Here is a 72,089-nt window from a genome sequence, read left to right on the forward strand (position 1 = left end):
GATCTTGCTCACCTAACTAATTTATCACCACAATTAAGATGCAACTTTTAATTAATGTAACTTTAATTAATTTAATTTGATGTGTTTTCGTATGCAACTTTAGTACAGAACAAGATCCAGAAAAAAAGCCATTTGCAGTCATATTTTGATAAGAAAAGTTTTAATTTTTCCTACAGTTTTCATGGTGTTGGTGTCTGGGCACTTCACTTTCACACAGGATTTTTAACCCTTCCTGCCCACCTTCATGATGGGGGAACTGAGGCTCATCTGATGCTGTACAAGGAACACCTATGGATACTGAACTCCTGAGTTTTAGTTTAGTGCCTTAATCACAACCACCCTTCAATAAGCTCAGTGCCATTTTACACCACAGACACAAGGAAATCTTAATTGTTATGTTTAAGGTGGGGGTTTGAATATAAAGAAGTAACTCGCCGTGAATAGATGCTTTGGATTGTCAGGGGTTTGTGAGCTTGAGGTGGCAGAGTAGCCATACCCACAGTGAACAGCCAGGACATGTCAACAGATCCACCCTGTAATCACACAGGCAGATGCACCATCCCCTATCAAGTTCAAAATCACCAGTGAGATACCACAAAGATCATCAGCAGAGCAAACTCTGCAGGCCAGTCTTCTCTTTCATCGGAAGTGTAGTTCCCTCCCAACTGCATAAAAATACAAATACATTTTTGCATGGATTTGGGGGTTGTCTGTTCTGCTGGCAGTAACCACCCAGAATAGAAACAAACCAGAAACATGGCAGCAGAAAACCAGTACTTTGCACACCTCAATGTCGCTTTGAAGGTGAAAACATAACAGAGTGGGAGGACAGCTACTACAATCATTTTATCTCTTTATGGTTTTATGCTGAAATTTCCCAGCATCCATGATGGGGGATAAAAGAAAGTATTTATTCATACCCCAAGCACCAAATTCTGTGGTGCAAGAGCTGCAGCAGCACATGGAACAACACTTCAGCAATCAAGCTGGAAACCTCCTCACACGTCTGCTAGCTGGACATGGAGTCAGCCAAAGCCTCTTTCCCCAAAAACCAGGCTCCCGTAAAGATGTGGTACATGCGTCGGCATCCTACCACAGCATCTCCCCCAGCTTTGACTAAGGCCGTGGTCGTCAGGAGGCTCATTGCAAACATGACCCCACCTAAGCACTGCTGAAGGACTCTGATGCTGCCCTAGGGATGCTGCAGCAAACTGAGCGTTGTATTCAACAGAGGTTCTCCAGGAGCAAGCTATAAGTTTGTAACATGAACTCATGACTACATATAGCTAACAGATTCTCTTCAGCACAGTTAATGTACAGGACTCTTGCAAATAAGGTGTTTACCCTCAATTGTATTGCAAGAATGAGATTAAGAGTAACTACAGTATGCAGGAAATGATAGTTTGGCTCACCACTTTTAAAAAAAAAAAAAAAATTTTTTTTTTACAGGTTTTTTGGACAACGCTTCCATTTTTCATGAATACAACATTTATGGAATACAATTGTTTTATAAGACCATACTCAACTTTAAAGTTTATTTTTTACGGATGTAAATAAATCAGAGTTTTTATATGCAAGGTATGAGTTTGATGTCTCTTACGTTCTGTATGCAACCAGCTTAAATCTTAGCCCAATGTTATACTATTGATTCCTTCCTTAGTGCACAAGCTAGTGCCCTGTGCTACAAAAGGTCCATTTGCTTCCTTTTTCCCCACCCCAGCACAAGCTTGCCTAGTTTTGTGTTTTACTGGTCCATCAATTAATTTAGGTTGCATTTCCATTAAGCAAATACATCTTTTTTAGGCTACAGGATCAAGCCTGGACACTGAGAGACCAGAGCATACGTCAGCTGTGTTTCCACCCCTCCCCTGCCCTGATATAAGCTTGAGCTACCTGGCAATTTTGTACTCGGTTCAGTAGAGCTTCTGTGTACAACCACAGCTAACTCAAGCACGGCGTGGTGGGTTTGTCCTAAGGGTTAAAATCAGAGCACACCCGCTGCAGTGGAGTCTCATCGCAGAGGGCTTGAGCACAGAGTGAAGTGGTATCAGTTTTCCAGCCAGGGCTTCATAGCTGCCAAAACGGCAGCTAACAGCTCCGTGCTGCACTTGATCTGCAGACCTTTAACAAGCTGGCAGCTGCCCTTGCTTCCAGTGACACTGCTCAAATCTCAAACCCTTAAGGGACTTGTCATTCCATACCCTCAGCATCTAAAGATGACTAGAACACCAAAGCACTACACACACTCCAGTTGATTTGACTTCAAGAACTACCTCAGATACTGGCATTATGGTTGAGAATGCTATGCAGGTTATCAACCAAACCAGTGTATTACAGTGTTTGCACTGCGACACCTCTTAACAGCCAAGGCATTTCATAATCATTTATGAAGTTTTATCATTAAGAGGAATATTCTGAGAAGTTATCCCCTTGGCTATCAGAAGGAAAGAAATCACAGCACAGAGATAAAGTAACCTCTTTCTTACTGTCAGGTCTCATCAGTAAGGAACTGCCAACATCTCCTGAAGAGAAATCCTTCTAGATTAGCAAATCATTAATCCTTCCACATGAAATATACTCACTGCCATCATGACTACAGCATGTAGAGATGCATGTTGCAGGTATGAACTTCAAACTGAGATTTTAATCTTCCTGGGCAAGATTCTGAAGGTTTCATAATGTTTGCAGTATGGATTAGGAGCTCACTTCCATGTTGTCCTCAGGTAAATGTGAAGGTTAATACAAACTCATAACTGTATATTGGATCATCTGAAAATTGGGGGCAAAGATCCCAAGTTTACATTTCTTGCCCACTGCCCTTTTTGGATGAATAATGAAGATATTAATATAAAAAAAAAAAAACCAAACCAAACAAAAAAAACCACACAAACCAATGTGCAGATACAAACAGTAAATAGCAGGACAAGGTGATCAAGACCCAGGACCACATTACCCCTCTGATCCTATTTCTGTTCATCTCACGTATGCCCGCCTTGCACCTGTCTCATTCCACCATCGCTAGCACAGAATTATCTACAGTGCTCCCCACCCCTAATTGCTCTCCACTTTACTGACACTCTGAATTTCAAAATCTGGCCTCTTACCTCTCTTTGTCATATTCTTTTCTAATATACAACTCTGTGACTGCATTAAGTAGCCCTGCGAGGATTTCTGAAGTTAGACTGTATAGAGTACACCCTTTATCAAGGTTATTTTAAAGGAGAAAGGGGTGATAAGCCTATCTTACTTCATATGAATCCCTCCTGCTTTAATAAAGTCTTCCTTGAGGCATAGATGAGTTGATTATATAGCAATTAAAGAGAATCTGAAAGCTTTCAATGTGATAGGCTGCCCTTCATTTATTATTACTACTGCTGAGCAACTGGGTCTTTAGTATACGAATGAACCAAAGCTGAAGCCTAAGGATGCTCACAAAGACCCATCCTTCCCCAGAGCAGTAACTGTAATGCTGCAAACAAAACTTTCCAGGCATTCCAGCAGATGCGCAAAGACACGTAGCAAGGCCAAGATGACTCTACAGGTAAAACCTAAACCAACAAATTCACTAGCTGCTTGACTTTTAAATGTGACTCTAAGAAGTCAATCTAATGGGGCAATTTCTATCTTGCAGCCTTACCCCCTCTTATAAGTAATATCAGTTTAATATCTCTTACATCCAAACTGGAAATTAAACCTGTCAGTGCAATACAATGGCTTTCTTTTTTTTTATTTTTAAAATGTTTTCCTCCACTTTGAAGCTTTGTGTCTCTTTGCTTGTAAATACAGTTAACGTGGACAATCAGGGCACAAGGCAATGCATCTTTCTGGACTTTTTTGAATATTGAGGTTTTTATCAATAACCCAATATCCATGCAGATCCTTTCATCTTTATATTTCAGAGAAAACACATGCATATACATACATGCAGTAATTATCATGAGAGACCTGGCATACAAGTAGGTTTCTATAGCACAGTTTTTCATGTGGATAAGCCAGGGAACAGGGAGCATCAGGAACGCCCTGCTGTCACACAGCGCTCTGCAGTTGAGCAGCTAGTAAGACACACGTCTCCTGGTATGCCGTTACCTAATTCTGAGTCTTAGACAAATTTCATATCAGTCCACACTGCATAACAACAACAAGTGGTAACAGGGTATCTCTAAGGTGCAAAATAAAGAAATAATCTAGAAAACACCATGGACAATTAAAAAAACCCCCACAATACTACATTCTTCCCATTGAAAAACTCAGTACTTCAGAACTATTTATCCTACCAACGGCCAAGAGAGGGAGAAAGCACGTACTGCATCTCTGAGCTCTGCTAGCGCAGGCAAGTCAACGATTTCCCGTTTCCAGCCCCACAGAGTTCCCCTGACAGCCAAATAGCTAGATTAAGCTTTTCCACAGAACAAAAGCCACTGGAAACACCACAGCACAAGTGCAGTAGGCATTTAGATGCTTGGTGTATTCCCAGCTTCCCTCGGCTGACCAATGTCTCTGCAGCCTGTCTACTCCCAACACACGATGAAGTTTGTTGTAACCTCTTCAGAGGTTGTTTACAAAGCAGCAAAAATAGAAAAGTACTTCTTTAAATAAACAGCATACTAATAACTTTAAGATTCCTTTGACAGGTTTAATTTAGACTCATTGCAGTGAAAAGGAGATTAGGACTTGTGTGAGCTTCTCTATTCTTCAGGTGATGCTTCCCTGGAGACTGATATACTCCACAAGTACAAAGCAACAGCGCTGGGGCTGACCACCTCCCACCCACCCATTTGGGGATGACAAGCCAGTCCTGCAAAAAGGTAAGCAGAAATGAGCACAGGGCCCAATGGATCCAATTATCTCAAGTTTCCTATCTCAAATTTTCTTTCCCTCCTAAATTTGCATAAAACTGAGCCAAGACCCAAGCTATATCTAAATTTAGTTTTGTAAGCCAAGCACTTACCAGTACTCCGAAGCACCACCATGAGGACCATGCATCATCCACGTTTGTTTATTACCACGTTTGAAGACTAAGAAATGTTTCTGGTATGAAAGAGCAATGACTTTAAGGAGAGAAAAAAATGCCACCCTTGAAACAGTGGGTGTGCAGGTAGGTGTAAAGTTTCACTCCCTTTACTGTGATGTATTAAAAAGATCTGAGAGAATATTGGGGTGGGAAGTGGGGTAAACAGGCAGTTTATTTCCTTAATTTTGTCTCCAAGGAAAAAGCAAAAGGACACATTCACTGTGCTGGTAATGACAACCCTACAAGCTCACAGAGTGTTCTTCCCTGCAACGTGCTACCCTGCCTGGGCTTTACTAGGCTAGGATTAGATCCATAGCTAAGCAAACACATGCAGCCACATAAAATAGATTTTTTCCTTCAGAAAGCCTAATTAACACGTTACATGTGCATTTTCTTCTGTAACATCAGAAACTGGCAACCATGCAGACTTTGCTGTCAAAACATTACAGTTTGCACTGGGCTGTGAAGTGTTTTTCCCTAAGGCAGAGGAATAATGGCAGCTACAAATTAAAATGTAAGTTTAAAAGATTCAAATTATTATGAAGTGAAACTGTTAAATAATTTCTTAAAAGGCAGCATTGTCAATGATCACACAGTCCACCAAGAGTCGGAGCTGAATCTAGAAGTGCTTGTTCCAGCTATGCAGGAATTCATTACACTGGCAAGCACTGGCCCACGGCAATAAATTATCACATACCTCTGGGCTGAATGGCACGCCGGCTGGAGTATAAATAGATTTGAGAAACCCTTCTCACCTGTTATTGGCTTCACGGTCAACTCGTCCTTCTGCAAACAAGTTACAAACAACACTACTTGTGTGCTGTCCTGGGTAAATACACATATATATGCTTTTTCAAAAGCAGTGCATGTTTTCCCAATGAAATATGTTTCCTCCTCTTACATAGACAATTGTGATTGAAGATAGCTACGAGCCAGAAATGACTCAGATTGCAAATGTGCAAAGCTTCGGGATTTGGACCAAGTTTTCTTTGTTCAGGTCTATTGTGAGCACAGAATACATCTAGTTAGAAAACTTCATTCTATACAGCACCTTTTGGGTATGTTGTCCCCCAAACATGTAAATAAATGGCACCACTGTAATGCCAAATGATCAACAGCAGCTGGAGATGACACAAAGAAGGCAAAAGAGGAAGAGGAGAGGCCCAGTGAGGAAAGGATATGGTGGGATAGATTTATTCCTTATTGCAATTGCACAGAGGAAGATTTTAGGCCCACACTTACTGGGACAAGACCAGTATGTAAGTTTGGAAAAAAAAAAAAAAGCTTCCTATAGGTGTGAAATGTGAACTACTATCAGCCCTGGGCAAGCCCAGAAGAGAGGTGTGGTGTTACCATTCCCTTCAAATGGAGTATTAATTGCAGAATCCCTGGGAATGGACGAGCAGTACCTGCCAGCAGCTGCCAGACTGCGCAGTGGCGTCCCACTGCAGAGGTCCAGCCTGCAAGGGCACCCACCAGAGCCATCGGGCTGATTTAGCTGGAGGGCGGCTGTTCCCTGGGGAAACAGGAGCATGTTTTGTTCGCACTGGGTGATACTGAAAATAAAAACCTGCCAGAATAATACAGCAGTCAAAGCAATAGGGATCCTAGTACTGGCACAATTATATCCATATGAAAGTCGTTTTATTAGTTTAGCCAATTTCCCTTTTTGAAATAACATGTACTACTATTCGAATATTTGCAGTGACAGAAACGTGTCAACACTGAGGAGTTTTACAGCCTAATATATTACATACACTGACAGTATACACAGAGGAGGACTATTGTGCAGAGGAAGTGTCTCCATGCATAGACGAGTGCGTATAGATGTGCATGTGTCCGTAGAGAAAGCTGGAGCAGCAGCAGTCGAATCACAAGGGACATGAAATTTCAGGCTCTGCCTGAGAGCCTGGGCTTAACTGCAGTGCTGGCCGCTGGGCACGTACGTCCTTTGCAGGACCCAGCAGCGGGTAGTGACAGACCTGCGCATCCTGCAGCCTTCACTGCAGTCTCCAAAGGGGACAGTTTTTCCTTTCTGCTCTCAAATGCAGCAGAACATGCTAAACGGCTGTGAAAGTAGCACAGCCTTCATTTATTTGGGGCACAGCTTTTAACATAGAGAGAGGCTTTACAAGCTCCTTTACCACTGCCAGCTGCATTAAGAAAGTACTGGGGGGGCTTTTAAGGATACACAGGGCAGTTTGTTGGCCAAACAAAGTTACTGGTTTTTTCAGCTAAAGATACCAAGGCACAGTAGAGGCTTAAAGGTTCAGGTCAACTCTAATTTTAACTAGAGTGGTTTTCTCACCTCTGCCTGTATCAAAGGCAGTATCACAGTATCAGGATTCAGTGTCAGCTGTCAGAGATTCGGGAGCAATGCAACCACTTTTATTCCCATCATCACTATTTAATAAGGATGAAAATAGCCACCTCAGTGCAGCCCCCCTCCGTCTGCTTGAGAGAGAGACTTCAGCAGCTGGTTCCCAATCCCACCTTTAATCTTGGCAAAAGCAAATTCTACCAGAATCACCTAATTACACTCCATGACCCAGCTGCACCTCTGCAAAAGCAAATTCTACCAGAATCACCTAATTACACTCCGTGACCCAGCTGCACCTCTGCAAAAGCAAATTCTACCAGAATCACCTAATTACACTCCATGACCCAGCTGCACCTCTGCAAAAGCAAATTCTACCAGAATCACCTAATTACACTCCATGACCCAGCTGCACCTCTGCAAAAGCAAATTCTACCAGAATCACCTAATTACACTCCATGACCCAGCTGCACCTCTGCAAAAGCAGCTCCCTTCAGGTGCATTCTTCAATTCTCTCCTCCACCTTTCACAGCAACACCATGAGACAGCATCAACATTACTTACAACAGCAGCCTTCAGCCTCCGCACCACACTTTGGGGCCATCCTTCCTTCCTTGCTCTCCCTCCCCGGCCACCCTCCCTATTTGCCATTCCTTTGTCCATACCATCCCCAAAGTCTTCTTGGCACTGCCAAGTTCATACATTCACGTTGCTGCAGGGCTTTGTGGCTGCATTTCCACAGGGAGATTAGGGTCCAGCTAACACATTTGCATGGCACAAGCACTCAGAAGAGCAGGCGAGCCATGCCACCAGGTACTTGCTTTGACTCTTGCTGAGAAGAAAGTGCCCATTTGAGGAAATGATGAATTTTGCAGACTGGATTCAGAGTGCATAGCACCAGTCTCTCTATTCACACAACTTCAGAGGTCTAATGCCCCCTTGCACAGGGAGACGGCACAAACTCACTACCTTCCTACTCTGTAGGGGAAAGTAAGCTTTATTCACTCCTTTATGGTAGAAGCCATCTTACCTTTTACCCTCCACCTTTGCTTGATGACAACAACTCTTACCTTCAGCAAGCAGGAGGAACCATCTGTGACAGCCAGGGTCTGTCTTGGGGCTCTGGCAGGATGTAGGGTAAGAGTAAGCCAATGTTCAAGATTGCCATAAATTTCTTTTGCTATACGAACTTCTGCGGGTTAGCAGCTGCACTGCACATTAAATGCAATAATTAAATTAATTAAACTGGCCCTGCAAGTGCGGTTTGCAGTCCCCTCTCTGGTGAGACTTCTGTAATCAAGTTACAATAAAAATAAGTTAGAAAAATTAAGTATTTAAATTCTTACCAGTGCCAGAAGACGATCCGACGCTGCTCTGCCTTCTGTTTGTATCATCCACAAACCTTAGTAGCTTCTTAATAACTTCTGAGATGTGCACCTGTGCAAACATGTGGCAGGAGAGCTCACCTGAGCTGAATCAACCCCTGCCCACTAACCCCTCTGCTTGTCACTGCAGAGAGTCACACTGGCAGCTAAATTTGATCTTGCTGTGGTAAGAGTGCCCCTCTCATGGGGAAACTGTCTCCGCTGGAGAGTTAAAAAAATAAAACACCTAGACAGAAAATAGGTACTGGCAGGCAATGCTTTATTCTCATTGACTGTGGGGAACAGTATGCATGAAAGCACCACTTGAGGCCAACAGAGTTAAGAAACCAGTTACATGGGTAACTTTTCAAACCTACTTTTTCAAGTGCTATAACTAAATGCATTAAAAACAGGCTCTGGGAGGCATCATATGACATGCACAAAAGCTTTTTTTCTCCCAAGTGCAGAAACTTCCCCCCACATTCTCAAGAGCCCAAGCACAGCCAAAAAGAAAGTAAAACCAAAGAGCTTTTACTCAGCCCAGCAAAAGCAGCCTGGGCAGAGCAGCATTTACGGGGCTCCTGAGTGAGAGATCTGGAGAGGAAGGAAACAGCAAGAACAACTATTGAGGTAGAGGAAGCAAAACCAGGAGGCCCCCTAGAGATGCCAACCACTTTAAAAAAAAAAAAATTGCCTGTTAAAATAGATCTTGGGAGGTAGCAAACTGCAGGTGCTTAATTACATGACATAGTTCAAGGTCTGCTATTTAACCTCATCCATCCTCTAACACTCTCCAGTGTTTCACCCTTGGCATTGGGTGCACACATATAATCTGCGGAGCCCTGTCATGCCTGCAAAACAAGTGCATGCTACCAGGCTGTTCCTGTTTCTGGTAAACTGTTAGAAAAATTTCTTGAGATGCTAAACTCCAAAATGTTCTAGCAGATCTGCAAGGACTATGGCTTCCAGCAGGCTCTGCAGGATCCCCAGAGACACCAGTGTTTCAGAGCCAGGTCCCTGGGCTAGGTCACATGCCAAGACTTCAGAGATGAGTTCCTGAGTGCTCCCTGCTACTAAAAGTTGGGAGTTAAAAACAAAAAGCAGTAGCAAAAAAAAAACCCCAAACATTTTAGAAGAGTCTACTAAATAACTTTGCCGCTTTAGTACTGTACTAAGAAGAAAAAGAGATTCCTTAAGAGGTGACCCAAGGCAACAATAGTATCTGGCAAGTTGGAAGTATAGATATAGACATACCAAACAATGCAGCAAATAAATGTAAGACCCCAAGACCCCTGGGATGGGCAGATCCCCCTGGACTACTCTTTGGCCACCCAGCTTCGTACAAGGTCCTTGTACGTGTCAAGAACCTGTCAAGGCTCTTTTAACCTTCCATGGGCCCAGTGTGTGTCATGCCATTATTTTCCTATTTTTTTCCTCCCCAAAACTTCCATTTTTCTTTCTTTCAAAACTCTGCCAGTATACTGCGGACTATATGAACATAGATCAGGCTGCTCTGTTTTCATATCTAACTATACAGATGCACCAACATCTGCTGCTTTCAGCCCTTCCTCTCTTCTCTCGTCATTTCTCCCCTTGTGCTTCCAAACCTTTCTATGGTGAAGGACTGGCACATCCCTTCCTCACTCTCTTTCCTGAAGCTCAGGTTCAGAAGTGTTTTATTGCTCCACATATAAGGCAAACCCTTCACTTCTCAAAAGACGGAAAAAAAGACATTTTAAAAATATATATAGTTTAAAAAACTATACCTTGTCCCACAATGCCTGCCCACAGCTTAGGTCTCCCCAGCTTCTGTAGGACACCCTTAGCCCACTCACTGCCCAGCATTCCATGTTCCACCCAGCACCCCCTGCAAGGTGGCACAGCCCCCTGCCCCAAGCCCCTCTCCTGCACCTCCTCAGGCGTGCCCCAAGGTGCTGGGAGGCAGCCGGATGGCACCAGTCACCTCGCCACATCAGTCCATTGCACGGGGGACTACAGACAAGATGCATCCCCTGAAATGGGAAGAAAATTTCAGTGCAGCTGGGGAGATTTCTGCTGTCATGGGACAGGGGGTCTGAGCTTGACCTGGACATCTCAGGTATCTGCCACTGCACCAGCAGCTACCAGAGACTTGTAAAGGGGCCACCCAGTAGCTTGGCACATATGACATACACTGGCACGTACAGTGAGATGCACATCCTCCGATAACCCCATGGCGTATCCTCTGGGCTAGCAGGTCCTGGTCTCTCATTGTCTGCTTCCCAAATCAAGCCATCTAATCCTATAACCCCAATGCTTCCAAAGCCCATCTCTTACTTTGTACGTAAATATATGTATATATATGCACATCTCTTACTTTGTAAGTATGTATATAAATATATTATTTTCCTTTTTATATTTACAAATTGCATTTACACACAGGTTTTTATTTTTTTGGTATCTGTGCAAGCATCTTAAGGAACATGAGCTCAAGATATAAAATTTTTGAGAATTCCTTTTATTTTTTATTAGTTTTTAAAACCCTACATCAAAATATATAATGTATGTATGTAACAGTAAACTCTGTAGGGTAAATCCTGTTCTTCAAACACATAGAATAAAACCAATGCCACCGCCACATCCACCTTTGCCTCCACCTGTCCCACTCAGCACCTTTCCCATCAGATTCCTGGAGCACACCAAGCCTTCACTCAACATTCAGGTCCAAAATGTCGCAGAGGTTTTTCACCACACACGGAAGCTGCTTGGCGGCATGCTCCTTCAGCCTGGAGCCCATCACTTGGTAGAGGGTATCTGCAAGCTTGGTGACCACAGCCCTGACTTTGCTGCTTCGGGTAGGCAGGACCCTGTTTTCCAGGAAGAACCAGAGCGCGGGCAGGGTGTAGTGCTTGATGACTTGGGGTTTCCGAGGATAAACAGATTCCACAAGCACTGCCGGACGAGAGAGACAAGCTTCTTAAAAACATTAATGCAAACAAGTACCTACCTTTATTTTTGGTTCTTGGAAGCCTTTTCTGGCTACTATCAGCAAGCACAAATTGCCCGATGATCCAGAAACAGGCAACAGTCACTGATCATCCACTGAACAGAACAATCAACCTCTGAGGACCTTAATTTCTCCAAATTAGAGGCTTTACATCTGTGATAGACTTAGCAAAGTGAATCATACACATTTTGCAAATCATTTCACTACCCGCTTCTGCATTACAAATGACAAAAATGTCAAATCACTGTTTATTTCCATTAAGAAGTTGTCTAAACCATCTGCTGAAGATTTTGAAATGCAGCTTAGAGAGGTAATTGAAAGATTTCTAATAAAAAGGATGATTACTTTTTTGTGACCTTTGATGAAAAATGCCAGAAGTCTAATTTGGCAGTTCCCTTTGCTCAGTGGCACACAGCGAACAGCAGTATTATACTACACTTCAAAACTCCAGCCCACAAAAGATGTGTGCTGCTTGACAGTTTTATTAGAAACATCAGTGACTAACTGATGTCTTTGGCAGAATGGTCTAATTTGAGCTTTTTTCCCCTCATACTTGGTGGCTTCTAATGAACAGCTGTTTCAAACTTCAGGACGTCTTAGATAATTACCCAGACCCCATTGCCATGGCATTTGAGCATCTCACGATTTTAATGGGATTTACCCTCACAATGTTTTCTGAAATAGGGGAATAGAGAGAGAAAAATCTTACACAGGGGGCTGAAATTTAACCAAAAAACAAGCATTCCCTCTCATTCTCTCTGAAGTCTGCTCTCAGCTCATTTTCTGAACTATATTAAATACAAACAAAAATTTACTACCAATAGGCTCCTCGCATGGCAGATTTTGCTGAGAGATCAAAATCTGAAATGGTCTGGAGACAGAGTTCTTATTTTCTGTTCAGTGGAAATGTTATGCAGTAACCATTATTCTGTAGTGGAAGGACCTTCATTTTCTCTACACCGTTAATCTAGCATCAGTCATCAACATTTAAACAGCTCCTGAAAGCACCTAAAACCAATTCTGGTAAGCAGGAAAAGGGTTATGGTACCTATTTTAAAATGGGAGTTAATGTGAGTTTAAATGCTATTAAACACAGTGGTCACTATGGAGCTTCAGAAGAGAAAGCGCTGTCTGTTCCCTCTAAATCCCAGAGAGAACATCTGCTCTCTCTAAAGTAGTCCCAATTTATGTTCAAATGCTTTATTTTTTCAGGAGATTAAAATAACTGTAAAATTATATTCTATGTTTATGGAGATTTACTCTATTCAAATTATCTTTAAAGGCCCTTTTACATTCACTGTGGCTAAACATGCCCTTTTGAGATTCATAATGAAGAAGCAAAGTGTATTAAACCTTGGATTAAAAGATGCTGGCATAATTAGCAGTGGATTTAGCCCTAATTGAAGCAAGGCTATAAATAGTCTTTTCTAGTATATATTGAGATTATAATTTTTTCCATTCCTTGGCTATTGCTGGACATAGCAAGCTACTATTATAAATCAATTATCAGCTTCATTTGTGGTGTGTCGGACACTGCTGATACAGAAATAAACTGTTTGCACATCCTGAAATGCTCAGAGTCCAACGTCATATCTGCAATACAGGCAGGGAGCCTCAGTAGTTTGGGCTGAACTGCCCGCTTCTGCCTCTCTGCCCCCAAATCCTGCCTTGCACAAAATCCTTGCCTGTAATATGTGTGTTGAGTTTTCATCTACGCTATGAGCCCCAGACTCTGCAGAATTCAGCCTCTAAAGTTTCCAACAGGAAAACAAGAATCCCATGATGACAAAACAAACTGATCCTCAGAAATACCTGTTGCCACAATTTTTTCTAAAGGATGGTTGTTCGCTTTAGAAAAGGGACCTCTTACAGACCTCCATGACCTTTACTGTACTGTCCTTCAAAGAGAGGAGCCAGCCAGGGTATTTTTAGCCCCTCTCTTTCCTGGAGGTGGGTCCCAATATGCCCCAGTGAGATCTCAGCGCTGGAGCCCAAGCATCATCCTCATCTCACACACTGCATGCCTCTGCAGCAGCCAGGCAAACCCCTGCCAAATACACCTACTATGTGTATTTTGCAGGAGGCACAAGCTCAGGAACTTCTAGTGTTTGATGAGCTACTGCACTGTCTATTCAGGGGCATTTCTTCTAAATATTGCCGCTGAAGGCTTCTTGACTTAGCAGTGGAAATTAGCTGAAGCAAGCGATACCTGAGAGATGTTCTGTGACATCCAGCAGAGCTTGGCCACTGAGGAAACGCACTCGCTGGGCCAAGGCTTGCAGCAGCAATGCGTTATCTGAAAGAGAAGCATTTTTTTCTACTCACTCTTCTGAGGTTATAAAAAAAAAAGGGGGGGGGGGGGGTCGGGTCAGAGGTAACTGAATTTTTTAAAATAAATTTCTGCCATTTTCTCAGTGCTTTTCTTCTTCTTTCCTTCAGGCCTACTTGGGAGGATTTAAAATTCAAAAAGAAAAGCTCTAATTTCACATTTGTAAATACAAATGTGACCGCTGTACAAGGAACTGTGTTAAACATGTCACATCAGGGCCCTCAAAATTTAAATCACATGTAAGCAGTGAAAAGGTTGTGCATGCTGAAGTGACGTCCTCCCTCCTCTAAGGAAAAGGGTGAGAAGGCTCAAAAGTCCACACATCCATTCACATTTTAAGGATAAACTGGTGTTAAATCTTTAAGTTACCTGTTGGAATCTACAGACAAGATTCCAAGTTATTCTTACAAGAGAGAATTACTGCTCATTGCCAACACCATCCGCTCTTGGGGGCTCTTGTAACATCTCTGAAATCAGATCTTGGCAGACAGACTGGAAAACGAACTGCTTTCCCAATACTTGACAGTCATACGTATTTTAGTTTTTCCTATGCTGTCTGTTGTTGATTTAGGGTCTTGTTTTAATTTATAAACTGTTGCCTGGATTGTTCTGCAAGCCTCCAGTTTTACCACTTCGATAAGTCAAGCAAAGCTTTTCTCGGAGGCAGAATGCATGTGGGATGTGCTATGATACCTCATGATGTCACCAGGAGTGGCACTGATAAAGCAGGCAACGTACTTCTTTGTGAACCACGACAGAGCTAAATCCTGAAGTGGTTTTAAGTAGCACTGTGCTATTAAGTGCTCCTTTTCACATGAGATATAGAAAGGAAGTCCCTAATGATCTTCTTGCAAGCGTGCAGTAAAGAACTGATCCTGCTATCCTAATTAAGCTTCTGCTTTGGTAATTACACTCTTCTCATTCACCTTTTTAAACAGACACTTCACTTTTTGCCTCACACTCTTGCAGTATTGGCAGACCCTGTTTCACACTTGCTGTTCCTCCCCAGAGAGTTAACTTACAGCTGCTGCTTTGAAAAAAACACCCTGAGATCTGGAGATCTTGAAGAAGCACAAAATGTTAATTAATCATTAATATCAGTATCTACACAGATTTTCAGGGGAACACTTGGGGTTTGGGTGGGTGAGGGGGAACTGTTTGTTTGCTTAGTTTTTAGGAATCTAAGTGTATAGGCACTATTCACCTTTCAATTTAAGGGTTTCAAATGCCCTGTGCATTTTGAAACAGTAAAGCTGGAGTCAATAACAAATTTACCCAACCATTACTTTAGCCGCCTTGAGAGACCTAAAGACAGAGGAGCTTTTAATGGCTGTTAGAGAAAACAAGGTGGCAGGCAGTTCAATTCTTATTAATTCAGCTTTAATTCTCTGCACTACATATTAGCTGAACCTGTTGGCCACAGGACACACACCCCAGCATTTGCAATACGAGCAAAAGAAGAATCTGCTTCTCTGCGCTCTCATTTTCACTGTGGTCCCCTCTTTGCTATGTAAACACCTACAGGGGAAATTTCCCTTCCCCTCTTGCAGAGGGCTGGTTCCTCTAGGAGCTACTCGGGCTGCGGGCCTCACTCCACACCCTAGTGTCAGGCAGTGGCCATCTGAATGGCATTTCTTTCAAGACAGAGGACAGGGTAGGACAGATGTCAGAGGAGAGCAAGATCTATGTCTTGGTCCCATTGCAGTCGGGCTTGATTTGCTGATTTGCCGCCATCTACAAGGTGGTTCCCTTGAGTGGGATTAGGGTCCCAGGTCACAGCTAATGAATGTGTGGGGCCTTCAGCTGAGGACGTCCAAGCCAATGTCAGGGTTAAGCTAAATAAATGATTCAGGCATTATTTGGAAGCAAATTAGTTTGTTGGTAGGTAGAATTTTTGTCTTGAGGATGGGGGGGATTTGTTTTGGGCTTGGAGTTTTTTTGTTTTTACATCGAGTGATCAAGCAATTTCCTCACCAGCTTACATTTTTGCCTGGATCATTAAAGGTGACAAATGAGGAAGTCTCACCTAAAACTCAGAATCTGAGGCATGTCAACACAGAGTCTCAGAGCAATAGCTGGGCTCTTAGCTATGAAACTCAGTGGAGCAATGGGGCAAGACATTGTGCTCACTTACTCTAAGCTAGGAGCGTTGCACAATCCTTTAGAGTTCTTGGGGGGGGGGGGGGGCATTTGCCACTTGATTTTAAATTGAAAAGGCAAACAATTTTAAAGCATATGGGAAGGTTTCGCTCATGCATTTTTCCAGTAGAGCCTTCCTTCCCCTACTAAAGCCCTAGGTGTTGAATTTTGAAATATTTGTGATTCAGTTGCCTGTTTGAATTTTTGCAAATGTCCATAAAAATGAGCAGAACCAAAAAAATATATACCACCCTGTTTGCTTGAACCTGTCTCTGGGTAAAGCCAGTGTGATGAGACAGATGTACCTCACTCCTGTTCTGACATCTGTGAGCATGGAAAATTTACAGTGATCTCTCAGAATTGGTGAGAGGGGAATGACAGAAAGCTACATACAAACTCCTGAAGGGATCTGTTTGCCACATCCTCTATTAGCAGGATTCTGCAACTTTTCCCCAACCTTCTCCCAGGCACCACAAAAAATGGATAAGGGCCAAGAGCACTACAGGTCTCACACCCTTCTCCCCACTTCATGATCAGGAATAACCCTATACTTGGGACACAGAAAGACAACAGGTCAGCAAATTCACTGAGTTTGCAAAGCAGCTGATGTGGAGAAAGTTGTTAATTTCCCTCTAAGACCTGCCTCTTCAACACTAAATTTTTCAGGCATATTCACCCAGTGCTGCATTTTCACAGCTGACATAAATCTGTGTGGCAAGGGAATTTACAGCAGACCTTGGCTATGTAGTTATTTGCTATAGCAATCTTGCCCTATGCAGAACAACATGTGGAACAAGCCATCATTTACAGCTGGATTTATACCTGTTTGTTCTAAAGAAATGAAGTTGGCAAATCATAAATTCCCTTTTTAAAAACGAATACAAAGAAGAAAGATGAAAAATAGACAGGACTGGCTAATGCCTATTATATAGAGCCTTCCAGGAAGCAGAACCGCAGCAGCTCTGATGGGCCAGTGTCCCTTCATGCCAATAGCAAAGCAATTCATTTGGGAAGTAAAATTGGGCCCAAACAACCTCCAAAAATCCCTTTGTCCCTGAATTCTAGCAAAGTGGTACTCCAGGATTTATTGTTCAGCTCCTTCTGTACCAAAGCAGACAAGGAGCACAGAGCCAGAGGCTCCTGGGGCTTTGGGGAAATGCTGGTACATATTCAAGCCTGTCTGGGAACTGGTGCATAAAGACTGCACCACCACAGCTTCTGGTTACCCAGCTCACCAGTTACAGTTGGCAGGAATTCAGGTTCTTTGATATATAGCATAAATGACATGAACGATCTGCAAACCTGGAATCAAACACAGAATCCAAACACTTTATGTGGAACCCGCTTTTCTGTACATTTTAATCAGTGTAAGAAAGTCCTGGTGAAAACTTTTACTGATAGCATTCATCTTTCCAAAACCAAACTCCTTGCATCTATAAGTGCACACACACCAGCTCTCATCTCACATTTCAACAGAAATCAGAGCTGGAGTAAACAGCAGATGAAGAGCCCCAGGGACCAGAAACTTCTGGTCACAGCTGCAGCGATGACAGCAGTAACACAAGTGCACTGATGAATCTACAGCAGAAGATCAAGAGGGAAATTCAGGCCTGGATTCATCTCGCCAAACTTTAAACACTTCACTGAGGTTTCAGTGGGTAGATGTAAACACCTCCAGCAAGCTACACAGAGCAGCCTGAGTCTCTCTGCCTGATGGAAATGTGTGCAAAAAGAAAACCAGGCAACATCAACACCTCTCCACTAGATCCTTGCAGCTGGATCCTCCAGGGGATCCAGCTGCCTAAAACAAAGTGCATAAGAATAACCTACAAATCACAGAGAACAACGCTTTCCATAGACTTGGGTCTGGTTTTCAACTGTGTCCCCTGGCTGCAACGAACCCTACCAGCCCCTTCTTCACTTAAAGAGCCACCCAGTTGTCTGTCCTTGTAGTCATTGCTGTGAATCATTAATATCAACCGTAAAACTAAGGTGAGACAAAAAAAAAAAAAAAATCTTAGTATAATCCCATTCTACTTTACTCCCATCCTTTTACTTCTGCTTTTCTGACCCCCTTATTTTTAGGTTACTGCCTCCAAATTAAGGCAAATTTAAACCTGTGGCAGGTGAGGGGAAACAGGGAGCTAACTTCAGGACAGTATCTCCATATGCTTTTAAGAAATACATACTACCCACACACATACAATCAGTTTCTACAGCAGATCACGAGGAAATTATTCCGAATACACTGACCAAAAAGTAGCTGTTAAAAGATGTTTTGATGAACTGTAGAGACACTGATGCAGACTTCTGTAGTACTACCCATGAAGGAACATGCCACTATATTTGCAAGTCCACAGCATGCAAACACAGTTTTTGGACAGCAATAATGGATGGGCTGAAGATGCACTCTGCGGGGCAGGTGCCTCCAGCCGAAATGAGCCTGAGGATCCCTGAGAGCTTCAGTATGACCCTGGTAGGCAGCAGAACACATGCTGCACAACCTGCAGCAGGCCATATGGTTCAGGACACAGGGCAGATCAGGACGTCACCCTCTCCCTACTGCAGGTACTTATTTTACATCAACAGACATACTTGCAGCCCCATGCTCAAGCACCTAGAAAAGGGGACAATAATGGGCTCCTTTCCCTTCTGGAAGAAGGGAGCCCAGGCAATTCTAACCCCACACACGTGAGACCTCCAGGCTGACTATAGAACAAGCATTTCATCCTTCATCTGATCTCCACTATGATCTTTCATAACACAGTATCTTATTAAATTTAAGGTCTCAATCTTTAGATTCATAAGGACATTTTCATTGGGCTTTACATGGCTAAACTACTACCTAAAACTACAAAATGAGTAACTGAGTTCAAAGGTTTTCATATTGTAGTCAGCAAGGGACAGACACATCTGCTCGGGAGAGCTGCCACTGCCAGAGCATGGAACAAAGCCCAGCGAGAGCAAAGAGCCTCCACCATCCTTCCCACCATGTGTTTCAAGGAAAAGGCACATTCCTTTCATCTTGTTTTAGTGGATATAAACTTAACAGAATGCACATCTTAGAAATCCAATTCAATAAAAACAAAATGCATGCAGTTTCCCAGGAGGAAGAGGGAAAAACAGTCATGCTGGATGCTAGTCACTTCCCTCATGCTCTTCTGGCAGGAACTTAAAATAATCCCTATAAAGTCTTCTCTACTGAATTAATAATCAGACATAAGATCCAGGTGATAAGCAGCATCCATTCAGCTGCAGATCACAACATGATACAACAGATTGGGATAGAAAGAATGCAGGCAGGACTTCATAAACATCTTGCAGCAGCTGGATATTTCCACAGACGACACCAGCTATCAATAGACTTGGTGTTCGCTTGACTCTGAGACATAGAAGCCGCAGTTGAGGAAAGTCAGTGTTAGAGGTCAGCCTTACCTAGGTGAGCAATGGATGCTTCCAGCACTTTCACAGCTGCAGCATAAATCCCTGAGCGTTTTGAGTTCAGGTTGTCAGTGACTGCTGCTACCAGAGAGACCAGCACTGGGTGTAAGGCATATTTGAGTATGGGTGTCATCAAAGCCAGCACCTCCAGCGCCTGCTGGTTCACTTTCTTGTTGCAATCCTGAAGTCTCAGGACAAAAATATCAAAAATCTGTTAAGAAAACAAACGACATGAAAGCTGGATTAAAATGTCTTTGTTTCAAGACGAGATGTAGAAAAAAGTACCCAGCAGTGTAAAAGATGAATGTAATTCTTTCTGTCAGGTCAGCACTTGCTAGCACAATTTCACTGTTTTCCTGTGGGCTACTCACTGTAGTGGTTGCACAACCTCACGCTGGTTGAAAAGATTTTCATATTTTATTAAGAGCTTTGGGTGGGGACAGGATAGTTCATATGCTGTTCTCTTTACCCACAAATGGTTAAATTAATCCCACATTAATAATGCAAAATAGTATCTTTGGTATAGAGGTATGAAAACAAGTATTTATGATGGCCATTTTTCCATAAAGTTGTCTCAAGTACTGAGAGTAGTTTTCATTTTGCCAAAACTGTGACTGGATGAGATCCAAGTTTTGTTTTATCTGTCTCAGAACCTGTGTCTGAAGGAGTGCAGGGCTCTGATAAACTCTTCAGGATCCAGACCATTTGTCTAGCTAACAGGTAGACTTCTGAAGTTTAATGTGCTGTGCAGTTCTCATTAGAGCAGGTTCAGTCCCTTAACAGCCACATTATCAGGTGCCATTTTCGGGAAAAGAGGAAAAAAGCAGCTGCTGGGAAGAGAAGGAAGAGAAGATCTGTCTCTAGACATTTTCCTCCTCTTTCCAAAGAGAAAAAAGGACCCCTGGGAAGTGTGAGAACAGTCTTTCCTAAGCAGGAAGGGGATGAGGATGAAAGTGAATAGGCAGAGTTGTGTCCGTGCAAGGCAAAATAAAGTTTACAGGAGCATCCTTTAAAAATTTTTTTTTTTTTTTTTTTTTAATCAACCCAGCCTGATACTTCTCTTCCCCATTCCAACACATTTTTCTTCTAAAGAATAATTGCCAAGCTTCAGTGGCTAGATTTCCTTTATTTCAACCTAACTGGTAGTAGGAGACAGCAGAAGCTACAGCAGCAGTAAACTGTCATGATCTCATGAACAGCACCAATAGGCACCTGCCAGAGAAATACATCTGGACTGAAACTACTTGCCCTGAAGCCTGGAATTGAATTAAATTATTCTGGGTAAGAAGGGACCAGCCTGTCCCAAACAACTAGTATGTAGTGCCAAGACACACTGAGTTAACTTTACTGGTACAGGTTTGGGAAGGGAGCTAATGGGAAAGGAGCAATAGAGATGCCCTGTGTACCTGGACAATGTTAGTGGAGACGAACTGGGGGCTGCTTTTGCAGTGATCTAGGAGGAGGTCCACTCCCTCCATTCGTGTCTGAAACTCCGTGGCTGTCAGGAGCCTGAAAAGCTCCTTGAGCTGTTCAATTTCTTCCGCGGTCCGAAGTGATGTGCGACGGACTGTCTGATGGGGTAACACGTCTATATCAGAGCCAGACTTCAAGCTGGAAAATAAAAACAAGGCAAGACCTTTTAGTGATAATGTCTTCAGTTAATTGTGAGGAAAACATCTCGAGGAGACTTCCTAATGACATGATTTCAGCTAGATCCTATCTGAAAAACAACTTGGATCTCATGACAATCATTACCAGAGACGATTTACAAGTAACATTATTGCTAGTGCTTACTCAGGAAAACCAAGGCACCAAGCATGGGATTCATCTCACTTATCTTCAGATATCTTCCCAGGTACTCATCTAGCATCCCTTTGTGGGGAAAAATAGGCACTACTTCAAAGTTTAAATGTTTTGGGGCATTTGAATGGGAGGTGTCTGTATTATAAGGAAATTACTCTGGAGAAGTGTATCTACAACAGGTATGGGGATCTGGATAAATAGCTCAGATGCATCTGAACAGATGAATCCTACCCAGAGAAATTAAGTGGCATATCTGAAAGAATCCAGAGGGTCATTAATAGAGATGAAAACAGAAGCCAGACATCCCACCACTACGCTCACATTATTGCTTCCCTAGGGACTAGATCCACAGCTTAACAAACCTGATGGGAAAAATTCTCTTGGATCAACCTCTCTCTGCCATGAGCATGGGAAGATCCTAACTATGCTAATAAGAAGTGTGGTCACCTTCCTGCCACTACTGAGCGCAACAGGGCTAAATAAATCCACTCTGTTATCAGAGAACAGGTACAAGTAGCTCTCCCACTGGCATGGGGAGACAGCAAGGACCAAATTCCTATCTTGAATGCTGATTGCAGCACAGGGGAAAAGAACATGCTGTCCATCAGCCAACCAGTAATGGGTCTGAATGACATGAATAGCTACAGAAAAAGTCCACGTTGAGACATCTGTTGACCAGAACTGCTCAGGAATTGTCTTGCTGGTACTGTTTGAGGGACAGAAAGCCATGATTCAGTGAGGCCAAACCACATGTATCGAAAGTGCTATTTTGGGGAATGGCATCATGGTTCTAGACTGGGACTTCTCGTCAAACCACCCATCTAAAAAAGACGCCACTCAGATAAGAATACCCTGATCGAAATTACTGGTCCAAAGTCAAACAGCAGAGACACGACCCTCTCACAGCCTCCACAACACTGTCCTTGCCACTGCACTGGATCTTCTGAGCTGCAACTGCTCGCTGTCTCTTCCTCTCTCTCAATCTTTCTAGAAAACCCTCCAGAGAACTTGTGTTCAGCCTAATGCAGAAGTAGACATTTTTTATCATAGAAGATTTATGGGGCAAGGAAAAAATCTCTGGCACAGCTCATCTCCACCAGAAAGAGTTTACTGAGGAAGAGACATGTAAAGCTTGTCATGTGCTTTGTCAGGTATAACAGAAGTGCTCAGTACCCTCCATCAGAAGGCAAGTTGTCCTGGGACATCTTCAAGCCGCGGTTCCTAGACTTCCTGGTGTTCTTGACAGGTGGACGTTCACATTTATGATCTTCTATCCCCTAGATATATATATAAAAAAACCATGAATCTATAGAAGATGAAATAGGAAATTACTTGTTTAAAACACAGGTTATAACCAGGATCACTGCTACCAAGAAAGGCTTAGGAAAACATTTAATAACTTAGAGAGGGAGACAGGCCAGAGATTCAGTGATGTCTACTATTTGTCTTCAATAACCCAAGGCAAGTTATAGGTGCTACTGTAATGGGCAGCAGTAAAAAATCCTGAATTCATTATTCTTGAGCACAAATGGGAATAATGCAAACTGGTAGGGAACAAGCTTTCTTAAAGGGAATAGCAGGAAACTTTTGGACTCTCTGGAGGTCCCATTGTGTTGGGAGTTGATTTGGTTCATACTCAACTCTCCCTATTCCTGCACAAAGGCACATTCCTTTCTAGAATGTAAATTAAGGGGGGGGGGACGGGACGGGGGGACGGACAACACGACACATGACAAAAAAACCAAACAAACCAGGGATGAGTTTCCACTGGATGCTGAATTCACGAAGCTTCTTCCAGCTCCACAGTGCATGACAGCAGGGCAGTATTCCCAGAATACAGACAATATATGTACTAATTATGGTTGCCTTGTGCATCTTTTGTATATTGGGAAATTTTCTTGGCACTACTACTTCCTTCATCTGTTGCAAAGACTCTATTATCTTCAGAAGCACTATTCTCACTTCATTGCTTTATTGGGGGGGGTAGTGTTGAGGTTTCTTATGCTTGAAGGTAAAACCATTTTCTCCTACTTCCCTTTCCTGTTTGTGGCTGATATTCAAAATACAGCCACTTTATTTCTAACCAAACTAGTTCGTTCACTGCCTGCAGATAAACAGGCTGAGGATCAACAGTTCATTCCCAGGAGCGAAATGATTCAGTGGAAGAAGAATGAGATACAGAAAGATTAGGTATGTTTAATCTCATACTAGCAATCTCAGTACTTGCATAAAGGAGACATTTCTCCTGCCAAGCACTTACTTGCTGCTTAACTGTTGCCATAACATCTTCCAAGTCACGTGAGGGGACAGACTGTTTCAAATACCTATCAAATTTTCGATGACTCATCAATATATTCAGCATCCTCCGTCCATAACACCTAACACAGGAAGGAGAGAAATGAATACAGACTGCTACTGCCTTTTCTCCCTTGTGAATAAACAAAGGAAGTGTTAATAGAATAAGCTGATATTTTAAACTTATAACGTGCAATACATTCATGAGAAGGTATTACCCATTCAGCAAACAGAGATATTTGCCTCCACTTGTTGTCACTGCACAATGCTGCCAGCTGAACACAAGAGGCAAGAAGAGAACACAGGGCAACAGGAAAATACAATTTCACTCTGAAATTGTGGGTATGCTTCTGTGGGATCGAGGGATCCCATGGGACAAGCAAAGCATATCTCCTGCTTTGCTGTCATGGCTTATTTGCAGTGCCTTTCTGCTGTTGACAATAATTTACCTTTCTTTAACTGGCAGAGAAGCTAGGACAAATCACCTCATGCTTACTATTTGTTTTCTATACTACATGTATGCATATGGGCAGCTAGCTGCTCATGTGTTCTTGGCATCTGTTAATGGGAATCTAAATTAATAATCAAAGTAAGGGTTTTTTTTGTTTGGTTGGTTGGTTTGGTTTTGCTACTATGAAGCTACAGCTATCTTCAAGAGGAAATTTGGAGGTCGTTCAGCCACAGACAACAACATTATACAATGACTGGGAAGAAAAATTTGTGAGTATCGTAGACAGCTATATCTGAAGAAGACATTTAGAAAGACTGAATACATTGGTTAAAGACAGCTGGAATTTTTCTAGGACAGTCTTAACCTTATCAGAAATATATGCTTGGGATCTTTCAGTGATGAACAGTGGCGAACACTTCAGCTTTGCATTAAGCACATAAGACCAAACAAAATTGTTTGACTGACTAATCTGAGTTCAGTTGATCTGAGTAAAGAATCATTCAAGTCACAGGAATTTGGCAATGGTCATTCTTGCTGGACAACCTCATGTTACCCAGTACTGTCATTTCCTGAGACAACATTATCCACACTGTGAAGTTGTCGTGGTTTAACCCCAGCCAGCAACTAAGCACCACGCAGCTGCTCACTCACTCCCCCCCCATCCAGTGGGATGGGGGAGAAAATCAGGAAAAGAAGTAAAACTCCTGGGTTGAGATAAGAACGATTTAATAGAACAGAAAAGAAGAAACTAATAATGATAATGATAACACTAATAAAATGACAACAGTAGTAATAAAAGGATTGAAATGTACAAATGATGCGCAGGGCAATTGCTCACCACCCACCGACCGACACCCAGCCAGTCCCCGAGTGGCAAATCCCTGCCCCCCCCTTCCCAGTTCCTAAACTAGATGGGACGTCATATGGTATGGAATACACTGTTGGCCAGTTTGGGTCAGGTGCCCTGGCTGGGCATGAGAAGCTGAAAAATCCTTGACTCTAGTCTAAACACTACTGAGCAACAACTGAAAACATCAGTGTTATCAACATTCTTCACATACTGCACTCAAAACATAGCACTGTACCAGCTACTAGGAAGACAGTTAACTACATCCCAGCTGAAACCAGGACAGAAGGAAATTTCTTAATATTTACTTTACCTTCCATTCTTTTGTGGTTTTATCATTAATAGCCAGACATCAAACAGTTTTCATATTTTAGGAGGTGAAATGAAGATCATCACCTTGTGTCCGGATGACAGTCCTGAGCAAGCTTCACCAGCGTGCTCACCAGGACGTCAGTACTGGCACGTGCGCCCGACAGGAGCTTCTCAGCTCCGATTCGCTCCATCGCAGTCACTAGGTGTTTGGCCGCACACCTTCGCACCAGGACGTTGCGGTGCCTGGAAACAAGAGAACAAACACTGGGGCAGAGGGAAAAGGAGGGCCAGAAGCACAGTCCTTGGTCACAGCATGCTCCCCATAATTGCTGGGGGAAGGAGGCATGTGTTCTTGCTGCAATTGTAGCCACCTGTAGAAGATTCTGTCCTCAGATAAACACAAAGTTGGCATAGTACAAAGAGACTACCTGCAAGGAAGAGGGAGGAATTTAATCTCCCTGGACTATCTGATACTCTATTTCTTTCCCAAAATTAACTCTGAGAAAGAGTGAAACAAAAGACAATTCATGCTGACTTGGCAGAGGGCTTTCACCACACAGGCAAAGCTGCAGCAGGATTTAGGCTTATTCCACCCGTTTATCTCCAAATCAGCAGACCCTTGAAAAAACAACAAATGGGGGGAAAAGCCCTGTGGGGCATGAAGCCGCAGAATATCCAGCAATGCAGCCAGTTTGTTCTTTGGGGCTTGGCAAGAGGTGCATTTGAATGTTTTACCCTTTTCAAAAGCTGAGGAAAGGGTAGCAGTCATTTTAGCCAGGTTGTCCTTTCTAGAAGGTGCTTATTTGAAACTATCAGGCACAGCACTGATATTTTAAGGCAGCATTTGCTTCAGCTATCCCATGGGAGCCAGCCTGTGAAGGCGCCTGTAAAGTGACTCACCATCTCAATGCTAACATGCAGCTTCAATTTGAATAGAAAGTGGAACTCTAAGGACATGACAGTCAGACAGACTCCTCTCAGCAGGAGCTGTACCTGCTGAGCAGGCTGTGCCACACACAGCGGGTTCTCCCCCACGTGCTCCATGTCCCAGCAATTAGCCTCTTTATTTCTCAAGTTAATGGCACAATGATGATGCATGTTTTTTCCCAGGGCCTCTGTGGTTAGCATGAAATATCAAAGGGCACTCACTGCTGGAATTGCCATTGTCCCTCTTCCCACAAAGCCAGAAGGCTGTATCACCACCCTTTACAGGGACTTTCACTTCCCCATCATTTACCACATCTAGGCAATGTTGACAGACTGTGAGAACAAATAGGCTGCAGTAGAGCAGAACCAGATAACAAGAGAAAGGGAGTGAGGTTGATCAGAGAATCTAATCACCGAGTTCACAGAAGATGCAGGAGAAAGGACCCTTCCCTCCCATCATTCCCCTTCTGCCTCCCATCATTCCCCTTCTGCCTCCCATCCCTTCCCCCTACCACACAATTTAAGGTGAAGGATATCACTAAGAGAAGAACGTACTGGACTCCAATAGCCATGAAAGCAGTCATTGCTCGTGCAGGAGTCACGGTCCCCACCATGATCCCCAGGGATCGATTGGCTGCTTTCTGAATGAACTCGTTGGAATCCCCCATCCTCTGGAGCAAGACCCGAGCAACCTCATCCACCTCGTGGTCCATGTCTTTCGTCATGGTCCTGAAGAGCTCTCCAAGAGTGCTGATTGCAAAGCGAGACACCTTTGAGCGGAGGTTGTTCACCTGGGGAAGTCATGAGGGGAAACGTAAGAATCACCTTGTAAAGAAAATCAGTTCCCCTAGACAAAAGTCCTAGGAAACAACAAGACTTCTTGCTGTGTCCAGGTGGAACATAAGAACATGGTAAGAGCAGAAGACTACAAGAAAAAAAACCACACTTACTCTGATACCAACTTCTTCTCTGGCCTCAGGCCCACTTATACAATACAATTTTAATGAGGCTGCAGGCTTAAAAATATTGTTTCACCTAGAAAAAATTGTGCTACTTAGCCATAATGTACACTGCTTTGATTTTAGGCCCTTTTACTGAAAACAAACAAACAAACAAACAAAAAAATTAAAGCAAGGTCTGTTTTTAAACTATAAAGGTGCAATTCATAAAGACAAGATAGAGGAAAAGTAGTCGTTTCCTCCTATCAAAAATTGCAGCACTGGCAGTTTGAGCACTCAGCCAGGAAACTTAAAATATGGGCTCAAGTCTACAGACTAATTCACAGCAGGAACTTGAGTCCTTCTGCAGCTCCATCTACTCAGGAGAACCCTAGCAGTTGGACTTAAGGCACTTAAGGATCCTGGAAATCACATGTAATTACAGCTGCAATCGGTGGGGTTTTACAGCATTCAGTGCTGCTCTGGAGTGATCCCTGCTTCCAAAAGGTTCTCCCCACAAGGGTAAGGAAGAAACATCTCAGAGTCATGTGCTTCATTTGAAAGATACTTTGAAGGACAGACCAGGGATTCTTTCTGCTGGACTTAGTTGTGCCTGTTAATAAACACGAACCATGTAAATGCTAGAAGTGCTTGTGAAAGCAAAATCTGGGACTGGAATGAAATGAAAGCTGAAAGATGTCTCTGCACATGAATGTGTAGAACAGAGAGGAGGAAATTTCCTCAGAAATACAAAAGTGATATAAGAATCAGATGAGCTAAGCTGAAAGGGCTTCTTCTCCTAACCCCGATATCAGAGTGGGAGAATCCGAGTCCTGCATATCTAAACAGAAAGGTTTGAAGAGTCCAACAACCCAAGGGGCATTCAAGCCTCCAACGTCATTAAATATTAGATAGGAGGACTGATTTTCATGGAAATTAACTAAGTCTTACTGTCTTCTGCCAGCAAAGGAAAATTCAATATATTTGGCAATCATGTAATAAGAGTACAAGGCAGCTGGTTCAGGCCAGAGACAAGTGCCAAGTCAGAAATATAGCCACAGATGTTAAGGAGCTGAGGTTGAGACCTCTCTGTTAACTGAGAGATGAGATAGTGAAGCTGTGTGTGACTGCCCTGCAAACCCCACAGCCAGGCCACGCCAAGCACCCAGTGGTTGCAGTGCAAAATTCCATCGGTGCACGGAGGCAACAGATCAATGGGCAAATTACCAAAAAGCACACAGAAAGGAAGAAGGAGAAGCCATCATCAGGAAACACTGGAAAATAAAAACCTGCAGTCAATCCCCCAGGATGCTGAGGAGGAGGAGGAAGTGGGAGGAAGCTGGGAGGCAAAAGCTGCAGTGTTTAATTACAGCTTGGGCAGAGATTTGGGCTGTGGCAAATCACCTGATTAGCGTCTCAGTTTCTGCATTTGTATATTGCATTATAATGACACCTAGCTCAAAGAGGAGAGATGTCCTACATACCAGTAAATATAGCTATATGTACAGACAGATCATATAGATAGGTGACGTAGCTATTAGAAAAATGAGGTCTAAAAATAGTAATGAAGGCAGACACTGAGCACACATGTAAATGAATAAGCACATATCTACTTTACGCCCCATGTACAAGGTACATTGGACACAATTAAACATAATGTTCTTACCTCCTTGGTAACTGCCAAGGAAACATCATGAAGTCTACAGAGAAGGACTTCTGAGTGGCAGATAGCCAGGCGTCTGACACTGAAGAGTCCCTTCATCTTCTGTTCCCTGAAAGGCAATTACCAAAAAGATTGATTTTTCTCACCACCCAAGAACTAGGCAGCACCCTCTGAAATTACCAGGGAGTCGGCTCAAACAAACAAAGGCAGGTGCTTCTCATACAGGACTTACTTAAATCACGGAACTCGTTGCCACAGGATGCTGTGGCAGCCAAAAGCATACATAAATCCAAAAGGTAAATAGATGGTTTCAGAGGGGATGGGTTAATTTGTGGCCATTAAACAAGACAGCCTTTCTGAAATCCCTGGCACACAAAGTCCCTATGTCACTGCTTCCTAGAAGCTGGGACATTGTGCCATGTTTCTGTTTCTTGCACCCTCCCTGTACCCTGTCTCTGAGATACAGTCCTGCCTGGCTGTTACTGGGCATTTTCCCTCTTTGCCATCCCCAGAGGGCAGTTCAGGAGTGAGAGTCTGCACTGCCACTCCATAGCTGAGTTTGCACTCTGCAATCTAGTCGCCGTGTCCACCACCACCCCACTCCACCCCTGCCACCAAAAAAAGCAGTATGTCCTAAAAGATCCCACACCTGGGCAAGAACAGCCAAAATGCTGGATTTTCCAGAAAAACACTACTTAAAATAACACCCACAACAGCAACATGTTATTTAAAAGTAGTAAAAACACGTCTCTTTCAGCACTTTCTTTGTGAAGGACCTGAGCTACATGAAGGCACATGACGCATCATGGGTTCACCAGGGCTGCAGGGTATGACTAGGGACCCATCCCCACTGGGGTCCCTGAATGTAACCTGGACCCCACACACCTGCAGCAGCTTTCTGCACCTCACAGGGCACCAGACAGGAACAGGGAAGAGAAAGGGGAGAGGTGCAAAACAAAGCAATCGCACAAGGAGATGCATCATGGGAGATTTTTCATGGTTATCCCAGTATGAACAGAGCCCTAGTGAGTGTATGCTGACCCAGAAATCAAAAAGACAACCAATATCACCTGAAATTTGTAGTGTCCTCCTGTCTGCGTCTAATTTCAGGACACACTGTGATTATCAACAAAACATCTTAGGCCCATATTAAGCAGCAAGGAGGAAAAAGTTTAATTCTAAAAGTGCAAGATTCCTAAAGGATTATTTTTTTTTCCTTATCTTTTGCCATGAGCCCTTCAGGAGAAATGACAGGCTGAGGAACTCTGCACCATGTCTCAGTCTGTTTCTCAGAAATAGGAACTCCCCATAGGCACTCCTGGGACTTAGGTGCAGTAGGTCACAGGGACGCCCTGTCTCCTGCTGCCAGCAGTGGGAGCAGAGATAAATCCTTAGTCAGTCCCACCTGGGCCAGTAACCCGAGGCCCCCAGTCTCTAAACTCAAGACAGCTTCCATCATGCTTCTGGCTTCAGCCAGCAAATCATCTTGTTCCACAACTTTCTCTCTTCCCTGAAGATTTTGTTTGCAGCTACATGGACCAGAAGACAAAGCTAGGAAACAGCATGGACCTGCTGCGGCTGTAGCACTGCTACAGACCAAGGCAAATAAAAGGCTGCTCTCACATCTTTATATTGTGACTGCTTTGGAGTGGTTTCACTAGTTCCCTTTAGACATCTGGGCTGTCTGGGCCCAGAGGCACTAGAAATAATTGCTTCTAACTGAGCTTTATATTGAGAAGGAGAAAGACCGAACAGGGGGCTTTCTTACCAGTCATCACTGCTGAGCCATGTGAGCGCATCGAGCAGCCCCTGCTGTGGGTGAGGGAAGGGTCTGGCTTCCTCGGCGATCCCACCCTCTGGCTCCTCTTCCTCCTCCAGGACGTCCAGAGCAATGGCTGGCAGCGAGATCGCTGTAAGGAGAGGGTCAGGCACCAGCTTCACATATTGCAGGGCAAGGCACCCCACCACCAAGCAGATTGCAACTTAATCTCCCAGCCAAGGTTACATACGGTTGCAAACTGGCATTGGTTCAGACTTCCCTGCTATCTGGCTCATTGCTTTCCCCAGGACCCAGCCACCTCCGGAGTCACCCCCAGCTGGGCACCAGCTCCTTGTGTAAACCTGAAAATTGCACACACAGAGCCAGCTCCCAAGTCCCTATAGGTACCACAGCCAGCTTGCAGTTTCATAGTGCCACAGAGCTCACACACTGGGAGCCAGTGCCGCCCAGCGAGACTTGCTACCCCAGGAATGAGCTCCTGAAATATGCACATAACTCCCTGTATCACCTCCCTGTTACCTGGAGCACTGGGGAGAGAGGCACCCTGTAACTTTGAGGAAACATCTCCAGCTGCCCCCAGTGAGCAGCAAGCCTGAACAACTGAGTCCCGCTGGGCTCGGGTGAATCCCCAAGGAGCAACCACCAGGGAACAGTGATACCTGACCCTCTAAATCTGACAGTGCCTCTGTTTCCATTTACTTCAAATATTCTAGACAGCAGGCAGCTGAGTGCACACACATTTTAGCATACTATTGGGAAAGTAGTAGTTTATGGATTTTGCTATTTTCCAAGCGTTATGAATATTTACTATTTCAGAGGTACCCACTGGCTGTATTTTGAAGATGCTGAGGTGAAATTTATTTGTCATCAAATGCACTTGTTTGCAAACTGTGTAATGCCTAAGCTTTCTCTTGTGGAAAAAAGCAATTTCTAGTGTAGATAGTTGTGACAAAAAAGCCTTCCAAATGTGAACCAAGAATAAAAATATGTAAATATAGATGCAAATTGTTGGCAAACGCACTCTCTTGATGATAAATATACAAGGTATAAAAAAAATCAGATGACAAATGCATTTGTTATGAAACCTATTTGTCATCAAAAGCACTATAGGTCAAAAATTTCATGTCTTGCACTCAAAAGCTCATTTTCTAAAGTGTAGATGGAAACATCTGAGCTGTCTAAAAGTATTGAGTATAAATATTGCACAGAATCTAGATGAACTGCTATGGACTCTGTAGGGGTTTTATGCTACCTCATGTGTTCTACAAAATATGGAGGATGGAGGAACTGTAAAATCAAAAAATATTCAGATGGGGACTAATTTGGATGTCACCAATATCACTGTCACTGACATCAGTGATGTCACTGCATGAGTATGTAGATATACACATCTATATTCAATATGAATGGAGAGCCATGTCAGGCTAGTTCTGGTCAATTTTGAAAATCAGAGTATCATCACTAGAAAAGAGCATTCAAAGTATCATTCCTAGCTCCCTTTTTCTTAACTCACACTACTCCGGATCATAACACCAGGTAGGCTACCCACAAAGGAGAGATGAGAATCACTATGGACTTGCTATCTGCTGTAGATTTATTGCAGGTAGCAAGCAGCCTGGGAGCACCAGGCAGCCTCTCCTGTATGTCATCTGCTACACACAGCCACTGTGTTTGGGTGGGGTGACAGAAGAGGCACTGCTTGTTCCCAGCTTGCATTGCAGGCGGTGGAATGAGAGAGGCTAGAAACCATTAAGCACTTTTAGGTGCAATAGCATGATTGTACCAAGTCACTAATTTCCATGCAGAGACAACCCTTGCTGTGATAGCAGAAAAGCTGGCTGGAGAGCCAGACAGCAGCACAGGCAGAGGGCCAAGATGGTGAGTGGCTAATTGATCATGGTGGTACGCATATGTGTACAGTTAGCACACCCTGCCAGACTTCACCGGAGCTCAGCCCTGCATTTACAGCTGCCTCCCAGCACCAGTGTTATATTTTGGACTATCGGTATGGGCAAAAGCTAGAGCTTAAGGCTTTACCACTACTTTATTCAGCTAAGCTTTCCAATGGATCTGTAAGCACTAAGTGCTCCAGTATCACCAAGCTGGAGTGGATCCAAAGCAAGTTTGCTCTCAGTCCTCAGGACAGGCTTTGGACCCAAGATCCTACGTGTAGTTGAGGAATGAGGCAGTTTGTGCTCCTTGTGCAAGGAAAGAGCTGATGTGGGGGCTTCAGCGGAGGGGGCTCACCTGAGGACTTGCGTGGGAATCTGCCACGCTCTCTGATGACGGGGATGCTGGGCAGTGAGGGCCTGTTGACCCGCTTCCTCAAGGCACTACCAACGCGCTTTCTGCGTGCATTGCTCATGCTGGGGGAAGTGAAATCTGTCCCATTGACAGGCGGTAGGCCAAAACCTGCAGAGGCTGAAAAGGACCTTGTAAGTGAAGAGTGCTGGAAAGGGTGGCTATGGGCTTGGAAAGGGCTAGAAAACTTGCTGGAGCTGGGTAACATCCCTTTGTTGTCCCAGACAACTCCAAGGATGAGTAAGAGTTGCATTCTAATGTGGGACAGTGATCACAGAATCATAAAACAGTTTGGGTTGGAAGGGACCTTTAAAGGTCATCTAGTCCAACCCCCCTGCAATGAGCAGGGACATCTTCAACTAGAGCAGGTTGCTCAGAGCCCCGTCCAGCCTGATCTTGAACACCTCCAATGATGGGGCATCGACAACATCTCTGGGCAACCTGTTGCAGTGTTTCACCATCCTCATTGTAAAAAAGGTCTTCCTTATATCTAACCTAAATCTACCATCTTTTAGTTTAAAACTGAATGCAGTGATGCTTTCCCTAAGAATGAGGAAAACTCAGTACTGCTTGTCTTTTGGTTTCCTGTTTCAGAGGCTGAATAGGGAAGTTACATTTCTAGGGGTCCCACCTCAGCACTCCTCACCAGTACTTCACAAAATAATAGCAAGAAAAAGAGCAGATAACCTTGTCATTGCCCTTGGGCTGAGTGCTGACTTTTAAGTTCCCTGCCACTGCACTTGTGGTAGCGCATGCAGCAGTACAATCAGAGCCCATCAGCTGCAATTAAGTCAGCAACGCTGCGTGCTCATGTGGGTAAAATATAAGCACTGGCTAAGGGCTCCAGCATGGCTCTGCAATGCAAGCTCCTCAGCAAGGAGTGGTGTGAGCAGGATAATCTGTCCTATCACGTGAGAAAGGTCTTTTGTGTTTTAATTAGAAATGGTTTAATTTTGTTTCTTCCAAGTTGCACCTTGGTTGAAAAGCATTCTTTTGGACTCATCCATTCACTTTTCCTGGAGGCTACTCTCAATTACAGAGTCTGAAGCCCCAATGTAGTTTGCAAGACAAAATTGTCTAGTCTGAAAGACTTTATAGAAGGGGGGGGAAGGTGATATTCTGTGACTGACTCAGTGTGGGCCACGGGCAAGACACTTCATACCTCTGTATTTTCCTTTGGAAAATGGAAATAAATTCTCTTCTGATTTCCACTTAGATGCAAGTGTAACAGCCTTCCGGTCTGATTTCATAGACACTTGCACCACTATGCAAATAGCAAGCAAGTGAACAAAAAGGCCCACAACTATAGCAACCACTTACTTTCTTCGGCTGCATCCCCAGGGTCAACACTCTGTGTAGGGAGTTGCAAGGACTTTTTCTCTTCTCTCTCTTTCTCCTTCTCTCTACGCAATAGCTCCAGCTGTCTCATTCGCTTCTGGTGTATTTTCTTCTGAGCTGACTTGGACAAGGTAACATGGATCTAGTTGCAAAGGTAATACATCATGGAGCATAAAGAGAGATACACAAAGCATATACAACACCTCATCAGGAACACAGTGGTAGAGCCTCATAGTCTTTAATGCAGCTCCATATACATCGCAACAGTTTCAGAAGAACTCCTCCTTTCCTCACTGTGGCATACAATTACACCCAGTGATGTATAACACTTTACTACTGTAACTTTCCACTGGTCCAAGATACTGTTTCTCAATCTATGTCAGGAAGCCCTGCTTGAACAAAGAGAGTCAGGAATGCTCCAAGATGTATGAAGAGCTCACATGACCAGTAAACAGGCAGTTCAGTTCCCTCAGGCCAGGGTGGGGGAATAAAAACCATCTGCAATAACCAGCAATGAGAGGTAATTTGCTGTTTCTTAACACTCACAGCCAGTAATTGCAGCTGCTTCTCACTTCCTTGCTTCTGAAGGACTCAGCTGCTCTCTGAGAGCATGAGTCCAAAAAAGGAGTCATGTGAAAACAAGTTGGAGAAACATTGGTCTTAATGAATAGAAAAATTGAGAATGAGAGGGCTGTGAGATACAGCAAGAAAGGTAACCAAGGAAAATTAAGCTCTCCCATTTTATTTGGCAGCCTTGCTTACACTCAACGTTATAATCTTTGCTTCTGTGCTTCCAAGCATGCACTTTGCACATGTTCGCTGATGTGTAACTTGCTCTGCCATTCAGATCTGCTCTAAATTGGCTTTTGTACATACAGAATGCTTCTTGCATAACTTTAGCACCATCTCCCAACCAGCGACTTCTGCACCAGTGAAAATACTCAAGCAGTTACTCTGCAGCTTTCAAATGTATTCCCAAGAGAATCCACTCCCCGAGGGAGGAAGGTTATGATTTTCAGTGACATTTTGTGCTAAGCACTGAACACTCACTGAAAAGGAAGCCTGCTCACGTCTGTCCTTAGCCCTTACCCTTCCATTGCTGTCCTTCAAGTCATCGTCACTCAGAAGGGGAGCACTCATGAGATGATCCATCTTCTCGGCCTGGCTGAGTGGGAGGCCAGTTAACTGGGGCACGGGTTCACATAAATGTCTGGGAGACTTCATGCCACCAACAGTTTGATGCTGGAGAACAGGCAAGACGGGTTCCAGAGTCTGGAGCTCTAATAAGACATGGATATAGTTTGTGTATGAGAAGAGTGAGGTACATATGACCTCTCCAAACAGATGGAGTACTACCATACTGCACTGGCAGCAGAAATGACATTACTCTGTTGGCCATCAGACTCAAACCTACTGCATGATAAAGGCCTCAGCCCTTGGCTTCTGGTGAACAGCTGTGTTTGACAGAGAAGAGCAGAGAGATGGAGATTTCTCTTGCCAAAAAGGTTCTTATCTGTTCCTATCCATTCTGATTTTAGTAAACATCCTCTTCTTCCTAGTTACTAAAAGAACTCCTGCTTTTTAATAGTTATATGCCTTTGTAGAGTAAGAATCAACATTTCCTCCTTTTTGCTGGAATATTTTAGAGGACATTTAGAGAAAAGCTTAGGATTGCTAGAGTGTTACCAAAACCAGAATTGTGTTCTTGAAGTTAGAGAATTCATTCTCCCCAAGGAGTTTCATTCTAAATTGTAGCAGATCAGCCCACTTTCTGGGCAGCCTGACTAAAGGCCGATTTTCTTAATGGGAACAGCACAGTGCAGCTCATTCTGAAATGTTCTTCAACAGAGCTGTTAAAACTCAGAGAACTAATCATTCCTTACATGGCTTCACAGATGATAAAATCATGTAATAGCCAAGCAGTAAAAAAGGAATAACTTTCTCAAAACAGGATTTTTTTCCCTGCAGAACAGTCAGATCAATAATAAAAGAGAGAGGTGGTTTAACAATATAGCTCATTTCTGGTCCAGAATGTAACCAGCAAAAACGTCACCTTACTTACTCAGCAGTACTTGTCCCTAGTTGCATTCAGCATACTAGCTGCATACCAGTAATAAAGGAATCATTCCTACAGGGCATGCCTGTTATTTGGCAGAACTAACACTGAGCTAAGGGACCAGTGGATCTTATGCCTTTTTCTGCACCAGCAAAATTATTTGTTAAATTCTCATCTCTCCTATCACTACAAACCCACAGATGGCAAAGGGACAGCAACAGTGTTATTGAGGTTTTCAACTTAGAAGTATTGGCTGACACAGATGCACCAGACACCACATTTTGTCTCACAGAAGTCTTATTACTAGTAATAATGCAAGGTGGGGAGGGGGGAGAAGCCAGTAGGCATCTCCTACCCCAGCCTCAGTTTGCAATACTGACATATGCAGATAGACTAGGGGTAAAGATTTGTAATCATAAAGCTAGCATATGTGGTTTGAAGTAAATGAGTTGCACAGAGGAAACTTCAGTTCATTACTCCGCATTTAATTTAGGCTTGTGCTTTAAGAGGATGGAAAGCTCAGATCCTGCATAGGCTGGATCCTTTTTTAAGTCTCTTTCTCTGTAAATGGAAAATTCACAAGGACTTCCTATCACACAAGGTTTCACTATTTCTCCCAGTGCAAAAATAAGCAAAGTTGATGAATCTACTTTAGATCTCAAAGGGTTTGGTTCAGAAACTGCACCAATGGAAGGTTTTCTCCTTCAAGTGTAGGAGGAAGGAGTGGGAACATTTCTCATTTCATGTGAAATGCCTCATTTTTCTCTAATCTTCATGACATTAGAGAGTGTGCAGGGGGATAAAAGGTATGAGCATGAGGTAGAGGAACGTTTTATTTTCCTACTGGGCATTTCCAGGGCCCCAAGGTACCCCTCCAGCTCCTATCATTCATAACTCCATGCTGGAGTCATTTTCGCTGGATCACCAGAGCACATTTCCCAGTGACTGGGTTCTGGGGGAGCCGTCTGAGCATATCAAGGAATTAAAAAAAGTTACAGGATGGTTTTCAACCAAACTTTCACAATGCCACCCATGGGTCAGGATTCCTATTGTCATTTTAGGACAGCCATGCCTTGTACCTACCTAGAGATTCAAGGGTCTTCTCTTCACTGTTGCTGCCTGATCTTGGCCTTAAGAGAATTGAGGATAAAAGAATATATGAAGAGATAGAAAGAGAAAGGGGGGATAGCATTAAAGGAAGCAAACTTTCTTAGCATGATCGTTCCGATGAAGGAGCAAATGCAACCCATAAAACCAACAATATGCAAAGTTGATTAATTGCCATTAAACTTTCAGTTGCTGGAGTCACACAGAGCTCATCAAGCTCCAGCTGAAACACAGGAGTCATTCTTCAATTTGGGCCTTAAATATCCAATTTTGCTGTCTCTCCTTTTGGAGATAAGTGGCTCACTGTTACATACACCCTTTCTGAATCAGCAAGAGATGTTAAGCCAGTCATAAGTCTGTACTGTGAGCAGCTACCTTTATACTGCTGCAGAAGCCTGACTTTGCCTGGTCATGACTTCAACTGATGACAGGATCTTGGTTACACATGGTAATACCACTGCTATCTCCTGAGAATAATATTACACCTCCCTGCTCTTTCAAGAAGAAAAAGGTTTTTTCCAACTCACCTGGTAAGTAAGTATATTCAGATTGTGCTTTAAAAGCCATGCTGAAGCTTTTAAATTGGAACTATATTTCTATGACTCCTTATTTATTGTTATAACTAGGATAAGGTTGACAGCTAGATTTCCCCGTGCATATCCAAGCAAATATCTTTCCATCGGTTACAGCCCTGTAACTGTTCTCTAGCAGCTTGCCCCCTTTGATCTTAAAACCATATGTAAATATTAAACATCTATAGGATTATATACCCATAAACTGAGATTTATCTGGGCTCTCATTTCACAGTGAAGGCCCAGACACGACACAGAGAAGTTACGACTGACATTTACAGAAGCAGCATCTGAATTTGCAGACAACTATACAATAGCCAATATTTGCCCTAACATATTCTTGCAGGTACAGAAATTGGCAGTCAAAGATCACACACAAAACCAGATGCTGTATTCAGATCCATGGAATACAGTTCCCAAATGGCACCACAAAGATTACAGAATGAATCAGTATCAGAGTCCAGCAGAGGACCTGCTTTTAAGGTCCTCTTAAGTCCTGCTTCCTCCACACACCCCCCACCACTGCCCTTAGAGTGTATGATGTTGGTTTTGACATTGTGTGTATCTATCATCATAGATAAGAAAAATTGTGAATGCACAGAAGTTTGCATAAACATATTGGAAATCTGACTGTGAAAAACAACCTCAAGAGACAAGAAGTGTGAGGTGAATGGCATATTAGAAAGGCAGTCACCTTGGCTTACCTCATCTCCAGACCCTCTTGGAAAACCAGGTGCTGAGAGCTTGGGAGAGGCACTGCAGCGCTGCCAGGAGCCCCATCAGATGGTCTTGCTGATTTAGGGATAGGGGGAATCAAATCCACTCTCAGTGACTTCTTCCCATCTCCACCACTGCAAGGGAAGGGCAGTGGGGAAGCCTGGAAATAGTAGAACACAGTGCTCAGCTTGAGCATCCAGCCTTCCCCCTTTGATGTCACAAAAAGTTTAGCCATGCTCTTAGCTAGGACTTGGCAGGAGAAGAAAAGTAAAACTGATGGAGCAGCTTGGCCTAGGATGGGCAATGGGAAGAGAAGTGGTGAGGGAGAGACCATGTCCCACACTGTTGCCAGGTCTCTCCCTGCGCTCACCTCTCTGGCAGTGGCTGCATTCCCACCTGACATCTGTCTGCTTGGCATAAGGATGTTCTGGGGTGCCATTGCCTCTATTAGCCTTTCTGATGGTATGGGAATGGGTTTAGATCACTATCCTCTCGCTGTCCCTAAAGCACCTACCAGCCATTGCTGAACTCCAGCCAAGTCCCCACAAAGTCATTTTGCACACTGTCAAAACTTGCTTTTTTCAAGCCCGTAATTTTTTCTGCTCCTGCCCTTCCTACAGTCCCCAACCAGCCTTTTGGCCCAGATGCTAATGTGCTCTCAGGATGCTTGGTTCTCTCCAGCTCCCACACAATCCATCATCTCAAGCTCACTGTCGTTTATGAAGTTCAGCAGAGCTCCCTACCCTGCTGCTCTGTGTAGGGTCTCCCTACCTGCTGAAATTACTTCAGGCTCCCCATGCCATGCCTAGGAAGGGGGGTGCAGGGAGCAGGGGCAGACACATACCCTTCCTTAGTATCCCATCATTCTTGTTACAGCTAAAGAGCCAAATCAGGACCTGTTCAAACTCCAGTGAAACCAACAGAGTTAATGTGAGGGATACATTTGGCCCTGTATCTGCAGGGCTGAAATAAAGTACTCTAGCCTTTTATTAGGTATCCTGTTTACAAAAGCTGTTATTTATCTGCCTTCTCCTCCCTGCCATGGCAAAACCAAAACAACTGCAGCTTCTGTCCCTCCTGCAAAGGCAATTGAGTAGATGGGGTCTGGACTCCATTCCCCATGACTAGAATTGCCAGTTCCCATAACTTACCCCTGGGCAGACCCATGGGAGAGGATGAAGCTGCACCAAAGCCGCTTAACTCCAGAAATATTATTCAAGATAACTGTGCAGAAGGACATAGCTGTACAACTCAAAAGCTGAGGCAACCTAAACTTTAGTTTGGAGGACTGCCTGCTCCAGCAAACATCTTTTTCCATCTAAAACAGACAGAGCTGATATAAAAAGCCACCAAGACACTGGTGGGTCTGCAACAGTAACTGCAATGTACAGATGGTTCACAGATACATGTATTTCACTAACTGTAGAAGGATATGCTTGACCAGATTAGACACATTTAGTTGCTCCAACTGGTTGCTGGTGTTTTTTCAATCATAAAACACAGCAGGAGCCATTAGAGAGCACAGAAACTATTTAAAGACCTCTTCTCCTACTGACATATGTCGAGGACATGAAGTCTGCAGTACATGTGTTGCAAAGACAGCCTGAAGCACGATGTCCGGCTGAACTCTTCCTTGGCTCAGCTGCTTCCCTGGGATCACACCACAGGAGAAGAAGATCTCAGAGCTCTACCTACAGGAAATAAACTGAAGATCCACCACATGTGATATGGCTTGGTTTCCTTACTTTATATCCTTTTCCCTCTGACATCAGCTCCTTGTTATTCCCATCACTGTCATCACAGCCTGTGGCGTTTTCCCCATGCTCCTGCTCTCCATTGCTCATCCTGGTGGGCTCTGAGAAAGGAAGGCTGTTCTGGATAGGAGACATGGGCTTGGAGGTTACCAGGAGCCTCTGGGAAGGTGACCTAGAAACTACTGGCTTCTGGGTAACCCCCTTAGGGTCACTGCAGTCAGTCAGGCCTGCAAAGTGGAGACACATAGCATAATAGAAGCAGCACTACAAACCTAAAGCAGCTGAAGCTAGATATTTCATTGGACAGATTTCTTAGAAACTTCTAAATAACTGCACAGGGAAATATGCTCATGCTGGCAGCCACTTGAAGCAGGCCAGTGGACAATACTTTCCCACTTCCACAGAGCCATCAGAGGAACACCCTGGTCCTCCAGGCTCTTGTCAGGCAACAGGGAGCCCACGGACCTGTACTTACACAGAATACGTCTCCTGCACGTACACCCTTCTGCTCCTCTCCCTGCCCCACAGTTGTACACCCTTACAGCAACAGGAGGGCTACACAGGGGACCGAGAGCCGGGCAGGTTATCACAGGGGGGCACGTGCAGGGGAGAAATGTTCACTGGGAATGTGTGCTAGCTCTGTAGGCTGGCGAAAGACCCTTCTTCCCACAAGAGAACATACAGGCTCCCACCTTACCTCTCTGTGAGGCTAACAGGTCCTCAGACATCATCCTTGTCTTCAGCTTGTCCTTGATCTGAATGGTTTCCAGGGCAGCACTGCTCACATCCCTCTCTCTGGGGTCCTGGGTCATGGCTTCGTGAGAAAGGCGGGAGGGAGAACCTCCAGCCCCAGTGCTGAGGTCGTGCACACTACCTTTGCTGAACCAGCCAGGCACAGGAGAGATCGCCCTTGGGTGCACAAATTTCCTAACTCCACCCCCATCCCATGAACTAGGCTGCTTCTTCATCTGGGTTGTTAATATGGACTGAAAAGGAGCTGTAGATCAGGTAAAAGGGAACAAATTAGTTAGTTGACCTCACATATTTACAATCAACACATCTAATGAGTGAGGCATTCAACTTTTTTTTAATCATTCAGAAGATCAGTTTGGTTTTATTTTTCATAAAACTAGCATCAGTTTAATTCTTCTGAAGAGCATTGAGCTAGCAAGCCAGGAGAGAGAGATTGAAGGCCCCACCGGTAAGAGGGGAAAAAAAGATTCCCATTTCAGGACTTGGCTTCTGTAAAGGCTACCAATAGACCCACACGGTGCTACTGGTATTTCTGGAAAGCATAAAGACATCTCAGCAAGTAGGTAGACCTTGCCAGTGTTTCTGTAGCACCATCCCATCCTCAAGGTCTGATCTGATGGGCAAGCAGAGGAAGAAGTGGGAATTTACCTATTGCAAGACCACACATGGATAGCAATGATAGGAAAAGAATTCATATCTCATTCCCATGCCAAATTTATAGCCAGTTGGGCCACAGGCCCTGTCCTGGCTGGCAGTAGTAGTGATTTAGCTACTGTTGATAAAGGAGAAAGCATAATGAGCTAGTGACAGAGATGTGATGCCATGCACACCACTGGAGGAGAGCAGGATCTTCTGCAGCTCTCTGCCAGCCACCTACTCTGATACAGAGCCAGCACATGAGGACTGACCTCCAAGGACCATTTCTCCCTGAAATCAGGGGGGGGGGTGTCCATTTGGCTGAGACCACCATTGCATATTCAACCCATTTCCGTTCTCACCTTCTTCAGCAATCCAGCTGCTGCCACAAAACTGCAGGTTCGAATCAATGCTTCCACTTCGCAGAACTGTGCATCTGGGTTTGAACTTGGGAATGGTCCCATAGTAGAGAGAACCTGAGCCGTGGTACTTGGCCTTAAAATAAGGACAGTACAAATTACTCAGATTTGCAGCATTTGATATAGAGAGGTAAAAACAGACACCCTTTCTCCATAGAAAACTAACACACTGTGCTGGTTTTGGCTGTGATAGAGTTAATTTTCTTCATAGTAGCTAGTATGGGGCTATGTTTTGGATTTGTGCTGAAAACAACCTCAGTAATACAGGGATGTTTTCATTCCTGCTGAGCAGTGCTTACCCAGAGCCAAGGCCTTTTCTGCTTCTCACCTCACCCCACCAGTGAGCAGGCTGGGGGGGCACAAGAAGTTGGGAGGGGACACAGCCGGGACAGCTGACCCCAACTGACCTGAGGGATATCCCAGACCATACGATGTCATGCTCACCATATAAAGCTGGGGGATAAAGAAGGAAGGGGGGATGTTTGGAGTGATGGTATTTTGTCTTCCCAAGTAACCACTAGGTATGATGGAGCCCTGCTTTCCTGGAGATGGCTGAACACCTGCCTGCCCGTGGGAAGTGGTGAATTAATTCCTTATTTCACTTTGCTTGCGCATGCAGCTTTTGCTTTACCTATTGAACTATAGCTCAACCCATGAATTTTCTCACTTTTACCTTTCCAATTCCCTCCCTCATCCCACCAGGGGTGAGGAAGCAAGCGGCTGTGTGGTTCTTATTTGCCAGCTGGAGTCAAACCAGGGTACATACCAGTACTGACCAGCAGTCCTGACCGCTGCAACTGTCAGTTTGACTTTAGCCTAGTCTGCCTGGGGAGGAACCGGCATTCCAGCGCTATGACAACGGAACGTTCTACCAATTTGCATATGTTTCCGTTAGTGGCCCATCCAGGACTACAGGAGTTCTTTTCTTTCCTTTCCTTTCAAAGGGTAGGCAACCCACAACAGTCTTTAGGATTTGGCAATGTCTAGTAAGTAGAAGCTTTCCAAAACTAGTTTGAAAGTCCTTTGTTTCTGTAATTCCCAGTCAATTTTGGGTTGGGTTTTGTTGGGTTTTTTATTTCTCATCACAATAAAGAAAGTATGAAGACACAAACAATGAATCACCAGGTGTTATACTAAAAGAAGGTTTGCACTCTGCATTAGATGTCCCCAATATTCAGTGGGCTTATTTGATTACTGTATTTGTATGATGCAAATTGTCCATCCAAACATTCTCCTTTTTTCTGCTTCATTATTACACAGGTTTATTCCCTACTTTCTTTACTGCAGAGACACTCAAAACCAACATAAACATGGCCTGCCTCAAAAAATTTCTCATCTTGGCTGTTCCTGAAAATTCAAAATTATACACAGCATGTTTCCCTACCCCTTGTCCAGACCAATATCCTCCCCACTACGCAGCCTCTGAGGCTGGGCTCTCAGCATGAAGATACACTTGTACAGCATGAAGAATAGCTGCTGCACTTGCCAGCGTCTCCAGGGTCTCGTGATCAGCGCTTTGAATGCAGGTTTTGTACACGCTCTGCCTCCCTGAGCCGAGCAGCATTCCTGGGAACTGGCACGGCCGCTGTAGGCGAACATCTTCCAGGCAAAGGCTGCAGGAACGGGATTGCAACAAGCCCTGGATGAAGAAGTCTCCAGTCTGCTGCAGCCCTTCACCTGCTGCGAAATCATCTTGTGTTTCCATGGCAGGGGAGGCAGTGGGCTCTTTGCAGATAAGAGTCTACTCGATGTGCCGCTGGTCGCTGGGCCTGATACAACTGCTGGTGGGTTTCCCAGCAGCATCAGGAGCCTATATGGAAAAATAACACTGCTAGTGCAAGTGACAGCCACCGATCCCTGGCATTGCCCCGCATACAAGGGTTCCTGCATATGAAACTGCTCAAGTCAGGTGGTGTTAAAACAGCATAAAAATACATTCAAGCTACGCATTTTCCAAATCCTGTCAAAATCATGGCCATAAAGTCCCAATGCTGGAGGAAGACTGCTGTTGGCATAACGGGGGAGACATAACTCCGCCCCAGCAGCTGTTCTCCCCATGGCTGTATGAGCATGGCAGCAGAGGCAAGTGTCTCACCGCACCCACTGCTGCTGGACCCAGTGCAACATGCTGGAGTTGTTCCCACTGAGCTCGGCACTGCCGCTGCAGCAGGAGCATCATTCCACACATTTGATAACGAAGAGTTTTAAGGCCACATTGGACTTGCCCCAAGAGCAACCAAAAAAAAAAAAAAAGGGGGTTAGAATAATTTGCTCCTTTTTAATACAAATGTACCTGGATTTTAGGGGGGGGGGGGCACCGGGCTAACAATACTGGAGACTGGTGTGTAACCCCTATTCTCTAGCACTTTCCACCCATCTGCAAGATTTTTTTCCATAGAAAGGGATCGGTAAGATTTTATCACACATCCATTAGTAATTCTGAGCCACAATTTAAAACACAAGCCAAATACTGCCAGATCTGCCACCAAGTGGGAAAGGAAGGAGAAAAGCAGTTGAAACAACTGCCCTTGTAGCTAAATTGCCTGCATTTATAGTGTTGCTGAGTTACCTATAGCACTTGCAGCACCTCAGAAAGCCTGAGGCTATGGCATAACGCATATTTAGAGATGCCAGCTATCCAGAAACTATATGCCACACTCACATCAACAAATGCACATCCCACAGGACCAGTGGAGTTGTAGACGGTGTTATAGTGCACAGGTATATGAAAGTAAAGGAAGTTTAGGCTTAGCCCTTCAGGTTAGTGCTATAGCAAAACGTGACACTCATCAGCTTCAGTCCCTGCAGTCTGTTTCCTTACCAGTTTGGTTTCTTTCACCTCAAAACTCTCTATAGAGATTTCTTTTCACCTTCTGACAGACTTTAGTCACTATACAGGGCTTGGGCTTCCTTAAACATATCAGCCCATTTCTTATGGCCTAAGTGAGAGGTAAGAGGGGATTTTGCAGAGCGTGCCTTAGGATCAGAGGTCAGAATGGTAAGCCAGCAGTAAAATTCCTATAAACGTCAGTAAGTACAGAAGGATGCCAGTGTGAACTGCTTTTGAAAATCCACTCATAGGTGCCTCCAAAGCTCTGCAAACAGAGCGACTATCACATGGTTGCTCAGTGCAGCCAGAAGGATGAATCACAGACACAGTTCAGTTAAAGTATTACAGAAGGAAAAATGCCTCTGCACTCAGTGGAAGCAAAGGCAGGTCCCTATTAATTTGTTCTGTAAGCTTAAAACAAATAACAAGGAATGCTGTACAAGGACTTGAGGTACCCTGCTATCAATCAAACTTACAATCAGATAAAATGGCATCCTCAAGCAAATTTTAATAGAAATTGTTCGTATTGCAGCAAAGCCCTGTGCTGCTCCACCCCCTGCCCAAGAGATTTAACTCTGCTCAAAAGCTATCAAAGCATTCATCTGGAGTAAAACAAGTGATTTTAGAAAGGCTGGAGTTAGCAGAGACAGTTAACCCACTTCTGGCTTTCACTCTTTTTGTTAGTCTAGATAAATTCACAGAGACAGCTTCAGGTCAATGAATGAAGGTGCTTGGAGAGCTTTTAGAGCCTAATTCCCATTACTTTCAACAAAAGGCAGGCACTAAATACCCTTAAAAATACAAATATAGGTCTGTTTGGACTGTACTTTAAAACAAGGGGTAGAGGTATCATTGCAAGTGGGACTAGGACATAAAGCAGGGATTAAGGTATATTTTCTTTGGTCTCATTGCATAGGATGAATATCTAAGAAATATGCCAGCAGCAATTTTGCCTGGTTAAGATCACCTCCTAAATGAAGCTGAGCATGTCCCATTGCTTAAGGTATTAAAAATGCCCAAAAGAAAGCAGTAAGTACCAGAAATTAATGTATCCTGTAGCTAAAACAGAGGCTGCCTCTACCACTGACTTAACCCTGTTACACAAAGTCAGGCTCTCCATGCCTCAGTTTTGTTCCTCTGCCAGTCTGTCCTACCTAAACGCTAGCATGCTATAAAGCATAATTAGGAAGGGCATTACTTATGGCACCTCCATGGCCACCAAAGACTTGATTACCTAAATTCAGGGCATAGTACCTAATTCAGGCCAGCTACATGATATGGAAAGCCCCAAATGTACAGCTATATAGGGCCACCCCTTTCTCCCTTGCACTGAAACCACTGTAACCCAAATGATAATAGCAGAGCAATTTGCCTGCAGCCTGGGGGAAGCACTGGGTGTGCAGGATTCATCTTTTGCCACTGTTGATAAGAGCATGGAAAACAAGCTGGTGCCATTCTCTGTACAGAGGAGAACAGTAGCAGTGGTTTGCTGCTGAGTGAAAAAAAGTGTTAGAAAATGGCTTTCTGAAGAAGAAAAAATGGAACGCAGATGCATTTGAACAGCTCCAGGCCCTGGTGATGTTTCAATAGACAGTAACTGTACTCCTTGTCATCCTTCTGCTGGGTTAATCAAAAGGAAATGCATTCTTTGGGATTTTCAGCTTCTTTGGATCATTAGCACCCAGTAAATGAAAACAGAGATTATTTAATGCTATCATTACTTTCGTTCCCAACTAACAAGCTGTTTCTCTGGTGGCTTCCCAACACAGCAAACATACAGTATTGTTATGTGAAACACGCTGATTCCAACAACCCTACAGAGCCCGTCAGGATTGGAGCCACTGTGGAGGTTGAACCCAGTATCTCACCAGCCAGAGGCTAGTTGTGAGGATAAAATGGAATTGGAGTGATGACAGTTGTTTGGGTTTTTTTTTGGCCAGAGGATTTCAGCTTGCAGGGCCATAACGCATCTGTAGTATGAAGTTTTTATGTAGAGTAAAAAGCCATCGCCCAGTGGACCTGGGCAGTTTCCCCAGGCCTGCAGGAGAATCACGAGGCAGGTCCCTGTGCTACTAATTGCATCTCTCCCCACTTTTCTAAGTTCTTGGTGTCAAAGCCACTTAGGTTAGACACACAGGTCACAAGAAGTGCTCCTGTATCTTTCTGCGCAATGATCCAAGCAAGATAACACAGCCAAAATCTGTTTTCTCTTACCATTTTGAGGAATTTCTGAACCAGCAAACTTGCTTCCTCATATATTTACTGTGCATGGCAAGAAGCACAGACAAAAGATGTAACGTGAAAAGCATCACCCACGTGATGCTCTTTTTACAAGTTGTGCCCTCAGCATTCATTTGGAAGATCTTAAAAGTTCAATGTCCCTATCAAAAGCTCCTACAATGGCTGCTTCTCAGCAGAGCCAGGCTGCTCAACCATGAAACAAGAGTTACCACAAGCAGCAGCTTACCCAGGGCAGCAAATCAAGAGTTGAGAATAAGCTGATCTGAATGCCAAACCTCATTAGCTCCTTCAAAAAGCACTTGAACAAGCCCTCATTCCAGCTCTAATGAGGTGTTGTGCTGGACACCACGGTTATTTGAGTACTGTACACAAGTTTGCTCCCACTGAGGTCTCTGTTAGAGCTGTGGCCCAGAGCGGTTGTTCCCCAAAGGTGGGTGATTGATTGCTCTGTGGGCTCCTGTGACTGCCAGACACAATGAGATGAGAAGAAGCCAAGTACACTGACACACCTTTGCCTTGAGCATAACCCAGCCTGGGCCAAAAGCACTGAAAGATTTCCCCTCCTTATCGAGGCACTTTGAAGACGACCCTGAAACTGCGAGATGCTGAGGCCATGCAGGAGTTTGCAGAGCACCTCATGCAGAGAGGTCCTCACCCTGAGGGGCCTCCATCTGCTAATGCTGTATGAACATAAATTAGCTGGCAGCAGTAAAGCTGCAGGGCCTAGCACTAGAAAAAGCAGGCAACGATCAGCTGCTGCCATCTCTTCTGAGAGCAGGTCTTCACAGCACGTGGGATTTCTGCCATGAAGGACTCTTGGAAAGGCTCTAAATGCCCAACACTCAAGGCTTGGCTACAGAAGCAGTCACAATCAGCACCTTGAACTAATATATCCTCAAATTAAGTCCAACCAGTGGCCCATGTCTTGAAATGTTAGACCAGCTGTTTGTTGGTTCACACCGGTTTCTTGTAAAGCATTTTCCTTAGAAATACCAGGCTTGTCTGCCTCAGTGCCTTCCTCTCAGCTGCCTCAGGGAGAGTGGTCTCCCACCCCATACTCCTGTGTGAAGCCATCCCAGAGGGCTACTAAAATATGTTCCCTGGCCAGTGGTTTTCTCCTGATAGGGCCCTGCATACTGTTCCACACATCTTTTGCAAAGGCACAAACCAACTCCAAGCAGTCTGACTAGAGCAGGTTTCCACAAACAGCTGCATAAATCCAAGATAACTCCAAGTGAGCATCCTAAGGGCTCTGTCCTGTTCCTGTGTAATCACCAGGCAGGGAAATTGTCAATGATATGAAGCAATTTCATTCAGTTGCAACATGGGATCCGAGTTCTGTATTGAAATTTTTCATTATGAGTAACAAGCATTGGGAGCATGAGGTGCAGGGCTGACATGCAAAAACAGGAGCATATCCTTTAACGAGACCAGTTTAATTGTCCATTTTACTACTCTTATATCTATTCCACTAAAGTCCCAGTACTGTTGTTAGTGCTGTATGAACCTTGAAATACAACAGTTCCCACTGCTTAGAATTTATTCCCTGGTCTTTACAATATCTAAGCACCTCTGTTTTGTTCAGGGCCTAAGTCTGCTATTCAAGCATCACTGAAATATTTAAAGCTTCCTGTGCTGGTTTTGGCTGGGACAGAGTTAATTTTCTTCATAGTAGCTAGTATAGGGCTATGTTTTGGATTTGTGCTGAAAACAGTGTTGATAACACAGGCATGTTTTCATTCCTGCTGAGCAGTGCTTAGCCAGAGCCAAGGCCTTTTCTGCTTCTCACCTCACCCCACCAGTGAGCAGGCTGGGGGGGCACAAGAAGTTGGGAGGGGACACAGCCGGGACAGCTGACCCCAACTGACCCAAGGGATATCCCATGCCATATGACGTCATGCTCAGCAGATAAAGCTGGGGGATAAAGAAGGAAGGGGGGGATGTTTGGAGTGATGGCATTTGTCTTCCCAAGTAACCGTTACACGTGATGGAGCCCTGCTTTCCTGGAGATGGCTGAATACCTGCCTGCTGATGGGAAGTGTTGTATGGATTCGTTTTTTTGCTTTGCTTGTGTGCATAGCTTTTGCTTTACCTATTAAAATGCCTTTATCTCAGCTCACAAGTTTTTCTCACTTTAACCCTTCTGATTCTCTCCCCCATCCCACTGTGAGGGAGGTGAGTGAGCGGCTGTGTGGTGCTTAGTTGCCAGCTGGGGTTAAACCACAACACCTCCATTCACCTAACCTACAAGGTATCACCTAACTCCACAGGCATTTAAATCCCTAGAGCGCCCAAGTGTCCATGGGCTCATGCCTGCTAAACACAGGAGGTGTCTTGCATCTGACTTGCTCCTTAGAGCCCCACACCATAGTGCCCAGAGGCCCCAGTGCAGGATCTTCAGTCAAGGTGGACAAATTAGTATTTTTCAACATCTACCAGCTGGCAGCATTGGGTGAGCTGGAGAGGTAAAGGAGTAATAGGCTGTCTCTGCAGCAAACAGCAATGCTTTACAGGGAAGGGGACAAAAAAGAGCTCCCAGATATGAACACACAACATAGTACTGCTGTCTGATGAAACCTTGCAATGGTTTGGCTCACTGACCTGACAGAAAATACCACGTTTCCAAACTGCCATCACTTCCAACGTCCAAAAGTGAACAAAGCCGAAGAACAGCATGAAAAGTGGAAGACTGCAGAAGCAGGCTAGGTCTACTGCTGATTCATTGCCTGGCCTGCAAAGAAATAGAAATATAAATCTCAAGGCCAGAAATACAAATCTTAAGGCCAGAGAAAAGTTAGGAGCATATAAACGTGACCTCTGCAGGCCACAGATTTTTTAACAAGTCAACTTTTGTTTCTTACAGGTCAGTATCTCCAACGGAAAAATGCAAATGATGCTTGGAAGCTTTGCAAAGCTCTCAAATGCCCTGGGGTGATGGATATTATGCAAATAGGAGCAGTTACCACTGTCATTACAGCAGCGGTCTCTGCAGCAAAGCCCCAGCTTGCTAAATTGTTAGGGGTGAGGAAGCATAGATATTACCAGGAAGAAAGGGAATGAAAAAACAAGTGAAGCAAAGGCATTATCTCCAGAGAGAGAAAGAGAGAAACGGAGGGAGAAAGTAACCAGCAAACACCTCTGATAATGTGCAGAATCCCTGTATCTCAATCCTTCAGAGAGTTTGGTTTGTCCTTCCCCTACTGCTGTGGCAGGCCAGCATCTCTGCACCCTAAAAGAAATTCAAGATGTGTTAGACTGTGGATCTTTCCTCCTCATCCTCCTACACCTTTCCCAGATTCAATTTTCAGAGCTTCATGCTTTTAGTAAAAAACGCGTTTGAAAACAGAGGCTAACCTGGAGGCAATTTGTTCGTAGCATGATATTGCTTTGGGACTAGGCATTTACGTATCAGAGAGACTGTGAGCTCACTAAAGTTTGCTTCTACTCTCTTTGCTTGCAGGAAAATGCACTTTTCCCCCACATCCTTTGGAGTGAGGTGCCATGCTTAAACTTAGTGAAACTCAGCAATTTAAACCATTGGCAAGAGCAGACTTGATTACTATCCTGCAGGGGTGAACCGTCACCCCCAGGAGCCATATAACACTGACCTAAACCTCAGCAGGGCCCACTTCAGAAAGTTGATTTGAGTTCAACCTTCCTTGATTCTACCTGGAAAATAACAGTGGGAGCCCAGGAAGGACCAAAGGTCCAGTGTTTGCTTTTTGGCCTCAGTCAGAGCAAGGGGAGTTTGAGCAGGAGCTGAGTGGGGGACTTGCCCATTTGCCCACACACAGCAGCAAAACAAGCCCTGGGAGCCTGAGGGCAGCACCTGAGCCAAGGTGGGAGCTCTCACTCTGCCTCCCGTGGTGAGGCAGAGACCAGGCTGTTGCTCTTCTTATGAAGAGGAGCTTCCCATTTCCCTGTCAACAAACCACTCCATCTGCTCTGCAGCTCCCACCTGTCCTCCTCTCTCCTCCTTCCATCCGCCACTGAAGAGTTGCTGCTCTTCCACACGTCCCAGGACTGTGTCTTTTTTAAATGACACCCAAACTCTCCAGCACACGGCTGGAGTCACCCAGCAGAAGCTTCCCTCATGTGGCTTTAAAACTTCAAAACAACTTTTGAAAAGAGAAAAATAAAAGGAAAAATCATCAATCTTTCCCCAGATTTTATTGCCTTCTGGGAGAGACGCTTGCACCCAGCAACCTCCACCAGAGCATAGTAAAAGCAACCCCTCTGCCTGGCTCCTGCCAGCCCCCGCCAGAGCACCACCTTGCTGAGAAAGCAACAGCGCATGAGACAGGGCTATCCACCAACCTCCTTCACAAACATGCGTGTCCTTCACTGTGGAAATCTAGCTCCACGTTGTTAAGCTTGTATTCCCCCTGGGGGCTGTAAAACCCTGCTGGGGGTTGCCTCCCACAAGGAAACAAGGATTTCTTCTGTTCCAGACCCTGTGTTTCCACAACTGGAAGCAGGGACAGCCATTTGTGAAGCTGGACCCCTTCTCCAGGAGTACAGCAGGCTCCCCCTTCCAGGTGTACGAGCTCAGCAGGCAAACAGTGCCAGACACCAGGAATAAACAAGGCTGCATAGCAACCACTTCTCTGAAGAAATCTTGAGCGTGAGATGCAAGGAATATCTTTTGCCTGCAGGGCTGGCAGGCAGATCCCTGGGTGCCGCAGCCGCAAACACCTGAGGGACCTCAGCAGCACCCAGACCTTCAGGCAGGGACACACTCTGACCTGCAACATGTTCCTGGTCCCTCCCTGCCTGCTTGCCACCACTGCATGAGAATCATGCCTAAAGCTGTGCACAACGCCCAAGCAAACAGCAAAGTATGCATCTGCTGGAAACTGGTAAAAGGGAGGGGAAAGTTTCCACCCCCTTCACTGCAGGATTTGATGACATCTCTGCATGGTAAATTGCTTAGCTAGGCAGTGTGAGCCTGGAGCCCCTCTCAGTTAGATTGGTGTAAATCCATACCAGCCCTACAGAAAGCACCACATTCAGGCAAGGTTAGGAAAAGAGAAGAGCTAATTGCTTCAGCCTGGCCCTCTCCAATGTGGCATGTCCACAGTCGCTGCACTCTCCACTAAATGCTGCCAAACTAGAATTCTCCACCAGCCCCATTACAAATTTTTTATACCTCTCCCCTGTGCTGGTGATAATTACGCAATATGCAATGCAGAGCAGAAATTTAGTTTTGCTACTGTGTGTGTTTTGTTGTTGTTATGCTCACTCAAAAGCTACTTCCAAATGTGAAAATAATATTTTGTTTGGAAATTTTCCATAACAAGGTCACTGCTGGCTGGTTTTATAAACACCCATGTACACAAACAGAGAGAGAAATTTTGTGCAGAGGTGCAAGGGTTCACATGAGGTTCTCTGTTAACCATGGGGAATGGCAGCTCAACCTGTCTTTACAACTGCTTGGATGGAGAGTGTCCACACAGGTATTATGAGAAAAGGAATTCAGACACTAAGCAGCAAGTCCCGAGCCACTGTATCCAACCTGCAAGCCAACAGATAAGTGGGAAGGGGTTTTTAGCTGTAAAAATGTACAATAATTCAGCTCCTACAGGGGAAAAAAAAACCCCACAGAAAACCATCTGCAGGAGTTACCAATCCTTCTCCAACAAGCAAAGGCAGCACACGCACCCTGTTGCGATTTGGGGAGATGACTGTCACCTCACTTAGTAAAAGCAGCAGCAAAGCCAAAGGGAAGCATCTTCTTGTTACTGCTGAGCCACCCCGTTGGTACTGGTGCTGTAGGAGTAAAGGATTCAGCCTTACAATGAGTCATCTTAAACCACACAATTCTCTCAGCTTCTTCAAGGCTGAGTAATCAGACATGTGAGAAAATGACAACCCTATATATCACAGAACGGCAGAAAATGAGCTGACTGCAGCAAATGGGTCCCCAAATGTGACATCTCCTGCATGAAACAGGAGAATTCTCCCAAAAGGCTTCTCCCTTTTGCTACAAACAAGAGGCAGAGGACTACCCTCAGACTCCAGCACTCCTTTAGACCTTAAGAGACACAAGGAAAATTCTGTCTCAGCTGTGTTGGAGGCTTCAGGCAAGACTTAATCTACTCCAGCTCCTGCCTGCAAAGCAAGCGTAGCAGAAATGCTGCTTGTTCACCTTTCCCCATATTTTCTTTTAAGGCAAACCCTTTAAGGTAGGGAATTGTCTCTTCCTACATGTGTGTGCATCTAATAGAGCTGGCACAGCCATCAGCTAGGGATGTTACCATAAAATATTGGTGGCAATAGCTCTTCAAAGGACTTTCCCCAAAACAGTGTTTGGTTGTTCCCTTTAATTGAAGGGGCCAGCAATGAGCTACAAGCTCAGCTCTAGTGAAAAAGTTAAGCTCCTGGGTGTCTCAAAATGAGCACTTCTACGGGGAAACAGCATTAGCAGCACTGAAAAGCATGACCATTGTTAAATCACGCAAAAGTGACAAAAGTAGAGCAAAGGTAGTCAGCTGGTCAGACTAAGGACCACCCAGGAGCATCTAATGTCCAGTCTCCCTGAACACCTGCTTACACTCTCTTTTCTTTTGGCTCAGTAATACTGAAGCTGATGGGACAGACGCAACCAAAGAGAAACTTGAAAGCCTACATGCTTAGCCTTAAAAACAGCAAGCCAAAGTTTTATTTCATCCTTTCTAAAAGGAAGAAAAAAATTGCAGCCATAATCAGGGAACAGAGTACCTTCCGTCCTGAACCTAACTAGTGTCAGAACCACTTCACCTCCAGCAGCATCATCCACGTGGCCATGCTCTTATGTCACCTGCACACCCTGTAATGATGCGTTACATTACACAAGGAAGGGGCAGTGTCCATGTGTTCACGTGCATCCTGGAAATGAACCTGGTGATGGCTATCACATCATTCCTTGAGACAGCCATGGGATAAACCTTGCTACGAGATCAAACCCTCTCTCTCATCCATCCATAGCACCCCAAGCACCTCCGCCAGTCCTCCCTGACAGAGCAGTCCAATCATTCCTCACAAGTTAACAAAAATTGCCTTGAAATCCCCTTTCTCTAGACATGAAGCATGGCCTCTCTATTTCAATAAACACATCTTGGACTTATTTGTCTAAACCTCCACACTCTGCTTTGAAGCCTTGGGGCACCGTAGGCAGGAGCACAGGGCTGAGCAGGGCTTCCCCCCGCCATCTGCAGCAGGGACGGAAATCATGCCACCTTACATGCTTGTACCCAGAAACCTGCTCAGCTATTCCTCTCAGCACATTTTCTTTCACATAGTACACTTGCTGAGCAGCACAGCCCTTCACAGCAGCCTCCTGGCACGCAGGCAGTTTCTTTTTTGTTCGCAGGACTGGGAGCCCTTGGGCTTTCCCCATGGCAACCTCATTTGTGCATTGGGCAAGGGCGATCAATATTGCGTGGCATTCGAGCCTGTGAGGGAAACGGCCCAAGTGCACAAAGCAAATGTTAATTAGAGCCCAGCAGACAGGTCTGGAGCTGGTGAGCTTATACAGACCTTTTTAAAATGTTCATTTTTATCAATCCTGAATTCACAGTGATAGGAAAAGAGAGAAGAAAGATGGACAGACAACAGGAAAAACACAGATACTGCTGTATCTGCCTCTCTCCATCTGCCTCTGTTTTGCCCAGCCCTGGGGAGCATCAAGACTTCTCTGGCTGTTCCTTATTCATTAGACACTGTCCCCTAATCAGCAGGAGCCTGAAGGCTTTGAGAGGGATACCACCTTCTATAACCCTTCCTCCACCAAGTGTTGTCATGAAGAATAAATCAAATTATCCAAAGAGTGACAAGTGAAGTGTGCAGGGCATGCACCTCAATGCCGTGGAAGGCAAGCAGAAAAGAGCTGTTAAGATACGAAAACATGCAAGGTAGAAAAACCTGTGGCTTCAACATCTACATTTTCAGAATTCTCTGTTGCAGTGGAAGACTTCGGCACTGCTGCATGCTGAGGCCATTGCCTGAAACAAAAATCTCAGAAAAACAGTGCTTTGGTTTCCTTAAAGGAGATGTGTTTTCTGAACAAAGCTTATGAAAGAAAATGGGAAAGGAAATGACAACTTTACACTTTAAAGCATAAACACACAGACTCAGAAACACTAAGGTCAGGGAAAATTATGACAGTAATACTTTGGACTCACAATTACATTGCAAATTCCCTCTGATGAGCCCAGAGCAGTTTGCATTGCCACAAGTGGCACTTAACACCTCTTCATGAGGTGACTCAAGCAGTGTTAAAGTGCACTGAAAAACTGAGGCAGCCAAAAGTGCTCCAAACCTCACTTAGGACCTCAGAGTAAATAAACTGCAGTGAGACCAGCAAAACACAGCTTCTCTTGATCTAGTGACAACTGTCTGTGGCAGGGTAACAACTGGGATTGTGTCAGCTGGAAGAGAAAATGCTGAGGTGTTTCAAAAAGAAACCTAAAACAACATAGGGTTTAAGAGCACTACCCTCATTTACAGAGGTACTATATTAAGACATGCCAGCTAACCATTATCAGAGCTTTACATGTGGGGACCAGGAGCTTTCAGGTTGATGGATAGAGTATCTTGACTACAGCTTGCAAATTTTTTTGATGGAGAACACAATAATTCCACAAAAATTATGTGATTTGTGAAAAAGTGCTTGTTTCAATTATTTCTGTGAGAAAGTAAGTTCTAGACCTGGACATTTGATATTTTTTCTCAGATTCTTCCATGAAATTATAAAATTATCTCCATTCTGAGTAACCCTAATTCTACACAGTGACAACCTACTTACCACCTACCTCAGACACATTTCCAGATCAGACCTTGATGAGGCAAAAGCCTATTTCCAGTGCTTCTTCAATATAGCAGTGGAATAGAAATTGCTGTATGCCTGGGAAGTCACAGAGAATATTTTAACTTCTGTAAGGATTGAAAAAAGGACTTCAGGGTGCTTCTTGTACATTCATGATACAAAGGGATGCAGGCAAATAAGCTCCAAGCTGCAAGTGTGCCCTAGAGGACAAGGACAAGGTGTCCCAGATACTCAAGCACATCACAGCACCAGTCCCCAAAGAGGACCCACAAACTGGAACAGAGACTGGAAACCTCCATGAGGCAGCAGAAAAACAGCCCAATTCAGGATTGCCCAGAACCCCTCTAACACCCTTGGCTGATCCAGGACACTGTACACACACAGTGCTTTGCTACCTAATTTATTCAGGATCATGTGGTCCTAAACCAAGGCCACTTGGTTCCCCATGTTGCTAATCTAGTTAACTGCATATTGGCTAATTGCAGGCTTTAACTCTCTGCCAAGCACAGCATCTCACCATCTGTTTGCTCTGGCTACCTGAAGAGTCAGCAGCCACAGGAAGCTGCACCTCATCTGGGGACACAGAGAAACCAGCTGCTAGTGCCTGCTGTCTAGTACAGGTCTGCATTTCATTTGCTTTACATTAACAGAACTGTTGTTGTTATATAACAAGGGGAAAAAAAAAAAACCAAAACAAGAAACCAATCATCACCTCAAGATGCCCTTTGCAAACACAAAGTCTGGGGGCAGATGGACACAAGAAAAAAGAAAAAAAAATACCCTGTTTTTTGCACAGGCATGGTAAAAGCAGTACCAGCAAGCCACTTTGCTAACCCAGAGTATGCAAATACACTCCTCATATTCCTGAGAGTTAGAAATGACTCAAAAGACCAAAGCCTTCCCCCAGGTTTACCAGAATTTAGCACAAATAATTTTGAAAACTGAACCCAGATGCTATGGTTTTTACTGAATGCCCAGTCTCCTGAACATCAGCATGGGTACCTGTCTGTTGGAGGCAGACCTGGGCTGGTGCACCTCTAAAGGGGTGGGCAAAGTCCATTAGCTCCACCGATGCTGCACCACGGACCACTATTACAGAGCAACACAAAGTGCTAACTGCAGCCCTCCTATACCCCCTCTGCTGCCTTGAAGTACAACTGCAGGGGTTACAGGCCCTGATGACTTGCTTTTAAGTGCTTCAGCGAGCTACTGTACACAGTGAGGCAGCTGCACAACATCAAAGCTGCACAAAAAATAAAACACTTTCCCACAACACCACATTAAAGCCAAGGCAAGAACCGTGAATTGAGCCCCAGTGATGCAGAGTTCAGTCCTCAGACTTTAAAATCCCTCTGCACCTACAGAAAGATTAGTTGCACTTGTCTCAAGAGCCCCATTTTTCCCCTCAGTACCATTCATCTGCCAAGCAGAAAATTTGTCGGCACAGTTTGGAGTGCAGGGCTAAGGCTTTAGGACTGCATTTCTGATACAAACGGCTCATGAAGTTTACAAGCAGAGAACACACAAACTCAAAACCTGTAAAACAACAGGTACTTTCATGGTAACAGACAGACCACCATGGAGATGAAGGATGAAGGTGCAGGGTAGGCATGTTTAGAAGCCCATGTTTTCCCACATGTTTTACCAGGTGGCAGCCACCAAACCATGTTTGGGATGCTGGATCTGCTAAGTCATCTCCGTACCCCCGATCTCACAGCATGGGTCAGACAGTGGCCGGCCCTGAATTCACTGGGAGAAAAGTGACACAGAGAATCAGAGCTGTTTCTTTACTGTAAGTCTTAGAAACAGCTGGAAAAGATCTTGTTTCATTCATTTCTGAAAGACAAAAAAGTGTGATCATTTCGATGGAAAAATAAAAATGTTATCAGATGAAAAGACTTGTTTAGGCTATTGAACATCTATGTAATAAAGGTAATAGAGACTTGAATTGGAGATAGAGACAAGAGAAATTAGGCCTGCAACTCATTTTACCTGCCATCAACTTTGAAGAGGTCCTGAAACACACTTTCATCAGTCCCTGATAAGAGCTTGGCAAAGCACATACCACAAGCTGGAGGATACCCAGACTCACAGGCAGGTAACGGCCTGTCTCAAACAGACAGTGATGTAACAGCTTCTTCTTCACTTTCCTGTACTGGAGGACGTCGCGACAAAATAAACACGGAGACGAGACACGATGAGGAAGGACCCCATTTCCTTGTTAACGGCTTTCCATTCAAATCCTCTACAGCTCCAGAAATTAGCTGCCTGAGCGCTACAGAAAGGAAAAATAGGCACAGTCTGGTGGATTTTTCTTTAAAAAAAAAAACCACCAAACAACAACAAAATCTGAGTATTAACAGAGCACAATAAATTCATGGAGGAGACTGCAGTGGTAGATGGATATATTCCCCTTTTTACCTTCACTATTTTAAACAAAACTCTGTGCCTGCAGTGGAGAAAAAGTTTTGTATGGCTACCTTGAATTTAACTTGTGTGAAAGGGGCGGTGGACTTTGGTTTTACTTGTTTGTTTATATAGGTGCTTTTGAAATACAATTGTATAGGATGCAATCCTGCCTCCTTTTCCCTTCATTGAACCTCCTGGGGCAGGGAAGGGAAATAGTAGGAATTAGAGGACCGAGTCTGACCCTGCTGAAATCAAACAGCTGCCATGCCCAGCCTGTGGACATTTTGAGAAACGGCTCCTCTTCTGAATCGCATTATCCCTGTCAGTCCTGGGCAGAAAATGATTTCCAGTCACTAGCCCACAGCAGACGATAATAACAAATGAAAAATAGCCAAGCTATCGTTTACACTAGATGCCAGAAATGAAGTATGGGGGAATTCTGCAGGCACAGCGCATCGGTGGGAGAACTGAGGAGGAATGGCATCACCCCTGCCCGCTCTGAGGCAGTGGCAGCACGGTGGGAACAGCTCATTTAGCAGACAGCTCTTTTTCATCAAGCTGGTAGTTGTGCGCTAAGCCTTTTGTATGAAGCAGAGTTTGCTCACGAAGAGGCAAACAACAAGTGTATTGAAATGCCATAAATCCCATGTTGGCAGAGCTCAAAGCAATTCGAGCCTCCGTGCAAAATTAGGCCTCTGTGACTGCACCTAGAGGCAGGCAGGTAATTGAAACATCAGTACATCTGGAAGAGACTATGTGAGCGCCAAAAAAAGGAGAATTTGGGGGCAGGGAGAAAAACTTCACATGGAACTAGTGCCTGGGTAGAGGTGACTGCTAACCAGTTTGTAGATCCCAAGCCAGCTGCTCCTCAAGGCCCTTCAAAGTAGATCCCACACAGCCTCACCAAGAACAAGGGTCAGCCGCTCAATGGAGCGCTGCGTTTTGCAGTACACATATACCTTCTCATATCCTCTCTGCTCTCCGGCTACAACAGTATGTTCTTCTCCACATGTTGTTGATGGTCTTGCCCAGCTACACTGCAAGCTTGCTTTAGGCTAGAGATCCTTTCTATGTTTTTTTCCTCAGGATCAAGGGAAGTTCATCAGCATGCACTTTGCCTTCACCACACATTTTTCTGCAAGAAACTCTAGGCATTCAGCCACAGATAAGAAAGCATTTTGGTAAACTAGCCAAGTAGGGTTATCCCTTCTTTGCAGATGGGGAAACCGAGGCACAGAATTTGGAAACACAAGTTTTCAGCCTGGACGGTCACTGGTTTCCCATCGCTCAGTCCTGAGATACTGTGGATACCACTGTGATAGCTTCAGCTGCTAAGGAAACAAATCTTTCTTCATACACGTTACTCATGCTGTATCATTCGATTCCTTATCTGAGTGAGAGCGATTATGTCAGTGGTTTCACCATTATCTTAAAGCAAAGCCAGGACTCCACCATCTTTCTTGAACATAAAACTCCATCATCTAGTTAACAACATTTTCTGAGACTTTCAGCGAGGCTTTTTACAAGATATGCTGCCTCTCAAGAAATGAGAGGACTAAAAGGTGACCTTCCTGCAGGGAATAGTTTTGTGCTGTGCTGTGGGGCATCGAGTGCTGCTCCGTATCAATGTGGATAATGCTGAATTTGATGATTTTTGAGCAGTTACTGAAAGACAGTGGAGATTTGTATTGTTTGTACCCAGGAGTGTAAGATAAGTGCCCAAATAAAGAAGTGTCCTTGAAATCTGGGTCTAATGGCAAGTCTAATACTGTGACAGGCTCTGCTGGAGGCTCAGGCAGAGTCATCTTGCTCTCTACAGCTGTCAAAGATCTCTGGGTCTGTGGGGCAAACACTGGCCATGAAATTATAATATACCCTAGGGCTGATTGATTCTGGCTGCTCAAGTTTTTGGGGTTTGGGTTTGGGTTGGGTTGGTTTTTTCTTTTAACCACAGGAGCCACAGGAAACCACGAGAAGAGATGACAGTTTAGGTCTTATCTCATTTCCATCAGTGCTAATAGCAAACCTGTAATTGATTTTAAATGTCAGGGGAAAACCTTCAGCACACAGACTAAAAGATGGAATAAAGCTTCTTTATGTAGCCTGGAGTCTGTGCATTTTTTTAAAGAGGCAATAAAAACCTTCACTGGAAGTATATTCTTCAATAAAAATACATATTTTCTCCAAACACATAGTTTGGTTGTGGTCTTCTATTTTCCACAGGACAGGCAAAAATGATCAAAATAATTTTCAGCCAAACAGTAGTTGAGAGGTTCAGAAACATTTGAAACATTTGACAAAGCTGTGCAAACAAAAGCAGCTCATTTTTACATCAAATACTTGCCTTGTTAAGTTCCCACTAAAAAGAATTATATTTTGGCTAATATGCCTAGTGCTTTTGTAGGAAGTTTAAAGTTTTAGAAACTTCCCAGAGAAGCTACAACATCCAAGAGGAAGTTCTCGGCCAGTTTTTTTCCTAAAGCAAAGGAATGGCCCACTGGGATCTCACTGGTCCCACTGGTCCCCAATGAAGCCCTAAGGAGAGCCCCGGAGGGGCTGTGGAAGGGATACGGTGCACACAAGACTTGCACACACTCCTGCAATCCAGATGGGCACAGCATTCAGCAATGGAACCTTGCCTGAGATAGACCAAAATGTGCCACCGGTTCAGCCAACAAAGGAGTGAACACAGGGTCTGGCTGCAGAGCCTTGAAGCCTGTTACACTGGGCATTTAAGGCAAGCCTAACTGTGTGTGATGAAGGAAAACCACTGACCTGTTCCTCTGAGCTCTAATGCAGTCTGTTTGGACTGAACATCTGCTAAGGCTCACCTCAAAAGCCCTGGTGGACCCCTGTAAGGATGGATCCAGGCACCCTCCTCACACCAGCCAAAAGGCCAGCCGCTGTCATTTCAGCAGCTGAGTGGCCTTCCCAGTGTGAAGAGGCATGCAGCACACTGTTTCTTTGAGGGTCAGTGCCACTGGCTACAGGCTGCTTTTTCAGAAGTGTCAGAATTTTGTGTACCAGCCCTTGCACATAAAACATATCTGCTACAGAGCTGTCGATGCATCACCACAGGAGACAGGGAAGGAGCTAGCATATATTTAATCTGGTTTTCACATGCATTTTGCCAGGAATAACAAAGGCTATTATAATCCTGCATTCCCAAATGATCCTTTAAAAAAAATTTTTGAAACTATGACTCAAACACTAACAAGTAAAATCTACTCCCATGCAGCTAGCCAAGGAGTTCAAGTTCCTTTGGCAAAGGGCATTAACCACAAAGCAAATAACATGTTTGCTGCAAGAATGACAAGAAGGGAGACCTACCTTCATCTTTGTTTTTTGTTTACATGCTTCCATTAGTACCCAGGGGAGTTTAACTCTGGGCTGGGGGACATGGCATGGTAAAGTCCTCAGGTTTCAGCACTCCTCTGGCCATCCATCACCCTGCAACTTCTCCTCAGCTATTCAGTCCCGAGGCATTAAGCTGTCACAGCTCACTAAGAAATTAGACTTGATGACACCTAAGCAGATTCATTAATGCATTAAGCAAATGCAATCTGATTGGTTCCTTTTTTTAGGCATTTGGCAAGCAGTGTGCAAATAAACCTGGAGGATGAGGCTCTCAGGGGAGGGCAGGCAGCTTGCCAGTGTTCTTGCTTAAACGGAGGGAAAGAAAGCACCAGTTCCACAAAGCCACACTAGAAGAATTTACAACCTACTGCTTGCTTCAAGGGAGTAAAAGACAGAAGGTGGCATCAGTTGCTTCTGCCTTCTGGAAAGATGATGCAGTTTCCATAAGTGTCATTGCACACAGAGCATTTCAACTGTGAAGGCAATGTGGCACTAATCATGACCAAAACAAATCGCAAGGGACTAATTGTCCCTTGCACGTGGACTGAATGACACAAATCACCTCTGAATTAATCTTCAGGACTGTACAGGGAACATTCTTGTCATCCATAACCACGTGGCTGCTGGCTATGCAGCTGCACTGACTTACAACTTTTATTGTTCACTGCTCTTCCATCCTAATAACACAGCCTAAGCAACGAGGCCACCAAACCAAACCAGCTCAAAGGGAGGCAGTCACTGGTGTCAGGCACGTATCTTCACTGTTAATTCTGTCACATCCTATAACACGCACCAGCTGGCACAGGTGGTGTGACTCAAACATCTGTCCTTCCCAGAGACTCACATTTCATTACTGATAAATATAGCTACTGGCCCTGTAATTCGGTAGAGTTACAGTTTTGCAAGGCACTTGAATACATTATAATTGGCATATATTTGACTTGTGCAGGCACAGCTTGCCCATAGTACTTTCACCTTGGGCAATGATCTCATTAGACCTCAAGAATTAAGCAGCAGGACCAGGCTGGAAAGATAGTTGGAGGAGAATCCTTAAGTGCAACAGGACACAGGACATGCAATTCCATAAGAAACACATTTCTAGGAGATACTGCTATGTGAAGACATTTTGCCAAGACATTTTGTGCATGACTGTAAAGTACGCCTTCTTTGGGGGGAGGAGAAATCGGTAAAATCCACACCAGTATGGTCTGTACATTAAGTATACCTATACTTATGTATAGGAATATTATCCATGTGATCTGACTGTATAGGATGTAGCTATTTGTATTCTGCTCAGCTAAATTTCCCAAGGCACCCACCACATGCATTGCCATTCTTCACTGCAAGGTGACTGTAAAGCACCTATATGGCAGAGGATAATGCAGCAGTTGTTCCCTGCTTAACCTTCTCTCCAAGTTACTTTTATTTATTAGAATTAATGCTTTTGATTATTTTTCTATAATAAACACAAATGCCAGCCTCGTGGTTCTGGACAACCTAGCAAGAGCAAAACAACACACATGCAGCCCAGTGCTTATTCCTTCCTCCAATATCCAATGAGTCCACGCAGCCTGACACTGCAACCATCTCACTGTAATAGAGTAATTCCCATTTCTCATCTAGGCTTTGCACTTACAGATGGAAAGTCCTCATGTGCCACTTCTCCAGGAAAAGGCTACCTAGATTGCCACTGAAGGAAGTGAGGCAACCAGACTTCAGAACCCCTACTGATAATTTCCTCATTTTGTTTTTAAAATCTTTGGTTTCTCTCAACACCTATTTAATTCTACTGCTGAATATTTAAAGAGATAAGATTCTTTGCAAAAGTTTTAACTTAGCTGCTGGTTCAGGTAATGGCTGATAAAGCTCTTGAGTTTTAAAGCAAAACTGTATCTATTGACACAGATATTTTGTTTAGAAAAACAAGCTTTGGTTGAAATGTTTGTGAATAAATTAGCTGACAAATATAGCTCATTTTGCTATCTACAAACCAATACTGACTTTTATGCAGAAAGTGATTATTAGCAAATATTTTCCAAATAGCTCACAGAAGCAACATTCAGCTGAGTAATTATTCTTGGAACAATTCGCCACACTGCTGCCTCTGTGCTTGTGGTATATGCGCAAGTGGGTGCCTAAGCCATATGGCATCATTTCTGCTTCCTAAGTAATTGAAGCGGGCAAAAACCAGAAACAAAATGAACCCTAAATTACAGCTGCTTTTCAGTTTGAATTTTGAGCAAGCAATTATATGTACTAAAATTCTTGAATCTTTGCAATTTCTGAATATTTCACTGAACAAACCAGTAGCTAGGCAAAAAAGCTCCTGTAACAGCAACCACAATGCAGCTTTTCCCAGAAGATATCACAACATGATCATGCGTTTTATTCACAAAAACATAAACCAACCTTTCTTCAACCTGACCCATTCAACCTGCTCTATTAGTTTTTCATCATACGACTCTTAGTGAGTCTGAAGTTCTGGACACAGCAGACATTTGCTGCAAAAGAAGGTATAGCTGTGTCAAAGTGTAAGTTTTTCTGAGTGTGTCCTACTAGACAGATATTTAAGGACTCTACAACTGCTTGGATAACACTGAAAAAGGCATTTCTGTTTCCCATGTGCCCAATGTCTGGAAGGACACAAGACCACACAGTTCCACAGCCCCAAACCTCCGTGAGCTTCCCCTGGCAGCCAGCCCACCCCCTGCTACCTCCACAGGGAAACTCTTCTGCTCATGGCCAAGTCAGAGTACACAAGCCCCAAACAGCTGCATATCTCAGCATTAGAGCTGAAGGAATAAATCTATGTGGGTCCATTAGCACCCTAGTACTTGTTTCACCCAACTGAAGCATCACACTTGCCTCTCCTGAAGGACAGCTATATAAGCGCAAACTGTATGGAGCTGGAAAGCAGCTTGAACAACTTTCAGCCCGTCATTGCATTATTTGGGTTTTGCTTTGACACAGCAGGAGGGTTACATGAAGATAGACCAGATCCTGAATAGGAGGCAGCATCACCATAAGATTGATCTACTGTATTTTGGGGAAGGGAGTGGGAGAGGAACAACAACCACCAGGCTGCAGTGTGGTTTGCCTGCTCATCACAAAACCTTTCCAACACGTCTAATCAGCAGTCTCCTGACCAACAACTGCAAAACCTCTAGACTCCTGCGTAGCACTTAAACAGTTAAATATATTTCAGTGCAAAGCCCCCTACGTCCTCTTTACAAGTAGGAGTCAATGTCTTACCCTGTTTCACATCTGGCCATTGCTTCATTTTTTTTTAAGCTGTGTAATTAAGAGCTTATATAAAGTTGATTTAAAGAGAGCCTGCACTCTGGATGACTCCACTGAGAGTGAGGTAAAAGAGCCTTGACAGGTCAGGGTTGGGTTCATTTGCTTTGTTTCCTCGAATATCTGAAGTTTCAAGGAGGGGTCCTAGGGAGTGCAAAGGATCTGAACAGAGGTGTGACTGGAAACCAGATCCCTTGGGGATCTTCAGTTCTTGTCTAATTCATAAATTTCCCAACAGCTCACACCAAGCACTCTGAAGCAGAGATCACAGCTGGGTTTATGCCCTCCATTAGGATGAAATACTGTATCTGCCCATGGCAGGTCTCTTGCACCTTGCTCTAAAATACAGAGGCCAGGACTGCCAGAGACAGGACTCCGGACAAGACAGGTGATCTAAGCCCCATCCCACCTGTCAATTCACACATTCCTAATTAAGCACACCTTGTCTCTCACCTTTGTGAAACAGGCCAGTTAAATTAGCTGCAGCTTTATTCCTCTTGCAAACCTCTGCCTAACTTTCAACTAGCTGATTTCACAGCCATTTGCAGCCCTGTAATTAACAGCTTATTTATAAATACCTTCTCAAGCTTCATACGCAGTGCTGGCAGGTGGTCATCACAGCTCCAAAACCAGGTGCCCACTCCAAAGCAGATACACCTTTGTGTCTGCACCAACATTACACCAAGGCAATTCCAATAATGTATAGCCAGCGTGTTTCAGAGTTCTCAGCAAAGGTTTGTGGATTTGGGTGCAAGTGCTAAGCACCCTGCAGAGGCTATTTGAGGGCTAATTAGGAAGAGGGAGTGAGCAGGAAACCACAGAGCAAGGTAAGGGATGAGGACAGCTGTCAAGGAGGCAGTTCCTCATTTTCAGTCAGATCATTGACCCTCATCTCCAGATCCAGTCCCTATTCTCCTAATACTTTACTCACTATACGAAAGCAGTTTGGTGCTCACCAAAAAAAGGGGAGTTCTTCATCTCAGTCAGCCTGTTACCCAGTCAGGCATCCACACCCCAAACCAGCTGCAGGAACCAGCCCTCTGAAATGAGGCTGGAAACTCTCTGAAGAGCATGATGAAGCAAAACTGAAGCAGTTCCTGGATTTCTTCTGAGTGAGTAGCACTTGTTTAGCACATACTCTTTGGTGAGGTATTGGGTGCCCGTGGGGAGGCACTGGGAGGGGGTTTCTGTGGGGCAGTCTCTGTGAGGAGAGGCCGGGGTCAGTCCCACAGCTGCCCCACCGCAGGGCCCTGCCCAGCCCCTCAGACAAAATGGCGGCACCTGGGGGGAAGCCTGCTTAAGGGAGGGCAAAACACCACAAAGACAGAGAGGAGCGAGGGAAAAAAAACAAGAGAAACGGCCCTGCGAGCACAAGATCAGAGAAGGAGGAGGTGCTGCAGGCATCGGAGCAGGGATTGCTCTGCAGACCCCAGAGAGGAGACCATGGTGGAGCAGGTATCCATACTCAGCCCATGGAGGACCCCACACCAGAGGAGGCAGATATTTCCTGAAGAAAGCCGTGGCCTGTGGAAAACCTGTTCATCCTGAAGGACTGCAGCCCAGGGAAAGTACCCACACTGGGACAGGGGAAAAGTGTGAGGAAGAGGGAGCGGCAGAGAGGAGCTGTTGTGGACTGACCGCAGCCCCCATCCCCCTGCACCACCCCATCGAGGGGGACACAGGAGGTAGAGGTGTCAGGAATGAAGGGGTGAAGTTCAGCCTGGGACAAAGGGGAGGGGAAAGGTGCTGTTTCACTTTTGCCTTTGTTTCTCACCATCCAAATCTCTTTTAACTGGCAATAAATCAAATTAATTTTCCCAAAGTCTGGTCTGTTTTGCCCATGATGGTAATTGGTATGTGATCTCCCCAGCTTTATCTCTGCCCATAAGCTTTTTCCATCTTATTTTCTCCCCCACTGCCCCCTTGAGGAGAGGGAGCAGAAGAGTGGATGGGTGGGCATCTGGCAGCTGGCCAAGGTCAACCCACCACAGACGACATTGCTGCACTGGCACCACAGTGACAAGAGGAGATGAAAAATGTAGGATCTCCATGTAAGCTCCAAGAGAAACATGGGGTGACCAGACTCCACAAAACCCACTCTAATTGCTACAAGACGGCTCAGATACAAAGGCAAGAGGAACCAGAATAAAACACTACACCAACTCCTAGAGGCCCCCTTTGGCAAGGCCTGGAAAGCAAAGGAAGATATCTGCAGCTGTTTTAAGACTTCTCATCCCTTGCAGCTGTATTCATATTTCTAAAAGGAAATTACAGGGCTGCACTTGAGTTCTACCCTCGAGGCACACATCAGAGTTGAACTTGCACAGTCACTCATTTTTGTTTCCCCCCCTCCTCTAATGAACAAGAATTTCTTGCACACATACACCTCCCTTCTGCTCTGTCAGCCTTTCCTCTTTTCACATACTGAGCCGGAATTGTTTCCCATTAAATCATACTTCAAACCCTTTTAGAGTACAGAAATGCAGAATGCTGCAGTTAAGATAGCTGGAGCAGATGAGACACACACCCCCCCGCGAAGCCTCCCTTCTCTTCAAGATATTACAGTACCATCATACAAAACAGCGTTAAATGCTGGTTTTTTTAAACGGCGCTGTTTATTTGGCCCTGGCAAGTGAGAGGTGTTAACCAAAGGAAGGACTGTGAAACAGAGGGATGCTGAGAGGAACAAGAGCAGGCTATCTTAGGAGATGCTAATCCAACAACTGAAAGCATCGAGCTGACTGGGGAGGTTAATGGAAGGAAGATTTGTACAAGAGAATCTACTCTAACCTAATCCTTCAACAGCCATAATGCGATGACACTTGGAGCCTCACTCAGCAAGCCCTATTTTTGACGTTCAGGGCATTTCTTAGCAGATGCAATTAAGGCTCTAATCTTAAATCCTTGGGAGAAAATAAGTCTTTGGCCTCAAAGTTAGAGGCTTTGTCTAATCAGTCATTTCCTCTCCTGAGTGACACAGTGACATCAGCTCCTGTACCTGGCCTCAGCATTGTATGCTGAACTCCCTCCAGCAGTTCACTAGCTCTCAACAGCCTCAGCAAATGGCACCTCCTGCCCTCCCAGACCTCGGCTACTCTCTCCACCAGTTTAATGTCCCAGCACATCAATGACATCTCAGTATCAGACCCCCTCAAAAGGGCAGCCTCTGCATAACCACATGCTTCAGTCTAGAGCAGAAGTTTCAGCTGTGGCAAATGCCACACTGCAACCACCACTGCCTTCAACAGATTTGTGGAGACATCAAAGGGGAAATACGGCCTTTACAGAGGAACTAATGGAGGCATTTATTTAGAATAGGTTTTTTGCAGTCACCCCCTGAGGAACATAACGATGTCCCAGAAATATGGCTATCCCTGCCCTAACTTCAGCATTTTGCTCTGATCCCCTCCCCCTTTCACACTAGCCCCTAGCAGCAGGGAAAGGGCTAAGTGTGGACAACAAAGCAACATCACCAGGACTAGCACACCAGCCAGCAAAGAATGGGGACTTGCTATTTCAGATCACCTGCGTATTCAGCCTGTTCACCAATAAATTAGGCTTGGTTCTTTTGGGAGGTGCTTTTTGAAGCCATGGGAACTAAAATTACACTTAAAAATCAATGATAGCTGAGATTCTGCACACACTAGCAAAGCTTCATGCAGCAGAGAAACACACTGTACAAATTAATTTGGACACATAGACCACGCTTATTCAACTCCCTTTTCTACAGACATCTTCTCACAAGGACCAGATTGGCATCCTTTATGGTCCCTGAGTGCACTTAAGTTCTGTGTATTTCCAAAAGTGCTATCACTGCTTTACGTAAAAACTGATTATCAAGTTCTTTCTTTTTTTCTGTCACTCCAACATTTTAAGAATATTGCAACAGCCTTCCCCACAGAGGGCACAGACTGATGCAGCACGAGACAGAGAGCCAAAAGTCACGTTCAAAGGGGCACATGCTGAGGCTTGCCTGCGTGATGGATCACAAAGGCAGCGCAGATGGAGGTGGAGTACTACAGCAGTTTTGTTATCTGCATTTTCCCCATCGTTTTGCAAAGCAATCACTAGCTTGGAGCTGCAAACTGAAAGACAAGAAAAACCTGCCTTGATGGTGATTTTTATCTCTTCCAATCCCCCCCAAATATATACTTCTTTCTGAGGGTATTTTAGGTGTTTCACTGCAACAGAAGCAATCTGACATTTGGTCACCTTTCCAAAATAGTTTGGATTACAGCACTGTTATCAACACATCCATTTTTAAATGCTAGACTATGACTAGTCCCAGGAACACCACTGCTTCCCAGAGCAGTTCTGAACAACACGAAGAACTGAGAGCATCTCGCATCTGGTGAGCAGCTCTGGAGCAGGATTTCACTTGCACTGCTGCTCACTGTACTACCCCTCAGCGACGCTCCTTGCCAGGACTGAGTAGGAAACAAAACTTTCAGGCTGAAGTCTGAATTCAAGATGGATGAATTCAATGGACTTGAATTTAAAAACAAAACCAGAAAAAAAACCCAACAACAACAACAAAAGCCACCAAAAACCCAAAACTGACATAATTGGGGATTCTTTTATGAGTACCTAAAGGATATTAAATGAAAATACTAAAGTCAGTTTAAAAACAATCAATTCCAAAGAAAAAGTCAGCAGTTCTGTTAGAATACTAAAATAAAATGCTTCAGCCTCTCCTCAATAAAAACAGCCATAAACCGTCAATATTTCTCTTTAATTTTTCCCTCCTTTATCATTCATTTCACCCTCCCCCTTTTTGGTGCATCAAACTATTAGTCTGCTCAAAATTCATTTCTTGTGCAAATGTACCATTTCCAAGTTGAATTGAAATCTCATTTCAAACTTCAAGCTTCCAGAAAAGCAAAATATTGAGACACCACTTCTGAGCTAAGCGCAACCTTGTATCAATAACAAGATACGCTTGTCCTAAAAGACAGAATAAAAGGAGATCATCCACAAAGAGCAGTGAGGACCACGGTTCTGACCCGTGGTGCGAAGACAAGGGTGACCTTACCAGGGACACAGGAGGAGGATGTTAATCAGCCCACCAGCGTGTGCAGCGTGGTTTCCTACTTGCAACATTTTGGAAGCACCAACAAGGACCTGGATGCCACCTAGTGCTGTTCCACTCAGGCTTTAATTGTATAGAAATGCAAATGTTAATTTTTCCCATCTTTTACAGGTTCAGCACATCATGCATCAGGCTGGCTTGATCATCATTCCAGTGGGGTGCCTTTGGAAGATCCAGGGATGTGCAGCCAAAGAAGCCTCCTGCGCAGCAGACGGTTGCGGTTCTTCTGCTTGCAGTTTCTAGCAGTGGTCATCACGGCACTAATACACATTAGAAAAATTCATCTAGAATAAGCAAAGATTGGCAAACTAAGTTAGAATTTATGGACCTGGGGAGGGGACGGGGGGGAGGATGGGGTAGGCAACAACCCCTGGAAGCACCAACCAAGCTCCAAAATTTTTATCAGACCTCTTCACAAAGCAGCAGCAAGTGCAGGTTTCAGTGCCTTACAGAGGGAGTCTTCTGTGGAATTACCTTAGTTAGAGAACAATTTATTTACAGATGTGAGGGAAAAACCCTTCCTATAAACATGAAAATATTTCACTGGAAATGAGAAGACTGTAGAAAAGGAATTGTCACTTTAAAACTCCTTTTATTTAAAGGTAAAGTCATTTAGTTTGAAGCATCCACCAGAGTTCATACTTTCCAGAACAACCTTCCTTTCATTCTGTTAGTTTCCTCCACTAAATGTACGCCTTTACCAAATCTTTAATTGTATCTACAAACTCTATTTCAGCTACACACCTTGCTTTGAGGAGCCCGAATGCACAATAAAGCTTCAGAGAACCACAGGTTTGGAGAGGACCCAAGCTCCTTCCAACCTACAAGTGCTGGAAGCCAGTCAGCTGAAAAAGTGACTACAAGTACCTGTGTTCCTACATTTCCTGAATTCACACCATGAGATCTTTTGCTTTGCAGAAATCTCTGAACCGACACAGCGCAACTCCATCAAAAGCAGATTCTACCAACCTTCACTGTCAACCCCCATTCTCAGAAAACCCAGATTCAGCTGGGGGCAGAAAACATTTCTTTGATCCGATTACAGAAACTTCCAACTTGAGGCAGTTGAAAGGGTCTTCGGTTCCTGTACCAGACATTCTGTGTGATATCATTTCAATCTGACTTACCTCTACACCACCTTTTTGGGAAGTGTCACAAATGGTCTCACCTGATTCTGAGTGGGAAGATTTTTAATACTTTCATTGATGTGGACATGAAAAAGATTCTTGTTGATGCCAGTTTCCCACAGCAACTGTTGCCGTAGTTATAAATCATTTATTGCCCCCCATCGGCCAACAGCTGAATATAAAGAATGAGTTTACTATGTGGGAGAGAGCATGACAAACGCACAAGCCCACTCCTTCTGAAATATGCCATCAGGCACCGAAATACTGTTGACTGTCTTATTGCAGGGGCTTTGGGAAGTCACTAAAATAACCAACAGACAAGTGCTCTCTAATGTTGAAAGAAAACAGTCCTCCAATTCACAGATGCAAAGATCGAGGGGGTCCTAAGCTTGTCTGTACAGTAACCATTATGGGAGGAACCTAGAGACAACCCCCTCCCTGCCAAGCCCCCATGGAGCTTAAGGGAAATATTTTCTTCTCAAGGACAAAATGCACCATTAATTCCTTAAGTTATTCCTAAATAACTTAGAGTGCTCATTACTGAGCCAAGGTATTTGAAATAACCTAGTTAACCCCATCTCTGTGATTAGAAGAGCTTTGGATAGGCTCCAGGTCTGACCATGACTTCACTTCCCCTCCTAGATAATGTGAGATTCACTTACACAAATCTTATTTAT

General features: G+C 44.3%; 1 protein-coding gene across 1 annotated transcript; it reads right to left on the reverse strand.

Annotated features, from left to right (window-relative positions):
- Positions 1 to 11,378: 11,378 nt before the first annotated feature.
- On the reverse strand, positions 11,379 to 43,961 carry FAM179A (family with sequence similarity 179, member A). Its single transcript, XM_010577849.1, has 19 exons — positions 43,936 to 43,961; positions 42,184 to 42,333; positions 41,146 to 41,357; positions 40,440 to 40,675; positions 38,682 to 38,854; positions 37,382 to 37,428; positions 35,332 to 35,522; positions 34,225 to 34,384; positions 32,851 to 33,015; positions 30,592 to 30,733; positions 28,827 to 28,932; positions 26,778 to 27,013; positions 25,380 to 25,538; positions 23,651 to 23,768; positions 22,564 to 22,667; positions 20,994 to 21,198; positions 19,582 to 19,798; positions 13,888 to 13,974; positions 11,379 to 11,623 (listed from the first exon to the last, which is right to left on the reverse strand). The coding sequence occupies exons 1-19, from the start codon at positions 43,959 to 43,961 to the stop codon at positions 11,379 to 11,381; spliced, it is 2,979 nt and encodes a 992-aa protein (XP_010576151.1).
- Positions 43,962 to 72,089: the final 28,128 nt, after the last annotated feature.

Source organism: Haliaeetus leucocephalus, unplaced genomic scaffold (genome assembly GCF_000737465.1).
Source record: "Haliaeetus leucocephalus isolate CR32 unplaced genomic scaffold, Haliaeetus_leucocephalus-4.0 Scaffold577, whole genome shotgun sequence".
In the NCBI taxonomy this organism is placed as follows: domain Eukaryota; kingdom Metazoa; phylum Chordata; class Aves; order Accipitriformes; family Accipitridae; genus Haliaeetus; species Haliaeetus leucocephalus.

Excerpts from the sequence above, each read along its gene's own strand:
- FAM179A (XM_010577849.1), bottom strand. The coding sequence starts at position 43,961 with ATGGAAACACAAGATGATTTCGCAGC. Across the intron at positions 27,014-28,826 it reads CCTTGGCAGTTACCAAGGAG|GTGAACAACCTCCGCTCAAA; the intron begins GTAAGAACATTA and ends TGACTTCCCCAG. Across the intron at positions 13,975-19,581 it reads AGCATCCATTGCTCACCTAG|ATAACGCATTGCTGCTGCAA; the intron begins GTAAGGCTGACC and ends CTTCTCTTTCAG.